General features: G+C 45.6%; 1 protein-coding gene and 1 long non-coding RNA gene across 2 annotated transcripts; one reads left to right on the top strand and one right to left on the bottom strand.

The window, feature by feature from the left end:
* Positions 1–9,416: 9,416 nt before the first annotated feature.
* LOC125089043 (uncharacterized) lies at positions 9,417–21,497 on the bottom strand. Its single transcript, XR_007123836.1, has 3 exons — positions 21,381–21,497; positions 16,227–16,325; positions 9,417–10,321 (listed from the first exon to the last, which is right to left on the bottom strand). It is a non-coding gene; the product is annotated as an uncharacterized LOC125089043 (long non-coding RNA).
* Positions 21,498–21,618: 121 nt separating this feature from the next.
* On the top strand, positions 21,619–45,697 carry ZNF274 (zinc finger protein 274). Its single transcript, XM_047710765.1, has 7 exons — positions 21,619–22,153; positions 22,876–23,002; positions 23,759–23,854; positions 38,638–39,120; positions 42,328–42,428; positions 43,547–43,697; positions 44,168–45,697. The coding sequence occupies exons 1-7, from the start codon at positions 22,121–22,123 to the stop codon at positions 45,073–45,075; spliced, it is 1,899 nt and encodes a 632-aa protein (XP_047566721.1). The 5' UTR covers positions 21,619–22,120; the 3' UTR covers positions 45,076–45,697.
* Positions 45,698–60,334: the final 14,637 nt, after the last annotated feature.

Raw genomic sequence — 60,334 nt, forward strand, 5'->3', positions numbered from 1 at the left:
CTTAATTTATCATTTATTTATAATTTATCATTTATTAATTTATCATTTATTTCTGAGAAAGATAAGTTAAAAATTCAGGTAAGTACATCTCATTATTCGTTGACAATATAATTATTTCCTGGGGCGCCTGGGTGGCTCAGTGGGTTAAAGCCTCTGCCTTCGGCTCAGGTCATGATCCCAGGGTCCTGGGATCGAGCCCCACATCGGGCTCTCTGCTCAGCGGGGAGCCTGCTTCCTCCTCTCTCTCTGCCTGCCTCTCTGCCTACTTGTGATCTCTGTCTGTCAAATAAATAAAAAATAATAATTATTATTTCCTTAGAACAAACTACACAATTTTGAATAAGACAGCTAAGTAAGGATTTTAGATAGAATATTAATAAAAATCAGTAAATACATTATGGAAAATATATATTGGTAACAAGCAGAAAATATGCTTTGAAAAATACTTGTTCTCAATTTTATGTACATATGTGTAATTATTAATTCCACATGTGTAATTAATTCCATATGTGTAATTAATAATTCCAATAACAATTTAGATACATGTAGAAAGTAATACTGGGGCACCTGGGTGGCTCAGTGGGTTAGGCCTCTACCTTCTACACAGGTCATGATCTCAGGGTCTTGGAATTGAGCCCCGCATTGGGCTCTCTGCTCAGCAGGGACCCTGCTTCCCCCTCTCCCTCTGTCTGCCTCTCTGCCTACTTGTGATCTCTATCTGTCAAATAAATAAATAAAATCTTAAAAAAAAAAAAGTAATACTCGTATTCCCACCATCCAACAGTAACATTGGGGAAGAATGCGTGACCCCCCAGAGTAGCCCCAGCAGGGTTTGAGGCCCAGGGTCCTAGGTCGGGATCCTCCAGCACAGCTTGGGAAAGGATGAGGAGACTCAAAGAATCTCCACCAATGTATTTTTTTATTCTAAAGAGGAAAACAGTACCTTGACAATGGAGAAAACTGGCAGGCACCACCTTAAGCATCACTTCTCTGGAATTCTTGTCAAAAATGCACTGTCTCAATCTAATCATGAAAAGCACCAAAGCCAAACTGAGCGACATTACTGAAAATAACTGAGCAGTACTAAGTAGAAGGGTCAGGGTCATGAAAGCGAAGGAAAGACGAAGGAATTGTCACCGACTGGAAAAGACTAAGGAGATACCACAAATAAATGCAATGTGGGATCCTAGAACAAAAGTGGACGTTTGGGGAAAAACAGAATTCAAGTTTGTACTTCAGTCATTAACAGTGAACCAGTGGTCATTTCCTAGTTGTTTATTTTATTTTTAGACTTTTATTTGAGAGAGAGAGCATAAGCAGGGGGAGCAGCAGGCAGAGGGAGAGGGAGAAGCAGGCCCTGGCTGAGGAGAGAGCCTGAAACAGGCTCCATCCCAGGACTGATCAGGAGATCAGGACGTGAGCAGAAGGCAGATGCGTAACTGAGTCACTCAGGTGCCCCACCTAGTTGTTGTTTTTAAAGTTATTTCTACACCCAACATGGAGGACTCAGACTCAATCCTGAGATCAGGAGTTGTGAACTCTTGCCACTAGAGCCATCCAGGCACCCTGGTAATTTCCTCGGTTTGGTAAGTATGTCATGGCTACCTAAAATGTTAGCATTAGGGGAAGCTGGCATAAGGTCTATGAAAGTCTATTATTTGCAGCTTTTCTATGTTAAAAAGAAAACCACAGGGCACCTGGCTGGCTCAGTCAGTGGAGCATGTGACTCTTGATCTTGAATTTGTGAGTTTGAGCCGCACTATGGATGTAGAGATTACTTAATAAAAATGTTTTAAAAAAGAAAACCACAGGCCCAAGATGGTATTACTTAGGCCAAGCCACCAAACCAGGACTTAATATCTAAACCAACTGCACTCCAGTCTCCCTCAGAAGTGCAGTCCTAGGGGCGCCTGGGTGGCTCAGTGGGTTAAGGCCTCTGCCTTTGGCTCGGGTCATGATCTCAGGGTCCTGGGATTGAGCCCCGCATCGGACTCTCTGCTCGGGGGGAGCCTGCTTCCCTTCCTCTCTCTCTGCCTACCTCTTTGCCTACTTGTGATCTCTCTGTCTCCCTCTATCAAATAAATAAATAAATAAATAAATAAAATCTTAAAAAAAAAAAAATGCAGTCCTAACCCATTGTCAGGACCAAAAGGACTGGTCAGCACCAAAAAGGTAATCTGTCACAAGGGCCCTTTTCATTCCCCAAAGGAAAGTGAATCCACCTAATAAAACCTAAGACCCTTTTGTCCCCAAATGAATTGACCTCACCAATAATCTTTTTTTCTGTTTATGACTTGCTTGTCCTGCCCTTGAAAACATTTCCCATTCTGTAGCTTTTTGGAGCTCCTCTCTATTTACTAGATGGGATGCTGCCCAATTCATGGATCCTTTAACAAACCCAATCAGAGTTCAAATGTACTGGGTTGAATTTTGTTTTTTAACAGTTGTAAGATTAAAATTACTTATAAATATTTAGGAAAAAAGCTCTACTCCTGATGAGGGATAGAAACAGAAAGATGTTCACCTTTAGCTCAGAGGACAGAACTACACCCTGTATAGTTCCTTTAAGGATCAAATAAGTGCTGGTTGCTACATTCTTGAACAGTCTCGTGAAGGCCTGTACACCTCACCAATAGTTAATACCAAGCTGAATGATAAGCACCAGAGAAATCTTGCAAAAGTAGTTTACGAGTAGAAATTCAAAGGAGACATTTACGTTTTAATACTGCCTGCACAGTCCCTCCCCCTTGAGCACTAGCATATAACCAAGTTTCATACAGCAAAAATGCAGCTCTTTCTGCCTACAAATACTGTCCCTGTGCTACTTAAACAAACTTATTAATTGCACCAGAAAATGTATTAAGAATTCTCTCTTGACCATAATGTTCAACAATCTCACAACACCCCTGTAATTATTCATATCAAATAAATTCATCTTAATAGTAAGCAAAAGCTTATATTGAACAATATTGTGGTTCAATTTTTGTAAAAAAAAAAAAAAAAAAGAATTGAAAAGCCAGAAATGTGGCTTATGATGGGGCAAATCACAAATCGGTTAAGTCTGTTGATAGTGTTGTTTGAGTCTTTATATCCTTATCAGTCTCCAACACTTTTCTGTTAATTACAGAGAGAGGAGTATTAAAGTCTCCAACTATAATTATGTATCTACTTTTCCTTTTTTTTTTCTACTTTTCCTTTAATTCTACCAGTTTTTGCTTTATTTGTTTTGGAATTCTATTGTCAGGTGCATACATAGATAGGATAGTTATGTCTTCTTCATAAATTTCATCTTTTATCTTTATGTAATTTCCTTTCTTTTTTTTTTTAAAGATTTTATTTATTATTTATTTGACAGAGAGAAATCACAAGTAGACAGAGAGGCAGGCAGGCAGAGAGAGAGAGAGAGAGAGAAGCAGGCTCCCTGTCGAGCAGAGAACCCGATGCGGGACTCGATCCCAGGACCCTGAGATCATGACCTGAGCCGAAGGCAGCGGCTTAACCCACTGAGCCACCCAGGTGCCCCTGTAATTTCCTTTCTTATCCTGAGTAATTTTCTTTGCTCTAAAGTCTACTTTGGGGGCACCTGGGTGGCTTAGTCGGTTAAAGCCTCTGCCTTTGCCTAGGTCATGATCCCAGTGGCTCAGTGGGTTAAAGACTCTGCCTTCGGCTAGGGTCCTGAGATCATGACCCTAGCCAAAGGCAGAGTCTTTAACCCACTGAGCCACCCAGGCGCCCCTACATCATTCACTTCTAATGTAATTATTGATAAGGTTAAATTTAAGGCCTACAATATTATGATGTTTTCTCTTTGTCTCCTCTATAATTTTCCTCTGTTTCCCCTTTTCTGCCTTCTCTGGATTATTCAAATATTTTGTAGCATTCCATCCTAGTTTATCTGTTGGCATTTTAGCTATATATCTTCGCAGTTTTTTAGTGGTTCTGATGAGGGGGAGAAAGCTAGCGGAGAACAAAGAAGAAGCTGACACCCCACAACCTTCTCCCCCCACCCCTGTTTGGGATTATGAATGACATTCCTCTTGGAATCTTCCAATTATCTTAGCATCAATGCCTTGCTAAAGGGAAAAACAACCTTAACTTCACAAAGGCAAGGCCTCAAGTATCCTAAATCTTTAACATGAAAATCCTTTTGAAACCTCCCTTTTCCTTACCTCCCCCAACTCCCAAGTATATAATCAGTCACCCCACACAACTCCCCCACTACAGCAACTCTTTCTGCTATGGATCATCTCCCTGTGCTTTAATAAAACTATCATTTTGCACCAAAGACATCTCAAGAATTCTTTCTTGGTCGTCAGCTCCGGACCTCACCCCACCAAAACTCATCTACATTCCCAAACTACATCAGTTCCACTAGGGATTATGGTATGAATATCTAACATTTAGTAGTCTACCTAGGGTTAGTATTTTACACTTCAAATAAAATATAGAGGGGTGCCTGGGTGGCTCAGTGGGTTAAGCTGCTGCCTTCAGCTAGGGTCATGATCTCAGGGTCCTGGGATCGAGCCCCACATCGGGCTCTCTGCTCAGCGGGGAGCCTGCTTCCCCGTCTCTCTCTGCCTGCCTGACTACTTGTGATCTCTGTCTGTCAAATAAATAAAATCTTTAAAAAAATAAATAAAAGTGAATGCTAAAAAAATAAAAAAATAAAATATAGATGCCCTGCAGTCATATAGATCTCTTTACTTATATGTATTATATCATCATATATTGAAAAGACCTCAGGCAATGTTACAGTGTTTGCTTTCTATGTTCATGCTGTGAAAATTACACAGGGAAGCCTCACTAAAATGGAGGCCAAAAGTTGGAGCTGTCATGCTGTACCACTCCAGGTCAAGAATCGTTGATAACAGACTCTAACAGAAGAATCTCAATAGGAAAGAATCATCAATTGCAGGCCCCAGCTGGAAAAGATGGAAAGAAATCAACTCAATCCCACAAGAAATCAACTGCCCCTACAACTCAGTCAATGAAAAACTGTCATCATCCCAAACTCTAACTTTTCTCCAATGGAGTTTTGCTCAAAACATTCCTTCCCAACTTCCTCTTTCTTCCCCATAAAATAACATCCCTCTCCTCTGTTTTCTGGCTAGTTTGTGGTCTTGCTGTAGCTTTTTTACCCTGAAATGCAACCCTCTGCTATTCCCAAATAAACCTATTTTTGCTGGTAAAATTACTTTTAATTTTAAAGTCAACAATGCATATTTTAAAGAATTTGAGAGGAAATGTTAGGATACCAGTTATCCTTCTGGTATCATTTCCTTTCAGCCTGCAGAACTTCCTTTAACATTTTAAGAGGGCAGGTATGCTGGTGATGAAGTCACTTTTTCTTCACCTAAGAATGCCTTTCCTTTGCTTTCATTTCTGAAGGATAGTTTTGGTAGATATAGAGCTTTCATTTAGCAGGTTTTTTTTTTCCTTTCAGCACTTTAAAGTTGTTTTCCTACTGTCTTGTAGCTTCTGTGATTTCTAATGTGAAATCCACCATTGCTGGAATCATTATTCTCTCACATTAAATATTTCCTTTTTAAAAATATTTTTTCGGGGCGCCTGGGTGGCTCAGTGGGTTAAGCCGCTGCCTTCGACTCAGGTCATGATCTCGGAGTCCTGGGATCGAGCCCCGCATTGGGCTCTCTGCTCTCTCGGGGAGCCTGCTTCCTCCTCTCTCTCTGCCTGCCTCTCTGCCTGCTTGTGATCTCTCTGTCAAAAAAAAAAAAAAATATATATATATATATATATATTATTTTCTTGTTTCTTTCAATATTCCCCCTTTCTTCCTTCCCTCCCCTCCTTCCTTTTTTTTTTTTTTTTGGCAGATGGCAGTTTTCCACAGTTTGATTATCATATATCTGGGCAGGGCATAGTTTTCTGTTGGAGATGACTGAACTTCCTGATTTTGTAAATTTGTGCCTTTTACCAAATTTGGGGAGTTTGTAGCCATTATTTTTTTTAAGATTTTATTTATTTATTTGACAGAGAGAGATCACAAATAGGCAGAGAGAGAGGTGGGGAAGCAGGCTCCCCACTGAGTGGAAACCCCCATGTGGGGCTTGATCCCAGGACCCTGGGATCATGACCTGAGCTGAAGGCAGAGGCTTTAACCCACTGAGCCACCCAGGTGCCCCATGTAGCCAATATTTCTTTTCTCCTTCTCCTCCTTCTTTCTTCTTTCTTCTTCTTCTTTTTTTTTTTTAAAGGTCAAGCAAAGCTTTATTTCGTGCCAAGCATCGAGAATCAAACCGACTGGTCGGGCCATCCCTTACAGAGAGAGCAACCTCTTCCAGCCTCGCAGAATAACTTATACAGAGCAAAGGCCATGTGGTTGAGCCTGGCCACACACAGGTGGCCAATTTTTTTTATTTTTTTGCCATTACTTCTTAAAGTATTTTTTCCTTTCCTTACCAATCTTTTTCCTTTCCCAATGCTTTAATGACACAACTTTAGACATTTTGATACTGTCCCATAGGTCACTGAGGCTCTTTTCATTATTTTTGTTTGTTTTGTTATGCCTATTTTCAGCTTGATCTTCATTCCACTTTACTGATTCTTTCCTCTTATTTTATTCTGCTCCAGAGCACATCCATTTGGTGAACTCTTTATTACAGGTGTTTATTTTTCCGTTCCAAATTCGCATATGGTCTAATTTAAACTTTTTTTTTTAAGATTTTATTTATTTAGGGGCACCTGGGTGGCTCAGTGGGTTAAGCCGCTGCCTTCGGCTCCGGTCCTGATCTCAGGGTCCTGGAATCGAGCCCCGCATCGGGCTCTCTGCTCCTCGGGGAGACTGGTTCCTCCTCTCCCTCTGCCTGCCTCTCTGCCTGCTTGTGATCTCTGTCTGTCAAATAAATAAAATCTTTAAAAAAAAAAAAGTTTAGTTGTAAAAGTGGAGAGAGACAAATGGTAGAATAGGAAATATACTGGATCAACTAAGGAGGGGAAAGTATTTTTTTTAAAGATTTTTTATTTATTTGACAGAGAGAGCACACAAGCAGTGCTTCTCTGTTTTAGCTCCTGTGCTATTACGCAGTTCCATCCAATGGGGTATGGTTTCCAGGCAATTGGTGGGTGAAAAGAGTAAGAAAAAATTAACAGAAATCCCCTGAAACTTTTTGGTCAAGTAAGGTTTCTCTTACTGGTCCTCTGGCTAGAAATATGGAGGTGGGGGAAGGGTCCTGGAGTTCTGCTCTTTGTGCGTACAGTATAGTTCCAGGATTTGGCCTGCTCTTGTGTCAAAACTGGGAGAAAATGGAGGGGAAGAAAACACAAACCACACCTCTATTACATACATATCATCATTCAAGTTTTTATTTTGGTCCCCAATCTGCCCGCTGTTGTTTACTTTTCAGAGTTCTTAAGTAGCTGTTTTTTGTTGTTGTTGTTGTTAAGATATTATTTATTTGACAGAGAGAGAGGGAAGCAGGCTCCCTGCTGAGCAGAGAGCCTGATGCGGGGCTCGATCCCAGGACCCTGATATCATGACCTGAGCCGAAGGCAGAGGCTTAACCCACTGAGCCACCCAGGTGCCCCTCAAGTAGCTGTTTTTGACTCTATTCAGAGATTTCATTTGTAGTCAGTTGGAGAGGTAGGCTGTAATTGGCTTACACCAGCTTGACCAGTACCAGAAACTATATGCAATTTTAGAAAGAACAAACCTGTAGAAACAGAAAGCAGGTCAGGATTGCAAGCGTCTTGGGTGAAGAGAGGGAATCAACTAAAAGGGGCACACGGCACTTTTTTTTTTATAGCGGGTACATTTTATTGTTCATAAATTGTATCTCAATGATGGTAATTAAAAAAAAAAAACAATACTAAATCCCACCTACCAGAATGGCTAAAATAAAAATGATTCATAATATCTTTGCATTGGCAAGAATGTAGCACAACTGGAACTTTCATATACTACTTGCAGGAGTATAAGTTAGTAGAACTACTTTGGAAGACTGTTTGGCAGCATCTACTAAAGCCGAACAACAGGACAACCTGTCACCCAGCAATTCCACTCCAAGGCATATTCTCAATCAGAAAGGCATACGAAGATGCAACAAAGCTATATGCAAGAATGTCCCTAACAGTAGTTTCATAAAGGTCCCAAAATATAATCAACCCAAATACCTACCAGTGGTAGAATGAACTGAATCTGGCATTTTCTTTTTTTTTTTTTAAGATTTTATTTATTTATTTGACAGAGAGAGATCACAAGCAGGCAGAGAGGCAGGTAGAGAGAGAGGAGGAAGCAGGCTCCCCGCTGAGCAGAGAGCCCGATGCGGGGCTCGATCCCAGGACCCTGAGATCATGACCTGAGCCGAAGGCAGCGGCCCAACCCACTGAGCCACCCAGGCGCCCCTGAATCTGGCATTTTCATACAGCGGGATACTAGACCAAATAAACCACTGCTTACTGAAGAAAAGGATAAGTCTTTAAAACACAGTGTTGGGCAAAAGGAGGCAAAAAGAATACATACTTAACTCCATTTATGCAAAGTTCAAAAACTGCCAAAAGGAATCCACGGCAACAGAAATCAGGATAGTGTTTGTAAACCTTCCGAGGAGAGATTATATTGACTGGAAAGAAACAGAAAGGAAGCATCTTGGGGGCACGTTAGTATTTTACTTTTGGGGGAGCCTGGGTGGCTCAGTGGGTTAAAGCCTCTGCCTTTGGCTCAGGTCACTATACCAGGGTCCTGGAATGGAGCCTTGCGTCAGGCTCTCTGCCTGCCTCTCTGCCTACTTGTGATATCTCTTAAATAAATTCTTTAAAAAAATATTTTATTTTTGGGACGCCTGGGTGACTCAGTTGGTTAAGCAGCTGCCTTCGGCTCAGGTCATGATCCCAGCGTCCTGGGATCGAGTCCCACGTCGGGCTCCTTGCTCAGCAGGGAGCCTGCTTCTCCCTCTGCCTCTGTCTGCCACTCTGTCTGCCTGTGCTCGCTCTCTCTCCCTCTCTCTCTCTGACAAATAAATAAAATCTTAAAAAAATATATTTTATTTTTGATTTGTGTATTTGTGATAACCCCTTCCAGAATGGAGAAAAGGCCTCCCAGAGGCCAGGCCAGGGACCCCGGAGGACACAGAATAGGAGGTTCTCTTCTAGAGGGAAGAATCAGGGCAAACAAAACCAAACAAACCCCGCCTAATCACTAAACTCTACCTCTGAAACTAATAATACACTATATATTGATTTTAAATTAAAAAAAAAGTCTCCTCTGTGATCAGGACAGGATTTTTTGGGGTTTTTTTAAGATTTTATTTATTTGACAGAGATCACAAGTGGGCAGAGAGGCAGGCAGAGAGAGAGAAGGAAGCAGGAGCCAGATGCGGGGCGATCCCAGGACCCTGGGATCATGACCCGAGCTGAAGGCAGAGGCTTTAACCCACTGAGCCACCCAGGCGCCCCAGGACAGGATTTCTTAAGAGCCGTACACTGGAATCTGCCTTTTCCATTGAGAATCCGGACCCTGCTCACCACTGTACCCTGGGAGTGGGGGTGGGGCTCAGAATTTGCCCTTTAGCTTCAAGGTCAGTGGATCCCAAGGATTCTAGGGCCCTCAGCTGTCTCTTGTGACTGGACAGGAACTGAGCTACCCCCTTGGGAGGGGAGCGCAGTATGTGTGGGATGTACAGATATCCAGGGGTCAGAGAGGGTCTACCCCAGCGCCTCCCCTCCTCCAGAAGACGGACGTCTTGCTGGGAAGCGAGGTTGGATCCAGAGAAAAGCTCTGCCCAGACAGTGTATCTGGGAGAAGACACCCCAGTGACAGCCAGCAGCAGGCACCTGGCCCCACTGAAGCCACCCGCGACCCTGCCCCGGGTCCTCCCGGCAGCCCCACCGCCGCCTCAGCCCCACCGCCGCCTCAGCCCTAGCGCTAATCGCGGAGCTTTCCGGCAAACAGCAAGGTAGACCCCAGGGTCTCCACCACTTCCCACTCGCAACGCTACCGCCCACCCCTCCCGGAGCAGGCGCACCCGCTTCCGGTTCTCGCTACGCGTGCGTACTCCGCCGCCACCTACATCTCCCAGAAGGCCGCGGGACGCGGCGCACCGCCTCTTCCTGTAGGTCGCATTGGCTGCGGCGGCGGCAGCGCCCTCCATTGGCGACAAGAGAAGACGACAGCGGATTCTGGAATGTTAAGATCCTCGGGGCGATCACGAAGGATTCCGATCGCGGGGCTCTAAGGTGACCCCACAAGTAAAAGGAAAATTCATCCGCGGAGCTCAGCCTCGAGCACAGGCCAACAAGAGCCTGAAATCCACCGCGGCCTCATTGGATTCCCCTTTGCCGACTACACGCGGAGCACCCAGCCGGCCTGTAGGGGCGGTAGAGACCTTTTTCTGGTGACTGAAATGTACTTTGTGCTCTTACTAGATGTTCTTACTTAGAATATACATATATATTTTTAATACAAGGAAAGGTCAGTGGCTTGGAGACGATTTGTCTAGAAACGAATGAGGGGTAACTCCCTCAGCCAGAGATATGTGAACCTCAGAAAATATTGCATTTATTGGATTTACGTTTCCTCAACATTCTGTTTACAACTTTTTCGGATATTCAGATAACTTAACGAGGTTGTGTGAGCAGCCGTGTACCCTGCTCCTAAATTAGAAATATACGTTTGACAATGTGTTTTATCACTGTACACATCTGATAATAATCAAGTGGGATTAAGAGTGACTGGATTTAAACAGACACAACCTGTGCCTCAGATTAGCACAGATGCTTCCCAGCTCCCTAACCCAAGTAAAAAGACCTCAGCTCTCTAAGACTTAACATCATCTGCAAATCAGAGTAATTAGAAAGCTGTGAGAAGACTATACTGCTCATACCTGTGCGCTCTACGCACACTAAACCTTCAATGTAAATTCACTATTGTTTAATTACTAAGGTCTTTTAAAGAAGAACTTCTAGAAGTGCAATTCTTTTTTTTTTTAATTTTTATTTATTTATTTTTTTAGAAGTGCAATTCTTTTTTTTAATTTTTTTTATTTTTTTTAAGATTTTATTTATTTATTTGACAGAGAGAGAGAGATCACAAGTAGGCAGAGAGGCAGGCAGAGAGAGAGGAGGAAGCAGGCTCCCCGCTGAGCAGAGAGCCGGATGCTGGGCTCGATCCCAGGACCCTGAGATCATGACCCGAGCCGAAGGCAGCGGCTTAACCCACTGAGCCACCCAGGCGCCCCTAGAAGTGCAATTCTTAAATGCCAGAGAAAATAGTGTGGAAAAAATATATATATACATATATACTCCTATATATGTATATATATTTTTTTTTCTTAAGATTTTATTTACTTATTTGACAGAGAGAGATCACAAGTAGAGAGGCAGGCAGAGAGAGGGAGGGAAGCAGGCTCCCGGCTGAGCAGAGAGCCCGATGCGGGACTCGATCCCAGGACCCTGAGATCATGACCTGAGCCCAAGGCAGCAGCTTAAACCACTGAGCCACCCAAGCGCCCCTATATATATTTTTTTTTTTACAGAGACACAGCGAGAGAGGGTACACAAGCAGGGGGAGTGGGAAAGGGAGAAGAACTCCTCCCGCTGAACCGGGAGCCGGATGCTGGCTCCATCCCACCACCCCAGGATCACAACCTGAGCTGAAGGTAGACGCTTAAGGACTGAGCCACCCGGGTGCCCCATAGCATAGTATAAACATTTTAAATACTTTTATGTTTTATGAAATCTCCCTTCATACTTTTCGCACCCACGTTGGCCAGCAGGTGTTTCTGAAGTCAGGTCTTTGGGACCAACAATAGAAATGAGGCGGGGGGGGGGGGGGGGGGGGGGTGGCGCCTGGGTAGCTCAGTGGGTTAAGGCCTCTGCCTCCGTCTCAGGTCATGATCTCAGGGTCTGGAATCGAGCCCCGCATCGGGCTCTCTGCTCAGCAGGGAGCCCGCTTCCCTTCCTCTCTCTCTGTCAACCTGTGATCTCTGTCAAATAAATAAATAAAATCTTAAAAAAAAAAAGAAATGAGGCGGGACCAGAAATCAAAGGCATAGGCAAGGATATATTGGGGTGACAGCTCAAATGAAGGAAGACAGCACTGACACACGACAACTAAATTCACCAGACCTAACTGTGGAGAGGCCCTGCTTATATAAAGTGCCGCCCTGCTAGGGCTCCTCCTCAGGTCCAATATGCTAACGGTGGAAAGGGGGAAAATGACTCATTCTGATTGGTAGATACTGGCAGTCAACTCAGGCAACTCACTGATGCTTTTTGGAGTCAGGGTCCTCTGTTTTAAGTCTGGGTTGTATATGGGGTTGGTCGTATCCTGGCTGCACCCTGGTTCTGCTCTTTGGTAGAGTACATAACAGTAAAAAAGCGCCCAGGTACACAGCGTTTTTCACCTGGACTTGAGCCTGTTTCTATTGTTGCTCTTGCTGTGTAACAAGCTACCGTAAATTTAATAGCTTAAAACAACATGCGTTTATTTTCTCATTGCTCTTGTGAGTCAGAAGTCTGGCAAGGCTTAGCTGGGTCCTCTGTCTTCGGGTCTCCAAAGGCAGCAGTCAAGGTGGCAGCAGGCTGCATTCTCATCAATAAACTTAATGTGTAAGAACCTGCTTCCAAGCTCATTCAGATTGTGACTAAATACATTTCCTTGCAGCTGTAGAGCTCACAGCAGCTTGCCTCTTCCAAGCCAGCAGGAGAGTGTCCTGGGCACCTGGGCACCTGGGTGGTACAGTAGGTTAAGTGTCTGCCTTAGGTTCAAGTCGTGATCCCAGTGTCCTAGGATGGAGTCCCACATCTGGCTCTCTGCTCAGTGGGGAGCCTGCTTCTCTCTCTTCCTCTGCCTGCTGCTCTGCCTACTTGTGATCTTTCTTTCTGTGTCAAATAAATAAATAAAATCTTAAAAAAAAAAAAAAAAGGATAGGGGTGCCTGGGTGGCTCAGTGGGTTAAGCCTCTGCCTTCAGCTCAGGTCATGATCTCAGGGTCCTGGGATCGAGCCCCATATGGGGCTCTCTGCTCAGCAGGGAGCCTGCTTCCCCCTCTCTCTGTGTCTGCCTCTCTGCCTACTTGTGATATCTCTCTCTGTCAAATAAATAAAGTCTTAAAAAAAAAAAAAAAAGGATGGAGTCTCTTAACACTCTTTTCAAGACTTCACACTGGCCAAATCAGGCCGACCCAGAAGAATCTCCCATTTGATTCGATTAAATCAACTAATCTGTAACCTTAATTGCATCTTCCAAATCCCGTCATCTTTGTCATACAAGCTAAACTACTCATGGTGTAACATCATTAGTTTCTCTGTATTTTGTCCTCCTGTAATTTCCCCTCGCTTCCCTATTCTACCTACCTCAAATGGGTTAGTGGGGAATAACACTGGTGAAAGAGACAAAAAGACTAAAAGGGGGAGGAAGCACTCTGTTACTACAGTGCCGCCAAGCAGTGCGCTCCAGAGAAGAGACTTCTGGTTAAAGGAGCGTCATATTAAGTGCAAACATTCAGGTTTTTGGGCCATGGCCTTACTCCCTTAGTGGCCAGGGCTGCTAGGAAAGGAGCATGACCTTGGCTCCTGGAGGAGCTCACCGCTTATGACAGCAGGCCCCTCCTTAAAGGGGAATTCTGGCAGCAGCCAAACCAAGTCTCTATCCGTGGCACCTTCTCCTCTGTTGATACACGTGTTCCTTTTTTTTTTTTTTAATATTTTATTTATTTATTTGACAGAGATGACAGGTAGGCAGAGAGGCAGGCAGAGAGAGAGGGGAAGAAGGCTCCCCACTGAGCAGAGAGCCCAATAATTCAGGGCTCAATCCCAGACCCCTGAAATCATGACCTGAGCTACAGGCAGAGGCCTAATCCACTGAGCTACCCAGGTGCCCCACACGTGTTCCTTTTAAGACTAGAATCCTTCATTCAGTTCACAAGGCCATGCCCCTTGGCTTCCGCAGTTCTAGCCCCTTGGCGTGTGTGGCCTCTGATCTTTCAATTCCTAGACATCCTAGATTTCCATGAGGCACAGAAATCACAGTACCCAGGGTCAAAGCTATCTTTAGGAGACCACTAAAATGGTATTTTTGGGGGTGACTAGGTGGCTCAATCGGTTGAGCATTTGCCTTCGGCTCAGGTCATAATCCCAAGATCCTGGGATCGAGCCCCACATCGGGCTCCCTGCTCAGCAGGAAGCCAGCTTCTCCCTCTCCCCTCCCCCTGCTTGTGTTCCCTCTCTTGCTGTGTCTGTCAAATAAATAAATAAAATCTTAAAAAAAAAAAAAAAGATAGCCAACTAGATTAGGCCTGGATGGTGCAGTTTGCTGACTCCTAGCTTAAAACAGCAAACATTTGATATTGTCACAGTTTCTGTGGGTCAGGAATTTAGGAGCAACTTAACTGGGTGATTCTTCCTCAAGGTCTCTCATGAGGCTGTAATCAAGATATTGTCTGGGGCTGTGGTCATGTGAGGCTTAACTGTAATGGAGGATACAGTTTACAAGTTTATTTATGTAGTTGTTGGCAAGAGGCCTTAGATCATCATTGCTTGAGCCTCTGTACATGGCTGCTTGAGTGTCCTCATAACAGGGCATCTGGCTTCCTCCAGAATGAGGAGAGAGAGAGAGAAACAAGTCAAGACTAAAGCCACAGTGTCTTTTACAATCTACTCTTGGAGGGGATGTACCGTCACTTCTACCACATTCTATGAGTTACACAGACAAATCCTGGCAGTGCAGGAGGAGGGAACCACAGGACAGTGTGAATTCCAGGAATGGGGAATCACTAGAGGCCATCTTGGAAGCTGCCTACAACAAAGCATTTATTTATTTTCCTTCTATTTGATCTCTTGTGAAACACAGTACATATCAGGAAACACTGATTCAGGACAGAGGCTGCAATAATAATGAATTTGGGGGAAAAGCTGATTAGAACTCGACCCTTCTTCCACTATGCAATGATATCAGAGAAGTCATACTCAAGAGAGATCATATAAATGTAATGAATGTAGAGAAGCTCAAACAGAGCTCAACCCTTTTAACTGAGAGCAAATTCACTCAGGAGACAAACCACAAATGTGTTGAGTGTGGGAGACTTTTCACTGAGAAATATTGCCTTTCATAGGTTTCAGAATTCATACAGGATAAAAACCTTATAAATGTATAAACACCAATGAGCCATTACTCAGTACGAGAGAATTTATACTTAGGGAAAACTTTATATTTGCAGTGAGTTCAGGAAATAATTTTCAAGGATGGACTGCTTTACTCTACATCTAATAATTTATAAAGAAGGGAAACATACAATGTAATCGTTCAGGAAAAATTTCATGCTTTTCTCATTCCTTTCTCAACACCACAGAATTCACACTGGAGAGAAACCTATGGACATACTCATTGTAGGAAAGGCTTTAAACATAGCACTTACGTTGCTATATCAGAGAACTCATACTGGGAAAACCCCTATATATGTAATCAATGTGGACCAGCCTTCAGGAGGTGTTCTCACTTTTTCAACACAAGAGGACTCATACTAGAGAACACTATGAATAGAGTCAATGTCGGCAGGCTTTCAACTATGGCTTTCACTTTATTTGACCCTGGGAAATTCATACAGATTTGAGAAACTCATTGATTGTAATCAATATGGAAAAGCTGTTAGTTGGAGTTCCATTTCATTTAACATCAGACATAAACCACAAAGGAGGCAGAATCCACAAAGTGACAGAGGAAGAGGCCGTGGGTGAAGGAATGCACAAAGTCTCTAGAAGTGGAAAGGACAAGGAAACGGATTCTCCCCTAGAGCCTCTGAAAGACTGCAGTTCTTCCAATCTCTTGATTTTAGCCCATTAAGACCCATTTGGACTTTTTTTTTTATTTTAGAGAGAGCAGAGGAAGAGAGAACACAGTGCGGGGATGGGCAGAGGCAGAGGGAGAAGCAGACTCCCCCCCTGAGCAGGGAGCCAGATGTGGGGTTCGATCCCAGGACCCTGCAGATCATGACCTGAGCCAAAGGCAGATGCTTGACTGAGTCACTCAGGCGCTCCTATTTTGGACTTCTGACCTCCAGAGCTTTGAGATGAAAAATTTGTGTTGTTTTAGGCCACTAAATTTGTGGTAATTTGTTAAAGTAGCACAGGAAACACACACACCCCCTGATGCTGATATTTTCAGCCAAATGTTGTATGGCTCCATGTAGTGCTTGAAACTGTGATAACCACTTTGAGACCATGGGGACACAAGCCTTAGGAATAACCAAGACAGTACATTATAAGGGACAGTACCTGGCTAAGGGTGATAGTCGAGCCCAAGAACTATCCCTGGAAGCCCTTTGCCTCTGGATTATGCAGTGTCAGATAATGAATGGTGGCATATTCTGTTACCTGAAAGAGAAAACCCACAAATTTCTTTATTGTAACCCTTTCTCACTCCCAACCAGCTTCTGCTTTCCATTCTCTTCCTTAGTCATGCTGAACCACGATTTAGGGAGAGAAGTAGCCATCATAGGTAATCAAGTTCTGCAGACTCGGGTTGACCCGTGCTCATTTGATTTAGAGGCAATCCTCGGGAGGTGGACACCCCACAAAGAGCACAAATCCACCGCAATCAGCAGGAAGGGCCAAGTCCTCTCAGCTGCAGTCTCACAGGCACAGCCAAGGGGCTGCAGAAAAGGCAGGGAGACATTTCAGAGATCCAAAGGTACTAGGTGAAAACACAGAGCAGCTCCAAGCCGAGATGGTGGCTTGATCAAATTACACATGCACACATGGGTAGTCTCTCCCTCATGTCCCTTTTCATACTAGGTGACATAAGAATGCTTGAAACAAACCATATGCCTTTATCTAAAAATGTGCCAACTTGCTGAACCATAAAATGAGTCTCCCACCACCACCATAAAAAATATTCTGTGATGGGGCACCTGGGTGGCTCAGAGGGTTAGGCCTCTGCCTTCGGCTTGGGTCATGATCCCAGAGTCCTGGGATCGAGCCCCGAATTGGGCTCTCTGCTCAGCGGGGAGCCTTCTTCCCCCTCTCTCTCTCTGCCTGCCTCTCTGTCTACTTGTGATCTCTCTCTGTCAAATAAATAAATAAAATCTTAAAAAAAAAATGTTCTGTGATGGGGCACCTGGGTGGCTCAGTGGGTTAAAGCCTCTGCCTTTGGATCAGGTCATGATCCCAGGATCCTGGAATCGAGCCCCACATCGGGCTCTCTGCTCAGTGGGGAGCCTGCTTCCACCTCTCTTTCTCTGCCTGCCTCTCTGCCTACATGTGATCTCTGCCTGTCAAATAAATAAATTAAAAATCCTGAAAAAAATAAATTTATTGGCAAAAAACCAAGGGACTTTTTAAATTTTATTTTTTTAAAGATTTTATTTATTTATTTGACAGAGAAATCACAAGTAGGCAGAGAGGCAGGCAGAGAGAGAGGGGGGAAGCAGGCTCCCCGCTGAGCAGAGAGCCCTATGCAAGGGCCCAATCCCAGGACCTCAGGACCACAACCCAAGCCAAAGATAGAGGTTTTAACCCACCGAGCCACCCTTGAGTGGCCACCCGTGCCACACAAGGGACATTTTTGAAGTAGTAGTTTCTGGGACCATTTCTCCTTAAGATGAGTTTGAATCCATCTTGATTTTTCTTTTTTTTTTTTTCAAGATTTATTTATTTGAGAAAGAGAGTGGGTGGGGAGGGAAAGGGAGAATTAAGCAGACTCCACTCTGAGCATGGCGCCCAATTCAGGACTCCATGCAGAGATCCATGACCCTGAGATCATGACCCGAGCAGAAACCAAGAGTTGGATGCTTAACTGACTGCACTACCCAATTACACCAATCTTGATTGTTCTTGTGAAGAACTAGTCAGTTCCTTCCCTCACATTTTGAGGAAGAAGGAAATACAGAGTAAAGTCCAAGGTCCAGGATCCCAACAGGCCCTGCTATAATCCTGTTTCCTCTTGAATTGAACCTAGTGATCATTTGGGATTTATAATTGGACTTCCCATCCTGGAATATGATAAGCGTTTTTTAAAATGTAAGTTTACTTGTAACTCTTTCCAGAAACTTATTTTCCTGTAGGTCCCCTGCATTTCCCAACAAATTAATCCCAAATATTTTATGTACATTTATTTATATAGTATTACTATTTACATAGTAATAATTTATAGGTAAAATGCTAATTTATTCCTGCTTCTCCAACCTTAAGTTTTAAAGGTCTGAGGAATTCTGAGAAGTGGCCTAGAGGCCTGTGTTTCTTCTTTTTTTTAAGTGACTTTTAAACATGTGTTCCCCTTGCATGGAACAATCTGAGATGCTCTGTGTGATGAAAAAAAGAGAAGAGATGGTGAGTGGAGATCAAATTGGGTCCATGACTGAGTCTCATGGCAGGTTTAAGACTCAACTGAATGCCACCAGCTGCCATAGAGATTTGGCCTATATACAGTTCTATATCTCTTATTCTTAGTCATATGTTGTTTAAATTAAATCAGTAGAATACCAAGGAAGCATAAGGAAGAATGCTAATATATTTCAATAATTCTGTATCTCAATAAATATGTCTTTGACTATATGGGGTATATGAAGAGAGGAAAAGTACAAATTAAACTTTGGGATGGAATGAAACAAGTATTATTGCTAATCCAGCCATTTTTACATGATCCAAATGCCCTTTCCGCAGTTCTAAATTCTCAAATCTTTGCTAATCAAGTTTCTTCCTCTATCATGTATCTGCCAAATTTATCAGAAATAACCAGGGTACGTACACATTGTCTTTCTCCAGCCTAGTGTGACTCTTCATGTATTTTGCTACAGCTGTATGTATATAAAGCCAGATGTTGCCTCAGATCTGCTCAGCTTGTTACGTACTGTGTGGTGAATGCACCCTACCACCCTGCTAAAACCCTTGTGGGTTCCAAACTAGTTCTGGCCCTGAAGGTTTGAATGCAGGATTGGGGCCCTGTGTGCAAACAGGATGCATAACATTTTTGATATATTACCTGCATAATAGTTAACATTTGTTCAGAAATGCTCTAACAGGGGCGCCTGGGTGGCTCAGTGGGTTAAGCCGCTGCCTTCGGCTCAGGTCATGATCCCAGGTCCTGGGTTCGAGCCCCACATCGGGCTTTCTGCTCAGCAGGGAGCCTGCTTCCTCCTCTCTCTCTGCCTGCCTCTCTGCCTACTTGTGATTTCTCTCTGTCAAATAAATAAATAAAATCTTAAAAAAAAAAAAAAAAGAAATGCTCTAACATGGGGTGCCTGGGTGGCTCAGTCATTAAGGGTCTGCCTTTGGCTCAGGTCATGATCTGGGGGTCCTGGGATCGAGCCTGGCATATGGACATTGTTAAAGTTCACCATCAAACTTGTTGGTGAACCACTACAAGCATCCCTAGTCACATCCAAAATAAAGCAATAATAACATGACTAATTAATGTGGTTCTGTTGCACTACCTAGGGCTATACAACATCAATTTTTTAAGTCAAAATATGGAAAGGGAAGAAGCCAAATTACCTATGGAATGGAGATGGTGTTTTATCTACAGTAGCCACAAAAAAATCCAAGGAAATACTGTTAAAATGAAAAACGTCTGTATGGTCTCTGAGTAAATACTAATCAAAATCACGACCGTTTAATTGCAACAAATAAGATGAACAATGAGCAGCCTGCAGGTGGCTGCTCTCCACAGTGACCGTAAAAATTAACAGCTCCAGGAACAAGTGAGGTAGACAGCGGGCAGGATGACCCGAAGGGAAGCACAGGGCTGCTCAAATCTCCTAGGAAACTCCAAGGGGACAGTACATCAGGTCCTGGGCCCAAGAATGATAGGAGAGCCCCAAGAACATCAGCGCCTGGGCCCTGAATAAGACAAGACCACAGTAGGCCCTGGGACCTAAGGAAGATGCATGAACACCAGATACTGGACTCTGAGGAAGATAAGAGACTATCTGGTCCTTGGCTCCCAAGGAAGATGAGAACACACTGGGCCCACACTGAGCACACATCAGATCCTGCGCAGCAGCATACCCCTCATTTCCTGACACAGGCACCCCGCTCACAGAGGAGGAGGCTGTACCGAGGACCTTACCCACCTCACTCCTCCTCCCTGACAAAGATTCCTTGCTTACCCACGCATTAGTCAGGCTCCCCTGAACGCGCTCCCTAACAGGCAAGGCCCATTCACGTGCCTCCTCCTAGGACCTAGTTTTAGCAAAAATCCTGCTAAGTCAGTTTAACAAGACTTCTCTACCTTCGAATCCGATCAAACTTCTCATCCCCACTGTTGCCCTCAGCTGGCATCTGATCACCCCCACCTGCCTTCAGAGAGAATCTTATTGGGTTGCTTCAGCCAGCAGCCCCCAGACTGTCATTTTCCATCACCCAACAACCCCCACCGCACCCTCACACACTCCAACTGCTTCTTAGCTATGAGGTCCCACTCGATCTAGTTGTATTCAGAACGGAGCCCAGGTCCATACTGCAGTGTCTCCTTCCCTGTGGCATTTTTTTTTTTTAAGATTTTATTTTTATTTATTTGACAGAGAGAGATCACAAGTAGGCAGAGAGGCAGGCAGAGAGAGAGAGGGAAGCAGACTCCCTGCTGAGCAGAGAGCCCGATGCGGGGCTCGATCCCAGGACCCTGAGATCATGACCTGAGCCGAAGGCAGCGGCTCAACCCACTGAGCCACCCAGGCGCCCCCCCTGTGGCATTTTTGTAAATAAAATCTATTTCCACTGTTTTAACGTCTGTCTAGCTCTGGTTTTGACAACCTACCCCCACACCTGTCTTTAGGACACAATTAACCCTGTCCTCCCCACAGCTTGAGCGGACATTTATGCGTGCTTCTCCTCCCCACCCCTCCCCATCCCATGGAGGGCACAGAACCCCGCCAGGTGCACGTTCTGGGCAGGTGCGACCCGCCTTTCCTCTCAGAACGCAGGGGTGACCTTAGAGCCGCCGCCGGCACACTTCTGCCCTCCCCCTCCCGTCCCAGACCAGGATCCACATTCGGCGCCGCCCCCACTCACTTCCGTCAGTCGTCTCACAGCCTCTTCCCTGAACTTGGGTGGGCTTTACTCCGCCCTCCCACGTCACTCGCCTGTCCCTCCCCGTCCCCCAATCGTGGCTGGACGTTAGCCCCGCCCCCTACGCGCTTCCCGCCCGCCCTGCTCCCACCCCTCCTTCCTCCACATTGGGTAGGAGTAGCAGTTTGCCCCAACCCTCTGCGCTTCCGTCCCTGCCCGCTCTTCCTCCTCCGCGCAGGGACGTAGTAATCCGCCAACCACCCACTCAACCCAACATTAATTAACTTCCGGCCCACCCCCTGGGCGCTCCTTCCCTTCCCAACTTCCGGTTCATCCCACGAGTGGTCGCCCTCGTGGCGGAGCACGACTCTGTCCTGGCCTGCCCTGTTACTTGGAAAATTGTTGAGGCCCCGCAGCCTGGCGTACCCAACTCGAGCCATCCCCCAATCCAGCTGGCCCACCGAGGGTCGCCGGCGAGGGCCCTCCACCGGGCGGCCCGGGCTTCGCCTGCTATCCGAGATGGCCGGCCAAGATGGCCGCCACCTGGGCGAGGTCGGGCGGGCACGCCGCAGGGGTGGCTGGGAGTTGTAGTCCAGGCTGACGCGCTGACGCATTTCGCCGCAGGCCGACGGTCGCCATTGTGCGCCGCGCGCTGGGTGAGTGTGGCGCGAAATCTCCCGTCGGGGCTGTGCGGAAAGGTCCCAGAGCCACTCCTCGGGGTGTGCAGCCTCAGTCCATTACCAGCCAAGCTCAGCAGCCGGAGGTCGACTTTGCCTGCCGTCTTCCCGCCGCGGGGCCGGAAGGGGCGGTGTGGTTGGGGACTCGGGGCCCTGAGGAAAGCCAACTCTGCAGGCGTGGGGTCAGGGCGGCCCGACCCGCACCGAGCGGTGTGCGGATTGGGAAAGGGAGTAACTCCCTTTGGGTGGGAAGGTATGAGGAGGGTCTCCTCTCGACTAGGGGAAACGGGCCCTCTAGGTGTCGGGGAGTAGGTGGAGACGACCCTTTCAGGGCGTTTTTCTAGGTTGGGGTTATCATTTCACGTTGATAGGACTGCTCCTGGGCAAAGGAGGGGCCACCCCTCTGCGTAGCCCTCATACCCCTTCTACCTCCCAAATTCGACCTCCTCAGAACTGCCCACTCCCACGAGATACGTCGAGAAGGAAGGTATGGCCTCCGGGCTTCCGACGGCCTGGCTCCGTGTGAGTAGAGTTTCTCAGTCTACCCCTGGATCTGGGTGTGGGGGCGGTCGGATGGTAGTGGGATGCCACCTTCCTGAGGTAACGTCAGGCCCCAGAGCATCTTGGGGAGGGTTGAGAGACTGGCCGGGAATGAGACGCTGCTGAACGGATGAACCAAAGGTTTCTTAACTTTCCCAGAAAATGGTTAGAGTACAGGTTGGGGTCTGGGGGATTCTGATTTATCCTTTCTATTGTGGGTAGGCATGAGTAGGTTTAAACAGGGATTAAACTCACATTTTTATTTCAGTAGTACTTTGGCGTCTAAACTAGAGGGGATTAAGGGAAAACAGGAGGATGGATCCTTGACTGTGAAGGAAGTAGAGAGGCAGCACAGGCAGTGGGTGGGGGCTGAAGGCTTGGGTGTGATGATTCCGCTCTCAGTATTCCCTGCTAGGGGGTATAGACGCTAATGCCAGTATCGGAATCCCCGAGTTAATGAAAAATGGAGAGGTCCAGAGAAAGAAGAGCCCTCTCTGAACTCTCATGCTGTCTTCCTTGCCGTGACCTGAACAGGGTCAGGCTTGCGTTTGCTCAGTTTCAGACAATTGCAGGAACACTTGAGCCACCTGGAATGCATGCAGGTCACCTTGTAGACTGTGCCCTCACCTGCGGGGTCAGCCTTCCCCCTCATGTCAGTGTAGGTGACGACACACCGTGGCTGAACAGAAACCTGTGGGTTTTAGGAACCAGTGGCCTTTGAAGATGTGACCCTCGGTTTTACTTCAGAGGAATGGGGACTGCTGGACCTTGAACAGAAGTCCCTGTACAGGGAGGTGATGCTGGAGAACTACAGGAACCTGGTCTCAGTGGGTAAGGATGGTCTCCATGTCAATAAAAATATGCGCTTTGCAGCACGAATGTGGTGCCTCTGAAGTGTGTGTCTGCTTGGGCTCAGGTTGCAGGGAGGAGCGTGCAGTTGTCAAGGCCCTGGGGCCTGAGGGAGAAGGCTTTAATTTGTACCTGCAGGGAGAGGGCAACTTCACATATGACTTCTGAAGCCACCTAGTCTGTCCCTCAGAGGTTTTGAACGCTAGGGAGGTAGGTCTGTCAGGGATGTAGCTGACTGTAATGGATGCTCATTTATGTAACAGGAATTCCATAGGATGTGGGGTCAAGTGTTCCAGCAGTTCAGGAGTATCACTGGAGACTGATTGCTTCCATTTCTTTGTGGTGTGAACTTTTCCACTCTTAGGTTAGTGACTGCATGGCTATGGCACCCAGCATCATGTTCATATTCAGGGCGGAAAGAAGGGGAGGGGGCAGCCCTGATTAGTTCTCTTTTCCCACTTCCATATTTAGCAAGGGAGAAAAAAGCTTTAAGGTCCCCAGCTGACTTGTTTTCTTTGTATCTTGCCAGCCAAAAGTGGGCCCCATTGCTTCTTTTAGTGGCAAGGGAGTCCAGGAAGGCATGTAGCTAAAAAAGGGAATGGATTGGGTTATCATCACCACGGTAGACCAGAAGTCATGCCCTTGGAGGGAAGAATTCAGGGACAGCATGTGCCGCAGCACAAACGCATTTTCTCCTGAACACAGACCCCCAAGCCCTGTCTCTTTTCCCTTGGGCAGAACATCAGCTTTCCAAGCCAGATGTGGTATCTCAGTTAGAGGAGGAGGAAGCGCTCTGGTCGGTGGAGAGAGGAATTCCTCAAGACACCTTTTCAGGTGAGAACCAGGCTCACAGAGTCCTGGTAGGGAATGGGCTGACTGGTTAGTCAGGGACTGGTGTCTGAGAAAAGAAGATGGACAGGAGAAAACCCAGATGGGGTGGTATGAGGAGTAGCTGCAGACAAGCTGAATCAAACTGTTTTCCTCTGGTCTCAAGAGTCAGGGGTGTCCCACTTGATTGAATGTGAACTTGCTGCCAGTGGCAGGTTGGCCCTGGGGGCTCCATCTGTTCTACTGTTCTTTCACGTAATCACCAGTAACTGGTGTGTCTTTCCAGACTTTTCTTTATAGATCTTTGCAGGTAGGTATATGAACGTATGTTTATGACTTGGGGGTGTTATACTGGATACAAACAGGCCTGTTTCATTTATTTTAACATACTGTGTGATCCATATTTGATTTTTTCCTCTTGATAATCTTTCAAGTTGTTGGCAGAAAACTTCGTTGCGTACATTTTTTTGCACTTTCAAGTTTTTTTGTGTGGGTGGGTTTTTTTGTAGGTAGGATTTGTGAGATAGAACTTCGGAATCAACCAAGTAGAAGCTAAAAATCTGGTAGCAACAGATTGCTGTCTAAAATCCTTTAAAATGCCTGGAGCTCCTCAATTACGTGAGACCTTTTCCTGTTCATTGCCAGAAATTTAGAATGATCTTAAGGTTTTCAAATCTAATAGTATGTTCAGTTTAGTTCACATTTCTCTCATGAAGGTTTGCTTTGTTTTTTTTTTTTTTTTAAAGATTTATTTATTTATTTACTTATTTGACAGACAGAGATCACAAGCAGGCAGAGAGGCAGGCAGAGAGGGGGGGAAGCAGACTTCCCACCAAGCAGAGAGCCCGATGTGGGGCTTGATTCCAGGACCCCAAGATCATGATCTGACCCGAAGGCAGAGGCTTAACCCACTGAGCCACCCAGGCGCCCCTTCCCTCATGAAGTATTTTTACAAGTTTACAGACCATTTATATTTTTTCTTTTGTGAGTTATATACTTTACTCCCCCTTTTTTTCTGTTGATTTTTGGTTTTTGGGGTACAATATTTTGTTGGGAACTCTTAATTATGGGCATTAGTAATACAAATATCCCAGACAAACATTTATCACTACCTTTAAATTTAAATTTAGTCTCCATAAAGAAGTTTTATGATTCAGGTATTTTTCCTTTCAAATCTCTTTTTATTCCTATTCATAACACAGAAAGGAAGATTTTATAAATACTTTCTTGTGTTTCATTATTGGTTTTTGTTTAATGGCTGCACTTACATGGAGTTTCTTTATGTATAAGGCATGGAGCGTAAGTTCTGTCAGCACATTTTCTGACTAGATTCTTCCACTTATCAGAAACACCTTCTTTATCATAGACGTAACTTCCCACAGTCCTCATGGGTAGCAGGCCTCTGTCTTGGTCCCTTCTGTGTCCTTCATCTCGGTCTGAGTAAATATTTTTTTGCTGTATGGATGGTAGTTTTATAACAAACTTGGATAAATGGGAGCTCCTCTCATTTTTAAAAAAATTCTTTGTTGTTCTCAACCACATGGTTTACCATATGAACACTTAGCATCAGCTTGTCAGGGATTCATTGAGAAAATCCTGTTAGAATGATTGGATTTAGAATTCCTTGAGGCAGAATTGGTCTGTCTAGTCAAGATTTGACACAAGTAGGGTGCCTGGGTGTCTCAGTTGGTTAAACTACTGCCTTTGGCTTGGGTCATGATCCCAGAGTCCTGGGATCAAGTCCTGCATGGGGCTCCCAGCTCTGTGGGGAGCCTGCTTCTCCCTCTGACCTTCTCCTCTCTCATGATTTCTCTATCTCTCTCTCTCAAATAAATAGATGAAAAATCTTAAAAAAAAAAAAAAAAAAGATTTGACACAAGTATACAGAGAGATCTGCTCTCCTCACCGTGCTGTGTCAGGCCTTCTGAGTGCTGTTGGGCTTTCTGTGTGGTTGCTGTCGATCTGCTCATGTTAGTCTTCCTTTGCAATATCATGTAGTTGATCCAGATGAGCCTGGCATGCTGCTAACTTCTATTACTAGTTGTCTTACTAGTTTCTTACTAGTTTTTATTTTATCAGCAAGTATAAAGGAAGAGGCAACTGTATTAGTGTTTTGTTTTCTCACTTCTTTTGCCCAATTACATAATGACATTTCATCACAGCTGGTACTTCTAAAACACTGAAGCTGAGAGGGTGAAGAGTGCATGTCTGACCTAAATAGGAAAGTTTCTCAGCTTTGATGAGCATGTGCTGGACTCTGCTTTAATTTAAATCAGTTATATCTGGATAAAGAAATAGTCATTTAGTCCTTTCTGATAAATGATAGCAGTAGCCCCAGTTTTCCCTCATAGCCTTCCATGGTGATCATAGTGATTTTCTCCTTTGAACAGTTAATACAGTGACCTAATAAAAATAGAAGTGCCTTTGTTGTAACATGATGCTGACATCCACTGACACATCAGTATTCATAAATTAGGTGGGAGAGGTGGGTGGATTTCTTTCTTGTGGTTTTTCTTAGTCAACTTTTATATGGGGATGTGCTGACTTTGTAAAGAAAACTTGGGATGCTCTCCCTTCCCTTTGTTCTGTGTGTTCTAATGCAAGTGTTATTAGAACTACCAGCTTCTAGCTGTGTTCACCTATGAAATCTGCACCTGGTCCCCGTCTTTGGTGATGATTTTCTGTTTGCCACAACACAGACTGGCATCTCTTGTGACTCTCTGCCCTTCCTCTCCTGGACTCAGTTTGATGGCTCAGCATTAGTATTTTTTTCTTTTCCATAATCAGAGTCATTCCTTTCATTCCCTATGAATTCCAGCCATGAGCACAGGTCACTAGACTATACCTCCCTTGGAAGGTTCCCAGCAACACAGGCACTTTGTATCCACCCACTGTGGTGTCTTTCCTAGTTGTTCCCCTTGCTCTGGCCTTCCACAGCCCCTTCCTGGGTGGTGGCTCTGGTTGTGGCAGGTCTGTGTCTCATCCTCCCTGGAACTCAAGTCCTTTGTTGGCAAACCTTCCAGCTTTGGACTTCTAGATGATCTAGTAGTTCCTCTAATCCCGCTTCCTGAGGGATTTGGGGCACATCTTGAGAGGACTGGCTTAACAGGTGACAGGAGATTCTGAGGTGATATCCCAGAGCAAGAGACCATGTACAGGGAGGCTTACCAGGACACTTTATTACAGACTGTGCCTGAGGTAATAGGTGTTTTGTGCTTTGTCACAAAGAGTCCTTTGCTTGTTTTCCCTCCACTGCCTGTCCTGGTTACACCTCACAAATACTGTGGAAGTTCTCTTGGGTCTTACGTAGTACACTAACCACTTTGGTAGGGAACCAGAGATAACATAAGCCTTGCCATGCTGGACTTTGTAGTCTGATGGATTATGGCCTCTACAAACAAGTTCCCCAGATGCAACTCTGAACAGATAAGTAGTGGAAGGACTGAGAAGAAAAAGAATGTGATGTGGGGGTCATGGGGAATTACTACGCTAGAGGAGGTGGTTGTGGGGGCACTGCAGGAGTGAAATTTTAAGCCAGTTCCCAAAGAAAAAATTCTGCAGACATGTGAGTGGTGGTAAAGAGAGCTTCCAGGTACAGAGACAGTATCTGGGGTGACCATGAGAATGGCGTAAGCTTGGCACACTCAGGAAACAGCCACTGAGTGGGCTGGGAGGAGGTAGCTGAGGTATACTGACAAGCAAGCTAGGTTTGGCAACGCACACAGGGCTTCCACTGTGAGTAGAGTTTTGATTGTTACCAGGCAGGTGTGTGATGTGGCTTTTCAAGCACGCTTCAGGTGGTTATGAAGAAGGAACTGTAGCAGGGCACAGATGAAAGCAGGCCAGGGAGCCGTGGTAGGTAGCATCTAGGGAAGAGGTGATGACTCCTGCTCTGAGAATAGCAGAGGGGCTGGGGATAAGCCTGCATGGCCTTCTCCCAGTTCATAAGTGGATTCACTGGGGCCAGGTGAGTAGTGGCCAAAGGAAAGGAAGCTGCCAAGAATCCTTCAGAGGTGAAAGCTTCAGGGATTTCCTATGACTATTTGTAATGTATGCGTTTACCATATACACTCTAACTTAAAAAGGAGAAAAATTACTCTTCCTGAATATTTGGTTTTAGTCAGTGACATGAGGAAAACTGGTAAAGCATAAACTTCTGAAGGGTAGAAATAAAGGCTTTTTTTTTGTTTTTTCTTTGTTGAGGCAATTTTAAAGAGAGTAACATGAATGGTACAAAGAACTCCCCTACAGCGTTCACCTAGATTCAAGTCTGTGGAACTGTCCTATGTCCTGACTGGTTCTGTTAATGAAGTGTGAATGAGAAGGGACTTGGAGACCTCCAAGTAGAGGTTTGTGAAGCCAGTGGAATGCCCTTCTCTGGACTTCAGAAGGAGTCCTGGCGAGGCATAAAAACTTGGGACTCATAGGTGTTTGGAATGGCATGCTTTATTTACTGTAAGATGAGACCATCATCTCCAGCAGTGGTCTCTGCTATCACTGGTGTAGTGGTACCTCTTCCAATGCAGGGAACGGGGTTTAAGTGGAAAGCTCACCTTTCTGAGGCAACTCATTTTGTGTGGCTCTGTAGCTCTCCGTGACAGCAAAAATGCCAGCACAGACATTGGCTGAAGTAGAAGGGACACTGAGTAATAAGCGCTTAAGACATGGCATTCATCTTTTTTTTTTTTTTTTTTTTGAAAGATTTTATTTATTTATTTGACAGAGATCACAAGTAGGCAGAGAGGCAGGCGGTGCGGGGGAAGCAGGCTCCCCTCCGAGCAGAGAACCCGATTCGGGACTCGATCCCAGAACCCTGGGATCATGACCCTAGCTGAAGGCAGAGGCTTTAACCCACTGAGCCACCCAGGCGTCCCTACATGGCATTCATCTTTAAGAAGGCACTGATTGGGGAAGATGTTGTGAATATAAGGGAATGTGGACCACTATTTGATGGCACTCAAGTGTTTAGCCATCACTCTGTCCTTTCAAGAAAGTATTGCCACATGTGTGTTTTGGGAAGAAAACGATATAACCTAGATTTAATCTGTAGGAAAGTAGATCTATAAGAAAGCAATGGAATAAAGACACTATGTTGAAGGTCATGATTACATGACCTTCAGGTTTTACAGCCTTCAGATTACAGCTTGCAGGACATTTAATTCTTTGGACCTGTCAAGGAATGAAGCAAGAGAGATGAACCCTACAAATATGAATGTAGCAACACTCATAATTATTGTGAGCTTTAGCAGAAAAAAAATAATTTCTACAAGGAGATTATTTTGGGGGAGGATGAGAAGGAATCCTTTTCTATCTTTTCACCCTTTGTGTAGCCTGAGAGGACTCAGACTATAAAGCAAATGTGTAGTGGGTGTAGGAAATCAGTTGTTTTACACAAAGGATAATTCATTTAAGAATAAGAGTACATAAATGTGTTTAGTGTGAGAAAGCCTGTTTTTAGCTCAGCGTTTAAGGAAAGGCTCGCATGGGAGACTAATGTGCAAAGACCTTGAATGGAGGAAATTCTTGAGTTTTTTGACATGAGAATTCAAACAGGGAAGAAAGCCCAGAAATATTATCATAGCGGGAAAGGCTTCCGGCCTAGTTCACTTTGGTCTGACTTGAGAAAGCTCACACTGGAAAAAATAAAAACACAAAAAACCCAGTTGTGTCAGATGTGGTAAAGTTCTCACGCCAAATAATTAACCTCTGAGAACTCCAAAGCCGAGGGAATGTGACTGATGTGGTAAGGTTTCATGCACAGCTCTCTTACTCAACATCATAGCAGTCATACTGAAAAACACCTGAGAACGCGGTAAGCAGTGTTACGAAGCTTCAGAGGCACTGAACCCACTGGCAAGAAGTCCTTCAGTAGGAGTCCTCATTGTACTCAGCATCAGAGGACTCATATGAAAGCAGACCCTCAATGTAATCTGTGCAGGCAAATCATAAACCTTAGTTCCCACTGTATTTGACAGAATAGCAACAACAAAACAAAAAACGTACACTAGAGAGAACCACATGAAAGAATAAAAATGAAATATCTCATTCTATTTTTATATCAGATAAGCATGCAGAAGGCAAACTCTAAATAAAACTTTGGTGACGTAAGTATACAGATACAACAAAACAGATCTTGTCTTTCCCAGCTTGTTCTGTTATCTGACCTGAACACCTAGAACAAATACTAAACAACATGAGGGGAGTCGTCTTTTAGTTTCCCGTGTATGTTCCCAGTTGCTAAGACAATGACAGTCTCTAGCTCAGGAAACTGTTGGGAGAAGGAACGGCTGAAGAAACTAAAGAACAAGAGGATGTGGGGCGCCTGGGTGGCTCAGTGGGTTAGGCCTCTGCCTTCGGCTCAGGTCATGATCTCGGGGTCCTGGGATTGAGTCCCACATCGGGTTCTCTGCTCAGCAGGGAGCCTGCTTCCTCCTGTCTCTGCCTGCCTCTCTGCCTACTTGTGATCTCTGTCTGCCAAATAAATAAATAAAATCTTAAAAAAAAAAAAATCGGAGATTTTGAAGACAATGCCAGGCTGTGAAACAGGAGGGTGGGTAATGATACAGGGAACTCTTGAGATACATAATACCGTTAAGAACTCTGACAGGCTCACATCCTAGGGAGTGGGCCAAGAGTTTAGAATCTTGAGTGACTATCAGAACATTTTTGGCAAGAATTCAGCCTGGCAGAGTGTGGTCACATACTGTGCAACTGTTATTCAAGAAAACATTCTCTGTCACCTTCCATATATTTGCTCTTTTGGACCCATGTAATCTTGATCCTTTTACCTGGAAACTGCTTTGCCTGGAGTCCAGATGTAATTCCCGGGATAATTTCAAAGCCTGAAAATGCCTTTTAATGGATAAGAAGGACAGTAGGGGCACCTGGCTCAGTAGGAGGAACATGTGACTCAATCTCAGGGGTCTTGAGTTCAAGCTCCACAATGGTTATAGAGATTGCTTGAAAAAAAAAAAGAAAACAAATGAACTACGAAGCATTTTACTCCGGAAGTCCAAAGGAAGGAGGAAAGATAAATACGGTTCAAATACGTGAATCAGAAATGGAGAAGAAAAAAAAGGAACCCAAGCTAATTTTTTGGGAGGATAAAATGCAAAAACCAACTGATAAAATAGAGGATAAATAAAAGGCAGTTTAAAAACCTGCACAGGGGGACGCCTGGGTGGCTCAGTTGGTTAAGCAGCTGCCTTCGGCTCAGGTCATGATCCCAGTGTCCTGGGATCGAGTCCCACATCGGGCTCCTTGCTCGGCGGGGAGCCTGCTTCTCCCTCTGCCTCTGCCTGCCATTCTGTCTGCCTGTGCTCGCTCACTCTCCTCTCTCTCTGACAAATAAATAAAAATCTTAAAAAATAAATAAATAAATAATAAAAACCTGCACAGGGAAACAGCAGTACATTCAATAACGTGTAGTTTTCAGTATAATACTTTGTACAGCTGTAACAGAGTGAGCCAGGTCTGTGTACTAATGTGAAAGTCTCCAAGATACATATGTTTTTTAAATACATATAGTTTAAGATGTATAAAGTACATAGATGCACATAATATCAATGTCTTTAAGAAAATACACAAAAACAATTGTGTCGGTTATCACTGAATATAGAAGCTGGTAGGCTGTAATGGCTTCCTGAGAAGAAACTGGGTGGGAGGGTAAAGTTGCATTTTAAGAAATGTTGCCCATAACCATGCTGATGAATTGAAAATTGCTGTCTCCTTCCTGCTGTGTTACTAGTCCCTGACACAGTATAGGTGCCCAGTAATTGTTGAGTGTAGGAATGAACAAACAATAAAATGGAAAGATACCTGGAAAAGTGTAAGGTTGTCAAAATTGGTCACAGGAAAAATACTGAAGTTAACTTTATTAGAACAGAGTGGCCAGCTGCCTGTTACTGACTTGGGCAGTGAGTATTTTCCTACCTCTTGTTAAAAGATAATTTCCATGAACGTGAACAGTTTGGTGACAGAACAGGTTGGAATGTTGACAGATTCCACAAAGTATACATAGCACTGTTCTCACTAAAGCATAGAATAAGAAAAATATTAAAAAGGAAATACTTGTAATTCAACAACGACTTGGAAAAAAACTAATCCTCTGAAATAGTTTTTAAGAGTTAATCAGTGTGACAAATTATAAAATAATAGACTAATAGCCTTGGCTTATACCAGGAGTAGCCAACTTAAAAGATTTTAATAGGTTTTTGAAATGTGATCTAGGAATAAATTCTTTAAGAAATGATTAGGAAGGGGACGCCTGGGTGGCTCAGTTGGTTGAGCAGCTGCCTTCGGCTCAGGTCATGGTCCCGGCGTCCTGGGATCGAGTCCCACATCGGGCTCCTTGCTCATCAGGGAGCCTGCTTCTCCCTCTGCCTGCCATTCTGTCCGCCTGTGCTTGCTCTCTCTCCCTCTCTCTCTCTCTCTGACAAATAAATAAAATCTTTAAAAAAAAAAAAAGAAAGAAAGAAATGATTAGGAAGGGGCGCCTGGGTGGCTCAGTGGGTTAAATCTCTGCCTTTCGGCTCAGGTCATGATCTCAGGGTCCTGGGATCGAGCCCCACATCGGGCTCTCTGCTCAACAGGGAGCCTGCTTTCCTCTCTCTCTCTGCCTGCTGTTCTGCTTACTTGTGATCTCTCTCTGTCAAATAAATAAAATGTTATTTAAAAAATGATTAGGAACTGATAAGGAATAAAGTATTAAGGAATTTCTATTTGAAAAAATTGTAAGTGGGATATAGAATAGGTAGAAGCAATGACTTCTTTTTTTTAATCATTAGTTTCAGAGGTAGAATGCAGTGACTTCTTTTTGAGGATTTAACAAAGGCTAGAAGTGTATGAAGTCCCTTTCTTAAATCCTACCATCATTCCAGCCAGCAGCCTCTAGAGAAGTGTTGATGGAGCCATCCTACCAGTGGAAGCAGAAATGCAAGTCTCTGTCCTGGCTGGTCTGGGAAGAAGCAGGAATGTAAACCAGGTGTCGTCTTACCTGGTGGCCTGCACTCCCATCCTGCTCAGGCTCTCAAGTAGAAGGGAACTTTGTAGCAACAGCAATCATCCCATAATAAATTACAGGTGGGATCCAATTAAAATGCTAGTGAGATTTCCTATATTTTGACAGAAATATGGGAAAATCCAGACAGCTAAAACACTCAAATCACTCTTTGAAGCTGTGTTGAGTCAATAAATACTGCTTGAGCGCCTGGCAAAATGCCTTAGTGTTGTGCAGGGTAGTAAGGCCCCCTGTCTCCTTGGGTCTGCATTCCAGAGCAGCGGCTAGCATGTGGCTGATTACATGTAAACAGAATACAGTGAACTTAAGCAGTTCAGTTCCTTAGTCACACTGGCCATCTTTCAGATGGTCACTGGTCACCTGCTGCTAAAGACTACTGTGTTGGACAGTGTATCAAGAACATTTCTTAAACAAAGAGAGCTGCATTAGGCAGTGTTGTAGAGAAGGTAGAGAGTGAGTGATAATGAAGCAGATACTTCAAACTGGCAGTCAATGCCCTGAAGAAAAATGAAACAGTGGAATATGCTGGAGGGAAGTGGCATGGGTAGGCAGAACTACTTCAGAACTGGGCAGGAAGACAGTTCTGAGGAGGTGATACTTAAGAACTGGAAGGGGTGTCAGGTGAAGATGTCAGAAAGACTACAAGGCAGGGATGAGGGGAGTACAAATACCTATAGACAAAGCATACTTTGGCACGTTGTGAGAAGCACCCTTTGCTATAAAGGGCATAAAAGAACAGGGTTTGGATCCCAGCTGCTATGTTCCCAGTTGTGGCCTGGGCAGGGCTCCTAGGCTCTCCCAGCATGGATTTCTCCTTGTGTGAAGGACGGATGTTATTGCTTATGGGATTATGGTATGTAAAGCCTAGGTCTTGGAGACCTTCATATAACAGTAATTACTGTTACTCAAAGACTTTGATGTAAAGAAGATCATCAACACCTTTGGGAGGTCCTCTGAGCCTGGCTTTAGGGTTTTGAAGGCACAAGACCCAGTTGACATCCTCAGCAGTCCAGTGGGGTAGACAAACTTAGGTGATGGCATGGGGTGCCCAGCAGAGCTGAAGAGTGAGTGATGGGGAGGGGAGGAGAAAGGATGACGAACAGGGAACATTCTGGACAAGGAGGAAAAGGAACAGGGGAGTGCACAGAGATGAGGGGAGCTGAGATAAGCACTCTTCCTGACCCTGACCCCCAGCAAGTGTGTGAAAAGTCACTATGAGTTACTGTTCTATTTGTGGACTGGTAGCCTTAGGATACCAGATTAGTCATGAACTCTTGAGCACTGAGGGAGAGATGGCTTACCCTGGAAGGGAAGCAGCAGAGACAACATGGGAGAAGAATATTAAGGATGAAGAAAACAGCTCCCATCAGCCTTTCCTACATACTATACCTAATCACTTGTGTCTCTAATAAATTAAAAAAGATTAAGCACCTTGCCTAAAGGCTTGGGAATTTGTAAACAACTCACTAAATAGATAGTTGCAAGTGAGGGGACTAAATTACTCAAATCCCCAGCCCAGATCATTCAGCTGGGGGACTGGAAACCAGTTCTTGGAGCTGCAGTGGATAGACTGTTTCGGGTAGCCCCACGCAGACGAGCGGGTCAGTGAGTCCCACTATGCCCCAGTGAGTTGAGGATCCAATTCTAGCTCTGCCGGCTGGTGAACTTAAGAGGTTTCACTTTGTGAAGTGGGACGAACACTTCCTGGCAGAGACAGTGGTTGAGGGACGGTCTAAAGGATGAGCTATGAGCTTCGGAGGACTGCAGTGCCTAGAATGATGCGTACCCGCCAGCCTCCAGGCTTGAGGCCCGTCTCGTTTACTGCGTGGCACCCAGTCGGTGCTCTCCGATTACCCTGCAGAATGTGCTGTCCTGAAGCGCGGCTACAGCCGGGAGAGCGAGGCTGCATATGCACTGAGCTCTCAGCACCACAAGGATCAGCACAGTTCCCAACGTACAAACCTACAGGCTCTAAAACTTAAAACGGTAAGAGTTAAACATTTTTGAATGAGCATTGAGTTCAAGATCTGGAGAAATTGCCCTGGTGCCTCCAAGGGTAAGAGGAGGAACAAAATACATGATTAGGATTAGAGAAGAAATACGGGGCATGGAGTGAAATAAAAATCTACAGTTAATTTTAAGAGACAAAGTACTAAATAATCGCTGTGATTAACCAAGGAGTAAAACAAGTTTTAGAAGTTAGAAAGCTGGGAAGCATTGTGAAGAATGAAGTTTTTGTTTTGTTCAAGTCTACTGCACGATTATTGCTCAAAATGGTACCTGTGGCCCAGCAAGGAGCCGCTAGGGAGCGCTACCTCCCCTCGCGCCCCAATATCCCGTATCAGGGGCACTTTCAAGGTCCAGGACTGCTGGGAATTCGGGAACTTCCGTCCCTGGCTTCCTGAGTTACTCTAGGGAAATTTCAGGCTCTAAGAGCTCTAACTGAAAGGAAATACATGAACTCTGCCTTCAAATCAGGAATTGGGGTTGGGGTAGTGAGCCAACAGAAGTCCTGAGCACAGGAAGGTAATTAAACGCCAGACACAACGCAGGTGTAAACGAGTTGGAAAGGGAAGCCCCCCGATGAAATTAATACAGAAGTTTAGGGGAAGGGGTCGGAAAAAGGATATAAGCCTAGGAAAGGATGTGGCTGTGGCCAAGATTAAAAGCGCGGCCCAGGACGGGTTTTGCAACCTCAAGCGCCCAAGGCCCGTCCCGGGCGGCGGGCGCGGCCCCACCCATCGCGAGCGACTCCTGACCCCACGCTGACTCACTTCTCGGATAGCGCGCTAGCAGTCTCCAGCAACAGGTTTGTGAAACCGGTAAACCGAGGAACCCACAGGAGAGCCAAGGCTTGTAATCAGGAATTTGGAGGGGCTGCGGGGTGGGAAGCCCTACGGGAACGGGAAGGATTTCGAATCGAGGGCACGAAGATGGACTAGGAGTCCGGGTGCGTCGCTGCCTTAAGGGGAAGCGACCGCGCTCTCCCACACTGGCCCCAAAGGGAAAAAAAAGCGCAAACCAGCAAGGCGGGTGTGGAAGTTCCAGCTGCGTCCGCGCCGCCCCGGGGCGCGTCGGCCCTCGCGGGGGGTCGTGGGAGGGACCAGAGCGGAAGAGGCCGCAGCCGCAAGGAGCCGCCGCCCGGGCAGGGCTTGGGCCGGGCCCAGAGCCCCAACATGGCGGCACGGGAGGTCTATGTCGCGGAGGCTCCTGGGAGCTGTAGTGCGCCCGTGTCGGGCGAGTGACGCACTTCTGGGCCCGGCCGGAAGTTGCGGCCTGCGGTCTTCCGGACCGGGGGATGGGGCGTGGCTGTGCTGACAAGGTGTCACCGCGCTTCCCGGGGGGAGGAGGAGAGAGGCTGCTTCAGTCTCCCCAAAGCGAGCGGAAACGTGTGCTTGTGGCTGCGGCCTCCACCGGAGCCTCTTTCCCGCCAATGGGGAAGCCCAGCCGCCCAGCGCCGCTTGAAAAGTTGCTTGATGGCAGATTTGATCTGCAGGTGCTCGCGGGGGGCGGGGAACTGGCGGCGCCCGGGCAGGCAGCCGCTGTTCGCGTCTTTGACGAGTCGGTGGTTCTTTTTCTTTTTCAATAACACAGCTGCAGTGACTCCGTACCAGTAGCTTCCTGCTCTTTTTTGCTTCCCGTGGCAGCAGCTTTTCTGCGCTGGAAGAGTCACACTAAAATAACGCTTGCACGTGAATCCACAGTTTTCTTGAGCCCTGTTTTAACACCGCCTGTTTTCCAGTTCTGCTCCGTCGTGTGCTCTTTGTTCAGCGATGTGTTGTGCAGGAAGAACCCCCCAGGTGAGGGTGGGCAGAGGCTGTCTTCTGGGAGCCCGCTGCGAAGGAGACAGGGACTGGGGAGAGTTGCAGCAAGAAAGGAAGGTTCTCCCTGGAGGGCAGAAGGAGACACTGGCAGTCGTGACACAGGCTCTGGTGGTCTGGGCTTGTTGACACGGGTTCCAGTGTCACTCGCTCTGAATACTCATTCTCTTCGTGTCTTTTTTTTTTTTTTTTCCCCAAGATTTTATTTATTTGACAGAGATCACAAGTAGGTGGAGAGGCAGGCAGAGAGAGATGGGGATGGGGGGGCAGGAATCGGGCTCCCCGCTGAGCAGAGAGCCCAATGATCCAACGACTCGAAGGCAGAGGCTTAACCCGCCGAGCCGCCCAGGCGCTCCTCTTGGTGTCTTTACATCTGTGTTTCTCTTCAGAAAGCTCCCGGACCGCCAGTAGATTTATCTGATGAAAGTCCCCCAGCCTTCCCCTGGGCATTTGTTGCTAAGGCTTTGAGTCCACTTTGTTCCAGGTAGAGTTGTGCTAATCATGTGTATTGAAAACAGCAAGGGTGAGAGGGTACATTTTTTCCTAGACATCAGCCCTGCCATTTCTGTGTTTATAGAATCATAAATCTAATGAAAGTAAATTATAATCCGTGGTTAAATTTTTTCTATTAACTTTTTTTTCTTTCTTAAAGCTTTTAAATCCTTTAGTCAATTAGCATTTCTTCCTGGGAGTTGTAGAGAGCTTTCTTATTTCCTGTTGGCTCATGTTTCCTCCTTAGCATTTTAGGGCCATGCTGGAGTTCTGTTCAGTGTTCAGCAGATGGTCTTGTGAACTCTGTGCCAAGACAGAGCCCCTGACTTTCCCAGTCATCTTGGCCCCCATGGAGGCAGTATCAGATTCTGTTCCCTGTGCATGGCTGCAGACTTATACAGCATCACAGGTCTCTTAATCTTTCTTGCCTCTTCCTTTTTTTCCCCACTCTGTATTGGAATATAATTTATATACCATGAAGTTCACCTTTTGAGAGTGTGTGTTCAGTGATTTTCTTTCTTTTTTTTTTTTTAAGATTTTATTTATTTATTTAACAGACAGAGATCACAAGTAGGCAGAGAGGCAGGCAGAGAGAGAGGAAGGGAAGCAGGCTCCCTGCTGAGCAGAGAGCCCGATGCAGGACTCGATCCCGGGACCCTGAGATCACGACCCGAGCCGAAGGCAGCGGCTTAACCCACTGAACCACCCAGGCGCCCTGTTCAGTGATTTTCGTTATATTCACAGGGTTGCGTAGCCATCACTGCAGTCTAATTTCAAAACATTTTCCTCATCCTCCAAAAAATCATTTTTATTAGCCAACACTCCCCAACTGCCTCAATTCCCTATTTCCTGGGAACCACTAATCTATTTTGTGTCTGTGTTGGTTTCTTCTGGACATTTCATGTAAATGCAGTCATACCATAGGTAGCCTTTGGTGTTTGACTTCTTGCACTCAGCATAATGTTGTCAAGTTTCAGCCGTACTATAGCCTGTGTCAGTACTTTATTCCTTTTTACTGCAAAATAATATTCCATTGTGTGGGTATACCACATTTGGTTTATCCATTCTTCATTTGGTGGACATTTTGAGTTGTTTCTGGTTTGGGCTCTTATGAATAGTGCTGCTGTGAACATTCCTCTACAAGTGTTGGTGTTGACTTCTTTTTTCTTTTCTCTGGGAGGTATACCTAGGAGAATTCCTGGGTCATAACGTAAGTCTGTTTAACTTTTCGAGGAGCTGGCAGGCTGTTTTGCAGAATGGTGCAACATTCTGTGTTCCCACCAACAGCGATTTCTCCACATCGTCACCAACAGTTGTTGCCATTCATCTCTGATAATAGCCTTCCTCGTGAGTGTGAGGTAGTATCTCGCAGTGGTTTGGATTTACATTTCTCTGGTGGCAGATAATGTTGATGTGCTTGTTGGCCATCTGTCTGGCTGTGCTTTTTTGACTCACAGAGTATCCTACAGCTCCACTGGACCCTCAGTTTGATCCTCTTCCTGCTGGGAATCCCCTGATGAAGATTGAAGTCGTTGAAGTCCTCACACTGAACCAAGAGGTAGCTCGTCCCCGAAACGCCCAGATCCGGGCCCTCTATGCCGAAGATGAGGGCCTGAGCCCAGATGTGCTTGGGGAGCCCACTCAACAGCTAGGCAAGCAGCCAGCTGACCCTGAGGCCGCGCGCCAGAGGTTCCGGGGCTTTTGCTTTGAGGAGGTGGCGGGGCCCCGAGAGGCCCTGGCCCGGCTGCGTGAGCTGTGCCGCCAGTGGCTGCAGCCCGAGGCGCACTCCAAGGAGCAGATGCTGGAGCTGCTGGTGCTGGAGCAGTTCCTGGGCGCACTGCCCAGGAAGCTCCGGATGTGGGTGGAGTCGCAGCACCCAGAGGACTGCCTGGAGGCAGTGTCCCTGGTGGAGGATGTAACCTGGATGTCTGAGGAGGAAAGTAAGTGCAATGGAGGGGTAGAGAGACACTCCTGTGGGGGCATCCTGGAGGATGGGGAGAGGAGGAACTCAGGCTTCCTGGGAGAGCTTGGGGAAAGGTCATGCTGTTTCCATTTAGGCCAAGGGCATCTGCCTCCTGAACATGTTTCCGAGTCAGAGTTTTAGATGCTTCCTTGCTGAAGTACCTACCGTAGTCTCTAGGTCAGGGAATCCGAGAATGGCCTTATCCCTGGACCTCTCTGTGGAAATGGAGAGTCTCAGGCTGGAAGAGTAGCTTCCAGCTGGAGAGTCACAGCTACCGAAACCTTTGGGTAGGCTCTGGGACTACACTCTTTAACCAGCCCTCCCGAGGCTTCTGAGAGAAGCTTACGGTTAAAGCCTTCATTTTCTTCTTTTTGGGATCTTTTCTGTACTACAAGCTAATAGAAAATGTGATTTTAATCACGTAGGTATACTCCCAAGAATGCACTTTTTTTTAAGATTTTATTTTTTTAGGTAATTTCTGCACCCCACATGAGGTTTGAACTTACAGCCCCCAGATCAAGAGTGACATGCTCTACCAACTGAGCCATCCAGACACCCTCCCAGAGTGCCGTCTGATGTCATGTACTCAGTGGGGGCTGTGGATAAAGTGGTGACCAAGACAGACAGGACTCAGACTCATGAGCTCAGTAAGCCTTAGGTCCAGCAGGACTGATGGGAATTTGACAAATATGCATGTGACAAATACGGGGTTGAGAAGAACTCAAGGGTGCCAGCGGAGCTCCAGGAGGCAAACTGCTGTAGCCAACACCTAGTGTGGAGTGGAACTCAGAAGTGGGCAGGAAGGGGCACTTGGGTGGCTCAGTTGGTTAAGTGGCTGACTGTTGATTTCAGCTTAGGTCAAGAGATTGAGCCCCAAGGCAGGCTCCATGCTCAGCAGGGAGTCTGCTTCTCTCCCTCTCAAGCTCCCCTTTATCCCTCCCCCAATTATCTCTCTCTCCCAAATAAATAAATTTTTTTTTAAGATTTTATTTATTTATTTCACAGAGATCACAAATAGGCAGAGAAGCAGGCAGAGAGAGAGGGGGAAGCAGACTCCCCCCTGAGCAGAGAGCCCTATGCGGGGCTCGATCCCAGGACCCTGGGATTATGACCTGAGCCGAAGGCAGAGGCTTTAACCCACTGAGCCTCCCAGGCGCCTCCAAAATAAATAAATCTTTAAGAAAAAAAGAAGTGGGCAGGATGTTCCAGACCTATGAAGGGCCAAAATGGGAGCAGTAACAGTATAATCCAAAATTAGAGAGAAATTGAGTAGGTCTTTAGTAGAAGGGAGCAGAGGCAGGGCTGGCAGGCCCCTTGAAGAGATTTTTTATGTTGTCCTAAAGCAACGAGAAGTGTCACTCTAAAGCAGTGGGAACCACTCCATGAACTCTCCCTAGAGACATGCGGCATGGTCTGACTGCGTTTTAAAGACCTACCAGGTGGCAGCTTGCTCTGGATGGTGGACAGAGAAGGTCAAAATGAGAAGCAGATTGGCCACCAGAGCTATCACTGTGCCCTCCACATGGTGTGGTGGCTAGGGCAGGAGTGACAGTGGTGGGGAGCGCAGATGGGAGTACATGTGTAGGGTGCATTCGGGGGTAAGATGACATGAAACTTGATTTCTGTCCGGATGAGTTCCATGGAACACGGACACTGAATATATAACCTCACACACTGAGAGTGATTTTTCAGATGCCATTGACTAAACCGAGGGTCTTGAGACGGGGAGATTATCCTGGATTACTTAGGTGGACCCAAATGCAATCACAAGGGTACCTATAGAGAGGCAGTCGTGAACATTAAGGGTGGAGAAGACATATGACCCCCGAAGTGGGGTGACACGAGAAAGGGCCAGAAGCCAAATATTTTAGGTGGCCTCCAGAAACTGGAAAGGTGAGGAATACATTTTCCCCCAGAGCTTCCAAAAGGATGGTAGCCCTGCCAACACCTTGATTTTAGCCCAGTGAGGCTGGTGTCAGACTTCTGATCTCTGTAATCACAAGAAAGCAAATACATACTATTTTTAGCCACTGTTGTGGCCATTTGTTACAGCAGCAACAGGGAACTGATAGAGATGCCGAGGAGATAGTTGTAGAGCTCACGAGATGAGAAAGCGAGTCTGTCATACGTTTCACACCTTGGGATGAAGTCAGTTTATATCATAGAGGACGGAGCAGAGAGGGCTTACAGATAATTCTAAAAATCCTGCATTTGTGATCAGCAAGTTAGTTGGGACTCTCAATTGTGATTGCCAAGGGAGGAGAATTTACTGAAAAAGTCCCAGGGTGATCTACTAGCTTCAGACATGGCTGGTCCCAGGGCCTCCTGTAGTGTCCTCAGGACTCATCTCTCCTCTGTCATACTTCTCCTGGCCTCTGTCAGTTTCACTCACAAGCAAGCTATCTCCACGTGGGACCTCCCCACACAGAATTTCTCTTTCCTAAGTATTAACAAAAGCCTCTTTGGCTCTGATTGTCTAGCTGTGGGCCCTGTATTCATCCATGATCCAATCACTGTGGCCAGAAGGAAGAAGCAGCCTGGTGTGCCAGCTTGTGTCACTTAAGCGTTCCCCTTGATGGGGGGGGGGAGGTCATTATAGAAGCCCATGGACCAGCTGGGGACAGATGAAGAGTCAGGCATGAAGGAGCTGTGGTTGAAAGGGGGCTGTAAGGCCAGTTAGAGCTGTTTGCTAAGGTAGAGGAAACATGATAGAATTCTCATCAAGATGGGTATGTGTTATGAGAATAAATCCAGTCTTGGGAGTCAGAGGCCAGAAATGGGGTCTTTGCTTCTGAGGACAGATGTGAGGCCAGCTGCCGAGGCTAATGGAGAGAAGAGGCAGCTGCCTTGGAGGAGGGACTGGGTCCAGAACAGTGTCTGGAGAGGGAAGGAGTGAGATCAGGGGTCTCAGCAGTGGGGACACCAGAGCCCTATAGTAATATGGGGTGATGCATCCTGAACGATCCAGGTGTGGGGATTTGGGCACAGGCTGTGAAGAGGAGCCAGCGTGGGGACCTGAGCTGGTGAGGAGAAGGATGGGCACAGATGTCCCTGACAGCAGCAGCAACAAGATACACAACGTGTGCTGGCCGCATGGGTCCCAGAAAGAGAAATGGCTGTCATTGCCCTGTCCTAGAAGTAGCATCAAACCTGGCTGATCACCTGTGCTGATGTCTCCTCCCAGCATTACCCGGCCAGGACTCCACCTTCTCTCTTCAGACCACCGCTCCTGAGGAAGAGGAGGAGGAGCAAGTGACTACGTGGCCAGCGAAGGAACCACCCGAGGTGAGTGGGGAGTGCCACCTCTTCCTTCTTTGGTCAGAGCATCCCCTGTGAGATGACCTCCCCTTCTACCTCTCATCTCCCACCAGCCAGGCCTTTCAGAGTTTCTGATTGTGAAGGGCTGGACTGCCTTGCTGCCACCATGGAGACCAAGAAAGGGCACAGTGACTAGAAGTCAAAAAATTTGGAGGCAAGAGGGAGGGGCCAAGTATTTATAGACACTTAGGAACCCCAGGCAGGGGCTTGCAGACCATGTCTGAATCTGGGTGAGAACAAGAGAGCTCTTGTCCTTCAGAAATGCATATTTAGGTGTTTATGACAGAAAAAATTGTCTGGGATTTGCTTCAAAAATATCCCAGAGCCAGGACATAGGTGAAACAGTACTGTCCCTGTCTTGCTAACTACTGAAGCTCAGAGAGTGCGACTGAATGATGGTGTGTGTGACATTGGTCAGGACTCTTTCTGATGCAGGTGGCTCACAGCTCATTTAAGCATAAGGTAAACTTATTGGCTCTCACATAACAAGTGGTCTGGAGTAGGCTTCAGGCAAGGCTGTATCCAGGGGCTTCCTGGTGTTGAGAGAGGGGTATGTCTGTCTAGTCCTGGTCTAATGGTTCTGCTTTCTCCCATTCCTTCTCAAGCAGACTTTGCCCCTCATGGGCAAAAGACCTCCCACATATAGGCACAGTGCCATGGGGAGGCCTCTTCCTGCTGGAGTTCTTGCCAGCTCCCCAAAAGGACTGACCTCAGTGTAGCCTCTTGTTACCCACCCTCAAGCAGCCCCGGTCCACAAAGGCAGTTCCACCACATGTTGGGGGGGTATGCCTAGTCGGGGGGCTTGTCTCAGGGGCAGCCTTGTGTAGGGAGTCGCTGGGAAATGGTGAGCTGCACACGGGTGGGTAGAGTGGAAGCAGTTTGCTTACAGCACCTGTAGCTCTTAGTGAAGCAGGGACTCTGCCTCCAGCCTGGGCCCCACACACTGATTTTGTGAGAAGGGACTTATTGGCCTCTTATGGCCCAAGTCAGCTTTCTGTGCAAACAGGGGCACCCTCCACTCAGCAGACTGTTGGGAGGCCCCAGTCATCCTTCTTTCTGTCCCTGTCAATGACCCTACTGCTCAGCAGACACAGAATGTGGCATTGCAGGAACCAGTGACCTTCCTGGATGTGGCCGTGGACTTCAGCAAGGAAGAGTGGGGGCTGCTGGACCCGACGCAGAGGACTGAGTACCATGACGTGATGTTGGAAACCTTCGGACACCTGGTCTCTTTGGGTAAGGCTCTGCCCGTGCTGGCCACTCTAGCCTTCCAGGACTGGGAGCACCAGAAGCCCTGGGTTGGGGCTCTTGCCTTCTCTGGGCCTAGTGTGAGAACTGGGCACACCCCGGAAAGTTCCGTGCACCATCCGTGCCTTCAGCTGGCCCTGTGGACCTGGAGGGGTGGGCACTGTGTGGGTAGCAGCAGCCTCAGATCTAGTGAAGGACTGATTTGCTGCCTACCTTGAAGGCATAAGAGGAGTCAGAGAGCCAGGAGAGTGTTCCCAGTTCCAAACCCGTCCCCGGCCCGGTCCCCATTTGTGGAGCTCATGTTCTTCTCTTTGCTCCTTCATGCTCTTCAGAGTCCCCCCAGGCTATAGGACTGTTCTTGGGGGGAGGGAGCAGCTTTTGAATACTTAGCTATGTCATACTCCTAGCCCATTTAGCACTTTCTCTTTACCGTATCCACACCTTTTGGGTTCTTTTAGGGTGGGAGACTACACTGGAAAGTAAAGAGTTAACTCCGAAGTCTGACACTCCTGAGAAAGAACCAGCCCATGACCTGAAACTGGAAGAATTCTCAAGGGATGACACCTGGTCTCCTATGTCAAGAGATGTCTCACAGGGTGAGGCCCAGGAAGTCTCAGACACAGCACTGAAGGGGGTGGGGCCGACTGGGGAAGAAACCCTCCCTCAGAAAAGCTCCTCGTTGCGGGTGAACACTGGCCTTGGCACAAGCCATATTTCACTCCAGAAAACGCTCCCTAGAAAACGCTTGCGTAAGCGTGGCTCACGGGTTAAGAAGGTGACACGTAGTCCAGGTATAAAAATTCATCAGAAGGACCGCAAAGGGGAAAAAGCCAGAGAAAACAGTGGTTGTGGGAGAGCCTTCAGCCGGAGCGCTCAGCAGATCACATTCACAAGAATACACAAAGGGAGCCAAGTCTGCCGATGCAGCGAATGTGGCAAAACGTTCCGGAACCCAAGATATTTCTCTGTACATAAAAAAATCCACACAGGAGAGAAGCCGTACGTGTGTCAGGACTGTGGGAAGGCATTTGTTCAGAGCTCCTCCCTCACACAGCATCAGAGAATCCACACTGGAGAGAGGCCGTTTGAGTGTCCGGAGTGCGGGCGGACCTTCAATGACCGCTCAGCCATCTCCCAGCACCTGCGGACTCACACCGGAGCCAAGCCCTACCAGTGTCAGGACTGCGGCAAAGCCTTCCGCCAGAGCTCCCATCTCATCAGGCACCAGAGGACGCACACTGGGGAGCGCCCCTACACGTGCAACAAATGCGGAAAGGCCTTCACCCAGAGCTCGCACCTCATCGGGCATCAGAAGACACACAGTAGGGTGAGATGCAAACAGCCTGCCTCGCAGCCGTCCAGCTGAGCCGGGCGAAGACGGCGCCTCTTCAGCCTGACCCTGCCGAGTTACACAAACTGGCCTGAACCGTACGTGAAAGCAGCACTGAGTGATGATCTTAAAAGCAAAGGACAACCAAGGAAACCGCCCTGCACAGGAGTAAATAAGAAAACTGGTGGGGGGTTGTTGCTAATGAATATTGGTTGGGAAAACATTCAATTTTTCACTCACTTGATTTGCTGATACAATTTGGTCATTAAAAATGATAACAGTAGGGGTGCCTGGGTGGCTCAGTGGGTTAAAGCCTCTGCCTTCAGCTCAGGTCATGATCCCAGGGTCCTGGGATCGAGCCCCGCATCGGGCTCTCTGCTCAGCAAGGAGCCTGCTTCCTTCTCTCTCTCTCTCTCTCTCTCTCTCTCTCTCTGCCTGCCTCTCTGCCTACTTGTGATCTCTCTCTGTCACGTAAATGAATAAAATCTTTAAAAAAAAAAATGATAACAGTAAAACTCGAAAATGCTTATAATGTAAGTTTAAAAAGCCAGGTACCAAAAAGTCTGTGCACTGATATTATATTTGTGGTAAAGTATTTATCCATATGGACAAGGCCTAAAAGAGAACAAGGATAAATAAACTATATATTTCTGTGATAGAATCTGTGTGTTTTCCTCACCTATTAAATATCTTTTCATTAATAATTTCATATTTATAGTAAGCAGCACGAAAACAAAACATTGTCAGACCAATTCTAGAAGACTCTGTGCAAGGCTGCAGTGCCTCTGGCCCAAGATTCCAAATGAGGTAAAATGAGTGGGTCATTCTGATCCTTAGAACATCATCAACATGCAGGGAGGGAATGTTAGGTTCAGGGAATGGGAGCCTTGAACAACCACTGAAGGCCTAGAGGAAAGGAAACCCCAGGCCAGTGTGGGAACACCCCGGGAATGTTCATTCACTTCACACATCCACTTTTCCCACAGGACTCCTTCAAGGGAAGGAATTACCCTGGCTGGATGCTCATCACCAAGTTAAGGAAACTGGTAGCATTAGGGCATGTGTTCGATGCCCACATTTCACATTTTACCTGAAAGGACAGATTAAAAGCCTTTCTCCAGGTCACACAGCCTGTAACCTGCAGCCCATCCCACCCCTTGCTCTACAACTCCACCTCTGCTCTCTTGAGTTGTGCATAATATTTCAATACATGTTTAAAATTCTGGGTCAGATACTGAACTTGTGCTTACCAGACATTGGCTGAATGCTGCTGGGCACACCTCTGGAGACCGTGTCAGCCCATGCTGACAAGGATGAGGCACAGTCATGCCTTCTGGAATGAGAGTACCTCACTCCTTTCTCTACAGGAATGAACAGACCCTGGGGAGAGACCAGAAAGAGAGCCAGGAGGCCAGGTGCCTGGAGACTAGTGATGGCACGCCCGCTGTCCTATTGCCCTTCATGCATCAGGCACGCGCTTAGGGCTGCTATATCACATTTAAACATATTCACACGTTCACATCTTCGAGAGATGAACTATCTGGGGGCTGGAGAATTTACCAGGGCTTGCTGTCCGCCCTCCCCTGGAGACCTTTCCGGAGGGGGAGAGCAGTTGTTTTTTTTTTTTTTTTAAGATTTTATTTATTTGACAGAGATCACAAGTAGGCAGAGAAGCAGGCAGAGAGAGAGGAGGAAGCAGACCCCACGCTGAGCAGAGAGCCCGATGCGGGGCTCGATCCCAGGACCCTGCGACCACAATCCCAGCCATGATCCCAGCCGAAGGCAGAGGCCTCAACCCACTGAGCCACCCAGGCACTCCGAGAGAGCAGTTTTGTTTTTTCTTTTTTTAAAGATTTTATTTGTTTATTTGACAGAGATTACAAGTAGGCAGAGAGGCAGTCAGAGAGAGAAGGAAGCAGGCTCCCTGCTGAGCAGAGAGGCCGATGCGGGGCTCGATCCCAGGACCCTGGGATCATGACCTGAGCTGAAGGCAGAGGCTTTAACCCACTGAGCCACCCAGGTGCCCCGAGAGAGAGTTTTCAATGGAGAATATCAGCAGTTCCTTTTCCAAGTCCTGGTGATGCAGGGATGTCTGTTTACCTTGGGAGTGGCCTCACCGTGATGCCCAGTGTCCACTGGTGAAGGCCATAACCTTATCCTCAAACAAGGTCAGTTCATCCTGAAATGGCATATACTGATTTGTTGCCAGAAGATGGTCTCTGAAGGAGGTAAGCTAACTGCTTTCACATCTGTGCTGGTTTCAGATATGGCTACAAATGCTTTGCCTTTCCTCCAGTCCTAGAATCTGGTTGGTCTTGTGACTGCTTCCATTCATAGCGTTGGCAGAAGTCACACTGTGTAACTTCCATGAGATGAGGCCATTAAGGGTGCTGGGGTTTTCTGTTTCCTCAGGGAAATAAGAGGCGGTATTGTCTGCTGGAACTGGGACAAGGCTACATGATGTTGGGTGGCGGATGAGGAGAGGAGAAATCATCCCCTCAGGGTGAACAGATGAGGGGGAGCTTGCCTAGAAGCTCAGCCAGGGCCCCTGAGGTTTGGAGTCACTTACTGAAAATGACCAAGTTGGAAATCCCGTTGGCTGCTTTAGAAGGCCAGAGAAATTCCTCTCTGAAGTGAATGGGAGAATTCCCACTTTCCTTAAAGTAGGACGAGTTGATGCAGGATTCGAATATACTAAGGTGGTGGTTCCCCATCTTTTCCCACCCACACATAATTCATAGCAGCAGCACCCACAGTTACATTCACAAGTTTGTCATCAGGGCTCAGGGTGTCTGAATCTCCTGGGGGGTCACAGGAGGCAGAGTGACGGCCTCACAGATGTCCACTGCTAGTCCCCAGAACCTGTGAAAATGGTACTTCACAAGGCCAGAGGGACTTTGCAGATGTGATCGATTATGTTAGGATTTGGAAACAGGGAGATCATCCTGGATTATCCCATAAGCCCAGTGTCATCACAAGGGTCGGTACAAGAGGGAGACAGGAGTGTCCAAGTAAGAGAGGAAGATACGATGACAAAAGCAGGGGTTGGAGTGATGCAGGTCCATAAGCCAAGGAATGTGAGTGGCTTCTAGAGGTCGGTAAAGGCAAGGAAATGGACTCATTTCCTAGAGCCTTCAGAATGAACACAGTCTTGGAGATACCTTGATTTCAGGCCAGTTATAGACTTCTGACCTCCAGGATGGTAAAATAACAAATCTGTATTTTTCAAACCACTAATTTTGTGGTATTTTGTTTCTGCAATGATAGCAAACTAAAGCACAGGGTATATGTGATTTCCCAGTTTCTACATATGGGTGCTGATCTGCACCCTAAGGGATGGTATATCTCAGCGGAAAGCACTGGATCTGCGGGAGGGAATGGGATAGACACTGTGCCCTGGATTGGCAATCTGAAAGGAACTAGTGCTTTGGTTCAGGTGGAATGACTCTTAGTTCTCACAGAAATGCAGAGATTGGTTAGGGAGGAAGTCTAACAGTCGGAATGAGTGGGATGCTCAGACTTTTTTGGTGAGCTTGGGACAAGGACTGTTGTCTGCTAGAAAAGGGTACAAACATAACGTCTGGGGGAGAGGCAGCTGCACTTGCAGAAGTGGATGAGGTAGAATTATGAGTCATTTGAAGGCTGGAGAAAATGGTCCAGTTCACAAACTGAGACCTGGCTTTCCTCAGAGCCTTGGATCACAACATAGAAGCAACCGTATTACTCTTCAGAGCTGGCATTTAATGATAGCCAACAATCTGGACAACCATCAGAGCCCCTGCTTGGTTTTAGTATCTTCTTTGTGCCCACATTAACCTGGACAGGTCGGCAGTATTCCTCCTGAATTGTGGGTGAACGGAAGGAAACTCAGCAAGTTGTTCAAAGAGATAGAAGTAGAAGTGGCAGACAGGGAGATCTACATGCTTTTGGTCACTTGCTCAACAAACAGTCCTTAAATGCCTGGAAAAAAAAAATTCAAAGGCCACATGAGAATCATCCATCTGCCTCCAGGGACTTCAGTTATATTCAGAAAAATATGGCCAATGGAAGATCATAAAAGAGGGGCACCTCGGGGGCTCAGTTGGTTAAGTATCTGCCTTTGGCTCAGGTCATGACCACAGGGCCCTGGGATGGAGCCCCGCATGAGCTCACTGGTCATTGGGGAGCCTGCTTCTCCTTCTGCCTCCCCCCAACTCTCTTAAAAAAGAAAACATGGAGTGCCTGAGTGGCTTAATCACTTGGGCATCTGACTCTTGATTTTGGCTCAGGTCATGATCTCAGGGTCATGGGATTAAGCCCCAAGTCAGGCTCCGTATTCAGCGTGCAGCATTCTTGAGATTCTCTTCCTCTCCCCTTGCCCTTGTCCCTGATGCTCGCACATGCATGTGCATACTGTCTCTCTCTCTCTCTCTCTCAAATAAATCAATAAATCTTTCAAAAAAATAATCAAAATGAGAACACAACAAAATAAATGGTGCACAGCTAAGCTGTATAACAGGAAAAATTAGGGCCTTGATTGTATTATTAAAGTAGGATTATCAAAAAGAAAGGAATCAATATTTTGCTTTAAGGAATTGGGAAAACAGTATAATAAAGTTTTTTCAATACAATAAACCAAATTGTTCAAGTTCATTGAGATTAAAGCCAAAGTTAGTGAAAAACAAAGGGAAAGGAAAGGTTAAGATGATAGACAAACCCCTCACAAGCCTGACTGAGAAAACAAAAGTAGTATAAATGAGAAAAAAAGGTAACCCAGGTAGAGAAAAAATTAAAGGAATTATATAAGACCTTACACAGAACTATATGAATATTTTCCTAATACAAATAACCAAAAGTGACCCACAAAGCAGAAATAATTGTCGTGGAAGTGACATGGACACAAAGCCCAGGAGACTATATAGCTGACTTTAAATCTAACATTAAGGAATAAACTATTCCAAATTGTTAAATAATTCCATATCAAAACAAAATGGACAGCTTCACAAAATATTAAATGAAGATAACATAATATCCACATCTGATAAGAATGGTATAAAAAAGAAATTTACCACCCAGACTCATCTATGAATATAAATACATAAGTTGGAAATAAAGTATCTTAAAAAGAGAGAAAAGAAGAATTTAATCAAACCCAGCAGTGTATCTAAAGAACGGCATTTTGACAATTTATTTCAAGAATACAAGAATGTAGGGGCGCCTGGGTGGCTCAGTGGGTTGGGCTGCTGCCTTTGGCTCAGGTCATGATCTCAGGGTCCTGGGATCGAGTCCCGCATCGGGCTCTCTGCTTGGCAGGGAGCCTGCTTCGCCCTCTCTCTCTCTGCCTGCCTCTCTGCCTACTTGTGATCTCTCTCTGTCAAATAAATAAATAAATAAATAATCTAAAAAAAAAAAAAAAGAATACAAGAATGCTTCAGTTTCAGAAAATTATCAATGAAGTTTATTCAACAGTCTAAAGAACTCATCCCCAAGAAAAACTATGAATAATCAACATGGGATGCCTTTCAGCTGACCTTCCCTAACTCTTAGACATTCTATCATGCATACTGGAGAGGGATCCCATGAATATCATGAATGTGGCAGAGCTTTTGGTAGGACATCTCAACTAATTAGACATCAGAAAACTCACACTGAAGGGAAATTATTCTGTTGTAATTAGTTTGGGAAATCTTTCAGTCACATCCTTTCTTTTTTAAAAAAGATTGATTGATTGATTTGACAGACAGAGATCACAAGTAGGCAGAGAGGCAGGCAGAGAGAGAGGAGGAAGCAGGCTCCCCGCTGAGCAGAGAGCCCGATGCTGGGCCGGATCACAGGACCCTCAGATCATGACCTGAGCCGAAGGCAGAGGCTTAACCCACTGAGCCACCCAGGCACCCCCACATCCTTGATTTTAATATTTATCAAAGAAAGCATCACAGAGAGAAGCCTTATGAGTGTAGTCAATATAGGAAATCTTTTTCAGAGCTCTGGTTTATTTCACAGCAGAGAACTCACATTGAAGAGAAACCTTATGGATGTGATCAGTGTGGGAAATACTTCAGTCGGAGTTCTCACTTTGTTAGTCTTCAGAGAATTCATACTGGAGAGAAATGGCCTGTGTACCCTCAGTGCAGAAAATCTTTCCGCTGGAGTTCTTTACTTATTAGGCATAGAGAAAACACACTGGAGAGCAATCTCATGAGTGTCACAAATGTGAAAACTCTTTCAACTAAAATTCCAACTTTACTGAACATCTAAGAACTCATACTGTAGTCTGTGTTCCCCAGTTACAGCTTTACCCCAGGGCCAGGGAGTGGGTGCACAGAATGGGATAAATCTAGTGTTGTAATACTGGAGCAAAATTTAAAAGTAGCCATTTGATGTTATACAGGATTTTAAAAAAGATTTTATTTATTTATTTGACAGACAGAGATCACAAGTAGGCAGGGAGGCAGGCCGAGAGAGGGGGAAGCAGGCTCCCTGCTGAGCAGAGAGCCCAATGCGGGGCTCAATCCCAGGACCCTGGGATCCCGACCTGAGCTGAAGGCAGAGGCTTTAACCCACTGAGCCACCCAGGCACCCCTATAAAGGATTTTTTAAAAAAGATTTTATTTAGGGGCGCCTGGGTGGCTCAGTGGGTTAAGCCTCTGCCTTCGGCTCAGGTCATGATCTCAGGGTCCTGGGATTGAGCCCCGCATTCAGGCTCTCTGCTCAGCAGTGAGCCTGCTTCCTCCTCTCTCGGTCTGCCTCTCTGCCTACTTGTGATCTCTCTCTCTCTGTCAAATAAATAAATAAAATCTTAAAAAAATATATTTTATTTATTTGAGAGGAGAAGAGAGCAAGCAAGAGCATAAGAGCAGGGGGAGGGAGAAGCAGACCCTCTCCTGAGCAGGGAACTCAATGTGGGGTTCGATCCCAGGACATTGGGATCATGACCTGAGCCAAAGGCAGCTGCTTAACCAACTGAGACACCCAGGTGCCCCACAGAGTTGTTTTTTTCTTTTAAATATGATTTCCATTATCTTCATTACTTTATCTACCTGTGACAGGGCCATGGTACAAGACTAAGGTTCTATTGTCCTCCCATCTCAACTCTTTCTGAGTAGAAAGATTGGGGAAGAATGCCCAAGTTAAAATAAGTTGTTCTTGGGGATGAAAGGGTCAGGCCCTAAGGTAACAAATCCAGCTCTGGAGGGAAAATGGTAAAGTAACCAAGTCCAAGTCAGTAAGTAGAGAGGCAAGATGTTAGGGTAAGGAAAACGACTTTATTCAGGAATCCAGAAGACTGAGAAGATAATAGCTATGTCCTAAAGAACCATCCTAGCATGAAATTTGAGCTGCTTTTGTAGCCCAGGCACCTGGGTGGTCCTAACAGAATAGGTTCAGCCACTCAACACCAACAAAATCCAAAGGCAGAGAGACAAGTGATGGTGAAACAGGAAGGAAATTTATTTCAGTGAGGCCGACCCCAGGAAGGCAGTGGACTAATATCTCAAAGACTATTTCCAAAGTGCTGAAAATACTTCCATATTTATAAAAGGAAAATGTGGGGCAAAGGTGGGTGGGTATGTGAAGGTAAACACTGAGGGTCAAATCAATCACTGTCTCAGAGTCAATCACAGGTGGGGTCTTGCTGGCTCAGGGTCAAGAGACAAGCTGTAAAGAACCCAACTAGAAAATTGGAGGTCAAAACAGAGGGACCTGAAGTCCTCTTTCTTTCTTTCTCTCTCTCTCTCTTTTTTTTTATAGATTCTATTTATGTATTTGAGAGATTAATACAGAAATAGTTAGAGAAAAGACCACAAGTGGGTAGGAGAGGAAGAAGCAGTTTCCCCGCTAAGCAGGGAGCCTGATGCAGGGCTCCATCCCAGGACCCTGGGATTATGACCTGAGCTGAAGGCAGATGCTTAACCATACGAGCCACCCAGGGTCCCCAGTCCTCTTTCATTTTTATGTTAGGAAGAGGGGGAGTTGGGAGGGGTTGGAATCAAGACGTGACTGAGATCTGTGAATATTCAGGTGCCCAAGGGTCCAAGGAAGGTTGTGAAACTGTCACCTGCTAGACCACCCCCTGACCCCAAGATCTGACCTTTACTCCTTACCTGCTTGTACGTACCGACCTCTGTCCCACATTTTCCCTTTAGCTCTTCTTTCCAGCTTATCTCTTAACTCAGGCAAAAGACCCAAGGGGCATAGCATCCCATGGTGGAAACCAAAACCACTCCTCAAGCAATAACAAACCACTCTAAAAAATACAGTTTCTCAGGGCACCTGGGTGGCTCAGTCGTTAAGCGTCTGCCTTTGGCTCAGGTCATGATCCCAGAGTCCCGGGATCGAGTCTCGCATTGGGCTCTCTGCTCGGCGGGTAGCCTGTTTCTCCCTCTCCAGCTCCCCCTGCTTGTGTTCACTCTCTCGCTGTCTCTCTCTGTCAAATAAATAAAATCTTTTTTTTTTTAAAGATTTTATTTATTTATTTGACACAGAGAGATCACAAGTAGACGGAGAGGCAGGCAGAGAGAGAGAGAGAGAGAGGGAAGCAGGCTCCCTGCCTCGCAGAGAGCCCGATGCGGGCCTCGATCCCAGGACCCTGAGATCATGACCTGAGCCGAAGGCAGCGGCTTAACCCACTGAGCCACCCAGGCGCCCTCAAATAAATAAAATCTTAAAAAAAAAAAAAAAGTCTCTCAGGTTGACAGGAGGAGCAGCAGCAGTAGTGGCAGCAGCATGATGGAGTTGAGACTCAGTGTGGCAAGGCAAGAAGCCCTGAGTTCAAATACTGTCAGCAACACTTCCTAATTGGTTGATTTTGAACTTGCTCTCTCTAGATTCAGTCTCTCTGCATTTAGAATGAAGAAAATAAAAGCTACTTCACAAAGTATTGTGGATATCAAACTGTTTAGTGTGTGCATTTAGTATTTAAAAGAACACAGAGCTCTGCCAGCACTAACTTCACAGCTCTCTCAGATTTCTGCAGAGGGGCTTAACCCTGACTGCACACTGGACTCACTTGGAGCACTTGAAGAATACTCATGCTAGAACCCATGCCCAGAAAGCCCATATTGTTTACAAATTGTTGGATATTTTTGAAATTATTTATAAATTACATTTACAAATTGACCACAACCTTTGTGGACTAAAACAATACAAATTTGTTGGTGTGCCCGGGTGGCTCAGTCAGTTAAGCAGCTGCCATCGACTCAGGTCATTATCCTAGGATCCTGGGATTGAGCCCCATATCAGGCTCCTTGCTCAGCAGGGAGCCTCCTTCTCCCCTGCCTGCCGTTCCCCCCGCTTGTGCTTGCTCTCTGTCTGGCTTGCTCACTCTGTCAAATAAATAAAATCTTTTTAAGAAACACAAATTTGTTATCATTCAGTTCTGCAGGTCAAAATTCTAAAATGGGATTCATTGTGCTAAGATGAAGCTGTCAGCAGGATGGCATTCCTTCTGGAGGCTCTAGGAGAGAAAGGTATTTCGCCTTTCCAGCTTCTAGAGCCTGCCTCCATCCCTTGACCTGTGGCCCCCATCAGTAATTGTATCAGTCCAGTCTCAGCTTCTGTTGTCACATCTGTTTCTCTCTCATTCTCCTGTCTCTTCCTTTCATTTTTAAGGACCCTGTGATTGCATTGAGCCCACCAGAATAACCCAAGATGATTTCTCCATCTCAAGATACAGAGCTTGATCATATCTGCCAAGGCCCTTTTGCCATCTATATAAGGTAACATATTTACAAATTCCAGGGGTTATGATAATGTATATCTTAGTACGGAGGGGAGTGGAGGACATCATTCTGCCTATCACAGAAAGTTCCAGAGATACCACATTCCATCTGGAAGTACGTCTGGGGCAGCAGGGTCAAGGAAGGCATCCTGGCTAGAAGGTCTCTGCTGCCACTTCCCTTAATTCCAGCCCTTTTCCATGCTTACCTCTCCAGCTTTTCCTTGCCTGAAATCTTTCCAACAGGGTCCTTTTCTGCCTCAAATCAGCCACCATCAGTTTATATCGTTTGCTACCAAGGACAACCAAACTGATTAAATTGGAAGATGTGAAGAGGCATTTACTGTCCCATGTAGCATTGATTATCAGGTCCAGAAAGCACCAGAGGATTCTCCCCAACGCTAAGCTAATAGGATCCAGTTACTAGCTAAAATCAAATCCTCAGCAATAAGAAGCCCTCTGCTAGGTTCTGTACCTGCACTCTCAGGCACATCTTAGTTATCAACTTAAATGAGACACAGACTCTCAAACTCTGTTTAAGTCTAGCAGAAACCTAGAATCCCATCCCAGGCGCAGTGCTAGAGGGGGTTGGGAGAGCTGGAGAAAAAGCCATGGCAATAACTGTCTTTTGGGGCATAACAGTGAAAACCCTCCCAAGACTCTGCAGGTGTCAAATGAAAAAAAAAAAAAAAAACGGACTTAAAAGACTTTATTGGAAAAAAACTACTGTAATAGAGAGGAAGCTCTGACCACAAGATCTGCCTCTCAAAGGTCAGGCAGAAAAAGGTTTTACTTTTTATAGAGTTATTAGAAAAAGAGAACAAACATTGGACAGTTGATCAAGGAACGTCTTCTCTTCTCCCTCTCCACCTTCTTCTCCTTCTTCACCTCCTTCTCCCTCCTCCTTCTTTCCCTTATCCTTTTCCCTTTTTGTCAGCTGGTTTTCCTGAGAGATGTCGTGGGGCTATTATTCTGCATTCTGATGCTGGCCCAAGCTGATGGCACCTCAGCTTTTAGAGGCTGTGGGGAGGAGAGATTAACTAAAGTTTGGTCATATTAAGGTCAGAAATATATACTTCTTACATTTTTTAAAAGATTTTATTTAGGGGCACCTGTGGCTCAGTGGGTTAAGCCTCTGCCTTCGGCTCAGGTCATGATCCCAGGGTCCTGGGATCGAGCCCCGCGTCGGGCTCTCTGCTCCACAGGGAGCCTGCTTCCCCCTCTCTCTCTCTGCCTGCCTCTCTGCCTACGTGATCGCTCTCTCTCTCTCTGTTAAATAAATTTTTTTAAAAGAAGCTAAAAACTCACAAAACAGGAAGAAAAATGAGTGAGCAATGCCCTATAAGTGAGTGATGCCCCCTGGAGTTGTGTGAGGGGCTGTCCAATGGGGTAATTAATGTCAGGCAGAGCGTTTTGTTCTTGTTGCTGGGAACACATCCAAACCTAGGAGGCCCAGTTGGGTCAAAGGAGAGCTGATCAGCAGCCTCCATCCAGTCCCAGGGTGGGATGCTCTGGGCTGCTTCTGCCTGTCACCTCCCCTCCTGTGTGTGAGGTGGAGTGGTTCCTGACAGGGGCACCAATGCTCAGCCTGAACACCCTGACTTTGAGGGCTCCAATTAAGGGCCCTTCCTGGCAGCAATGAGAAATTGAGGTTCCAGGAGAAGAGGAGACATAGCTGAGACCAAACCTGGAGTGGAAGAAATCCAGGATTTCTAAGTCAGTGTGGTCTAAAACTGACATATAGTGGGGAAAAACCCAAGCTCTGGAGTGAGATGGTCTCAGTTCTAATCTCAGCTTTTCCACTTATCAGCTGTGCCACCTCGAGCTAGTTACTTAATCTCTCCTGTGCCTCAGTTTTCCTAGCTATTCCACAGGGAAGTTTAAAATAGTGTGTATCTCACAGGATTGCTGAGAAAAGTACTGAGTTAATACATACATGTGCTTCACAGGCGGACCGTAGGTCCTTAATCTATTACTATTGTTATTACGATTATTATTAGCTCCTTTTCCAACCCTCCAATTTATAAGCCCTAAAAATAATAAAAAAGTGAGAAGAGCCAGAATCACCCTGAAAAAGGACAATGAGAGAGGGTGAGCTCCACTAAATAGTAAGATATAAAGCATCTATAATTTTAAAATTGTTAATATAGGCACAAGAATAGATCAACTCAACACAAAATCCAAAAATACTCAAATGGATGTGGAAATTTAGTGTATGATAAAAGGGGCACTCCAAAACAGTGAGGAAAATGTAAACTATTTAGCTAGTATAACTATGGAGCCATATAGCAAAAGATAAAATGAAAGTCATTCCTCACACCATACACTAGGTTGAAGTACTAACTATTCACCTAGTACTACACAAGTACTAGAAGATACATGGGTAAATTCCCCCATAACTTGACAATATTTGTCTGTGAATCAAAATCCAGAGGCAATAAAGGAAATAAACTTTTAGATGGAAAAAAAACCCACAACACTATTCACAACATAAAGAAAAGATTATAAACTGAAAAACTGCAATTTGTAATTTAAACCATTTAAAATATTGCCAATCAAGAACTTCTAAAGCTAGAGTAAAAGACTAACAACCCTACAGAAAAATGGGCAAAATATGAACAAGAAATAAAATCGCTCTTAAACATATTAGAAGATGCTCATAGAGAAATTCTTACTCATAAAAATATGCCAACTAGAACTACACTGAAATAATGTTTCTTACCTATCAGATTTGCAAAGAGTCAAAAGTTTGATGCCACACCCAGCTGATGAGACTGTATGCACTTCCATACATTGTTTGTGGGATGCAAAAAGGCACAACCCCAAAGGAGAGAAATTGGGCAAAATTACATATACATGTAATTTGACCAACCAACTCCACTTCTACTCTATTCCAAATATACTGTTGCAGAAATAAAAAATGACCCAGACACGGGAGTATCCACTGCAGCACTATTTTTTTTAAAGATCTATTTGTTGTATTTTAGAAGAGAAAGGGGGGGCGGTCAGAGGGAGGGGAAGAGAATCTCAAGCAGACTCCTCCCTGAGCACAGAGCTCAATCATGATGTGAGCCAAAACTAGGAGTCTAGCTTAACCAACTGAGCTAAGCAGTTGCCCCATGTAGCACTGTTTTTAGTAGCAAAAAAGCTGGACACAGCTTATATGTCATCAATAGAGGACTGATGGAAGGAACTGCCATCCTGCCGCTCAACAGTGCCAAGGGCAACTGTCAGACAATGGTCTCCCCAGCCAGTTGGTTAGATGGGAACAACAAATCACATCACAGGACTATGTGTGGCATAGGACCTTTACCTAAGGAAGGGGATGAACTACACAAGCCGAATGTTATTTGCATATGGAAGGAGTGGGGAGCAGGGATGGGGAAGAAAAATAAAATGGAAGGATAATCCAAAACTTATATAAATGGTTACCAGTGGAGGAGAGCAGGAATAGAGGGACGAACAGGCATAGAGTCTAGGCTTCTGAGTGTAAGTTGTTTTGTAGTTTTTTCTTTGAAGCCATGAAAGTGTTCTGTATTAATATAAATTAGGTTTTTAAATTTTTTTTAAATTTTGATTTTTTAAAAGATTTTGAGAGAAAGAAAGAGAGAGAGCACAAGTCAGAAGAAGCGGGGAGGGATCGAGATGCCGGGCTTGATCCACGACCCCGGGATCATGACCTGAGCCAAAGGAAGACTTGTAACCAACTGAGCCACCCAGGTGCCCCAAATTAGTTTTTTTTTAAGTGATCTCTAAAAATTTAAAGTCTTCAGTGAAAAGGTTACACATTGATAATGATTATTTCCAGTAACTTTAGAACGCAATAATCTCACTGTGGAAATATAGTCTAAGGGCAAAAAGAATTGCAGAGAAATCTTGAATTCTCAGTTATAATATTGAAGATAATTTGAAACATAAACCAAGTAATTCTACTATGTAATTAAGAACCAAGATTTCAGCAATAATAATTAGTCCTGTAATCCTAAATTTGAATGAGAATACTATCAAGATTAATCCAAAATGTGTTTTCTCTTAAAAATATATATCCTTTGTCCAGTGAAGAGGTTTGTAACAATAACTACCCTAGTAGTAACAGTACTCTTAGTGCCCAGATCTCTAAAACACATTTCCCGCTAAAAAATAACAAGGGTTCCTCAAGGATGTAGCTAATTCCAGGGCCAAGGCAGGAAATTTACAGAATGAGCCTTATAACATCTTCACTGACTGGAAAGCAAAGAAGTTATCAAAACGTACTCAGATCATGTCAAAAGTACCCAGAAGACAGCTTGAAAGAGATGCTCATGGCCACCATTTGGACAACCACAGCATTAAATTATTCACTGCAACTGATTAAAACACACAGAATATGTTAAAAATCCATGTATATAAAACATACTCGCTGGCTACCTTTGGAGATTGCTAGGACATCTGATTTCTCAAAGCAAAGGCAAAGAATGCCTTTATTTTTTTATCCTGCTTATCATGTTTTTCCTGAACTCTACCTCCTCAGAGTAACCAAAAATTTAGTAAGGGAAAGTTTTTCCTTATGGAAGAATTCCAGCAAAAAGATGCAAAAGAAATGATATAATTAGAAAACTACCATTTTGGGGCACCTGGGTGGCTCAGTGGGTTAGAGCCTCTGCCTTCAGCTTGGGTCATGATCCGAGTCCTGGGATCGAGCCCCGCATCGGGCTCTCTGCTTGGGAGGGAGCCTGCTTCCTCCTCCTCCTCTCTCTCTGCCTGCCTCTCTGCCTACTTGTGATCTCTGTCTGTCAAAAGAATAAATAAAATCTTAAAAAAAAAGAAAAAAAAAACTACCATTTTATAACTCCTAATGAAATAACGGGTATAAGCAATGATGGCTAAAACTGTTCTGCAAAAAATATTGGACAAATCTATGATAGATGAATCAGGCTGTCAACACTTCTTCAAAATAAACATTACAGAAGTGCACCAGACATTATGTACTTTCGCTTTCTTCCTTCATTTACTCTTTTTCTTTTTGTTTAAAGATTTTATTTATTCATTTGAGAGAGAGAGACAAAGCATGAGCAGGGAGGAGAGGGAGGAGCAGGCCCCCTTCGAGTAGGGAGCCTGTCACAGGGCTCAATTCTAGGACCTCAATCATGACCTGAGCTAGAAGGCAGAGGCTTAACCGAATGAGCCACCCAGGTGCTCCTATGCACTTTCGGCTATGATACAAAAGAACACACATGCACCATTATGAAGGACTGTCAAATATAGAAACTTGAATCTAAGCCTCTAGATCCAACTACCAGTTTACTGGAAAAACAAAGCAATGAGAAATGACATCATAAGGATACCATCACCAAAATCCAGAATGTAGTAAATCCTATGGGAAAAACTTACCTGGTTTCAACAGAAACAAAAGGGAAAAGTACATGTCAGGGAAACCCATGAATTACAAGACTTAAGCACACATTAACCAAATGCAAAGTGTGAACCTTGTTCAGATCCTAATTTAAATAAATAAAATGTAAAAAAAAATGGACCTACATAAACACTGGATATTTGGTATTTAGGAATTATTGCTAATATTTTTAGATGTCTTTATTACCTAGTTATGTACTTAAAAGTCAT

The sequence above is a fragment of the Lutra lutra genome, chromosome 17 (genome assembly GCF_902655055.1).
Source record: "Lutra lutra chromosome 17, mLutLut1.2, whole genome shotgun sequence".
NCBI lineage: Eukaryota > Metazoa > Chordata > Mammalia > Carnivora > Mustelidae > Lutra > Lutra lutra.

Bases quoted from the DNA above. Each gene is read 5' to 3' on its own strand.
- ZNF274 (XM_047710765.1), top strand. From the start codon at position 22,121: ATGGCCTCCGGGCTTCCGACGGCCTGGCTCCGT. The intron at 23,003-23,758 runs GTAAGGATGGTC...TCCCTTGGGCAG, and splicing joins CAGGAACCTGGTCTCAGTGG to AACATCAGCTTTCCAAGCCA. The intron at 39,121-42,327 runs GTAAGTGCAATG...GTCTCCTCCCAG, and splicing joins CTGGATGTCTGAGGAGGAAA to CATTACCCGGCCAGGACTCC.